Below are 72,089 nucleotides of genomic sequence, written 5' to 3' on the forward strand. Positions count from 1 at the left end.
ACATAATATAGAGAATTTACATTATAGAATATAGAAGATTATGGAATATAGAACGTAGAATGTAAAATACAGAATATACAATATAGAACAATATATGATACAGACTATAGAAGCATATAGAGTATAGAATGTAGAATATGGAATACAGAAAATTTTATAGAAAAATATAGAATACAAAAAAGAACATTGAATATAAAACACAGAGTATGGAATATAGAATACAGAAAATATTTAAAAAATAGAGTATAGAAAACTGTAGACTATAGAATGTAGAATACAAAATATAGAATATAAAATAAAGTATAAAGAACACAGAATATAGAAGAATATAGATGATAGAACATAGAAGATAATGGATATAGAATATAGAATGTAAAATACAGACTATACAATATAGAAGAATAGAGAATAGAGAAGGAATAATGGAGAATATGGAATATAGAATACAGAAAAATATAGTATATAGAAAAATATAGAATATAGAAGAAAATGGAAGAACATAGAATATAGAATTTAGAAGGTAGAATATAGAATACAGAACATAGACTATAGAAGAATTGAAAATATAGAATGTAGAATATGGAATATGAAATATACAATACAGAATATAGAAAAATCCTGTATGTAGAAAAATATACAATATAGAACATCGAAGGTAGAATACAGAGTCTGGAATATAGAATATACAAAAATATAGAATATAGAAGATCATAGACAACAGAACATAGAGAATTTAAAATATAGAATATGGAACATAGAACAGTGAAGATAGAATACAGAATACAAAAGAACTTCGAAAATAGAAGAATATAGTGTATAGAGGATTTGGAATAAAGAACAATATAGAATATACATTATAGAATATAGCATAAAGAATACCGAATATAGAAGAAAATAGAATATAAAATTTAGAATATAAAACACAGAAGAATATAAAATGCACAATGTAGAATACAGAATGCAAAATATAGAATGAAGAATTTAGGAGAATATAGATTATACAATATAGAAGATTATAAATGATACAATATTAAGGAACATAGAATGTAGAATATAGGAGAATATAGAATATGGAATGTAGAAGAATATAGAATGTTGAATATAGTATAAAGAATATACAAAAATACAGTATGTGTAAAAATTTAGAAAATAGATTGAATACAGAACATAGAATACAGGAAAATATGGAATCTAGAATATAGAATCCAGAACAATATATAATGTAGAACAGAGAATGTAGAAAATAGAAGATTTTAGAATATAGAACATAGAATAGACAATATGGAATATAGAATATAGAATACAGAAGAATATAGTCTAGAGAAAAATATAGAACATCGAATAGAGTACAAAGAGTATGGAATATAGGAAATAGGAAAATATAGAATATAGAAGAACATAGAATTTAGAATGTGGAATATAGAATATAGAAGAATTTAGAATATGGGATATAGAATATAGAAGGATATAGTGTATAGAATATTGAACATAGAACACAGAAGATAGAATACAAAATATAAAAGAAGACAGAAAATAGTAGAACATAGAATACGGAACACAGAAGAATACAAACAAGAATATAGATTATAGAATATACATTAGAGAAGAATACAGAATACAGAATATAGAAAAATATCGAATACAAATTTAGAATATAGAAGAATATAGACTATAGAAGGCTATAGAAAATAAAAGAAAAAGAAGATAGTAGAAGGTAGAATACAGAAAATGAAGAATACAGAATATGGAAGAATAGAGAATATAGAAGAATTAGAATACAGAATACGGAAGACTATAGAATACACATTATAGAAGAATACACACAATAGAAGAATATACAAGACAGAATATAGATTATAGAAGAACATAGAATGCAGAATTTAGAATATAGAAAATTATGGAACAGAGAATGTAAAATATAGAAGAATATAGAATACAGAATAGAGAATAACAAACAATGTAGAATATAGAATATGGAACATAGAGTACACCACACGGAAAAACATAGTATACAGAAAAATACAGATTATGCAACATTAAACTTTGAATATACAATACAGAGTATGGAATATGGAACCCAGAATATGGAAAAATATAGAAATAGAATATAGAAGAATTTAAAATGTAGAATATAGAATATGGACTACAGAATATAGAGGAATATAGGATATAGAAGAACATAGAACATAGAAGATACAATACAGAATATAAAAGAGAAAAAATATAGAAGAATATAGAGTATAGAAGAGTATGGAATGCGGAAAATAGGAGAATGTAGGATATAATTATTGAAGAATATAGAATATTGAAAAAGATAGAATACAGAATATAGGAAAACAGAGCATAAATTTAGAATATAGAAGATATAGGATATAGAATGCAGAATATAGAAGAATAAAGACTGTAGATGACAGATTACAGGATATAGAAGACAGAACAGAAAAGGAAATAGAGCATTGACAACTAGGGAATGTAGGGTATAGGATATACACTATTGAAGAATACAGAATAAAGTAGAAGTGTATAGATTACAAAATACAGAAGAATAAAGAATGTAGATAGAGATATGGAATAGAGAATATTAGATTACAGAAGAATATAGAATATAGAGATTAGAAGGTGGACTCTAAAATAAAAAATATAGAATATAGAATTCAGAGAAATTTAGAACGTAAAATGTAGGATATAGAATATAGAAGAAAATGGAATAAAGAATGTAGAATGGAGAACAAAAAATATGGAATAGAAAATAGAGGAGAATAAAGAATATAGAAAAATTGGGAATATAGAATGTAGACTGTAGAATATTGAATATAGAATTTAGAAAGTACAGTATACAAAATAACAGATAGAAGAATATAGATTATAACACAAGAATATAGAATGTAGAATAAGAATGTAAAAGAGTAGAGAATACAGAACAAAGAATATAGAATGCAGAATGCATAATATACAATATGGACTATAGCCTGTAGAATACAGAAGAATATAGGGTATAAAAATACAGATACAGAAGATAGAAGAATATAGAACATCCAATATGGAATATAGAATACCGAGTATGGGTTAGAGAATATAGAAAAATATAGAATAGAGTTAAATATAGAATATAAAATAGAGTACGTACAAAGTAGAATACAGAATATAGAGTGTAAAATATAGACTAAAGAACAGAATAGAGAAGTTTATAGATTAAGGAATATAGAAGATTCTGGAATAGAGAATGTAGAAATAAATAGAAGATGGAATATAAGCGAATAAAGAATGTAGAATATAGTTTACAGAATATGTGATATGGAATATAGAATACAGAAAATTAGAAAAAATCTAGAGCATGGAAAACAACATTGAATACAGAATACAGACAATGGCGTACAGAAAAATATAGAATTCAGAATGTAGAATACAGAATATAAAATATAAAACAAAAACTACATAATATAGAGAATTTACATTATAGAATATAGAAGATTATGGAATATAGAACGTAGAATGTAAAATACAGAATATACAATATAGAACAATATATGATACAGACTATAGAAGCATATAGAGTATAGAATGTAGAATATGGAATACAGAAAATTTTATAGAAAAATATAGAATACAAAAAAGAACATTGAATATAAAACACAGAGTATGGAATATAGAATACAGAAAATATTTAAAAAATAGAGTATAGAAAACTATAGACTATAGAATGTAGAATACAAAATATAGAATATAAAATAAAGTATAAAGAACACAGAATATAGAAGAATATAGATGATAGAACTTAGAAGATAATGGATATAGAATATAGAATGTAAAATACAGACTATACAATATAGAAGAATAGAGAATAGAGAAGGAATAATGGAGAATATGGAATATAGAATACAGAAAAATATAGTATATAGAAAAATATAGAATATAGAAGAAAATGGAAGAACATAGAATATAGAATTTAGAAGGTGGAATATAGAATACAGAACATAGAATATAGAAGAATTGAAAATATAGAATGTAGAATATGGAATATGAATTATACAATACAGAATATAGAAAAATCCTGTATGTAGAAAAATATACAGTATAGAACATCGAAGGTAGAATACAGAGTCTGGAATATAGAATATACAAAAATATAGAATATAGAAGATCATAGACAACAGAACATAGAGAATTTAAAATATAGAATATGGAACATAGAACAGTGAAGATAGAATACAGAATATAAAAGAACTTGGAAAATAGAAGAATATAGTGTATAGAGGATTTGGAATAAAGAACAATATAGAATATACATTATAGAATATAGCATAAAGAATACCGAATATAGAAGAAAATAGAATATAAAATTTAGAATATAAAACACAGAAGAATATAAAATGCACAATGTAGAATACAGAATGCAAAATATAGAATGAAGAATTTAGGAGAATATAGATTATACAATATTGAAAATTATAAATGATACAATATTAAGGAACATAGAATGTAGAATATAGGAGAATATAGAATATGGAATGTAGAAGAATATAGAATGTTGAATATAGTGTAAAGAATATACAAAAATACGGTATGTGTAAAAATTTAGAAAATAGATTGAATACAGAACATAGAATACAGGAAAATATGGAATCTAGAATATAGAATCCAGAACAATATATAATGTAGAATAGAGAATGTAGAAAATAGAAGATTTTAGAATATAGAACATAGAATAGACAATATGGACTATGGATTATAGAATACAGAAGAATATAGTCTAGAGAAAAATATAGAACATCGAATAGAGTACAAAGAGTATGGAATATAGGAAATAGGAAAATATAGAATATAGAAGAACATAGAATTTAGAATGTGGAATATAGAATATAGAAGAATTTAGAATATGGGATATAGAATATAGAAGGATATAGTGTATAGAATATTGAACATAGAACACAGAAGATAGAATACAAAATATAAAAGAAGACAGAAAATAGTAGAACATAGAATACGGAACACAGAAGAATACAAGCAAGAATATAGATTATAGAATATACATTAGAGAAGAATACAGAATACAGAATATAGAAAAATATCGAATACAAATTTAGAATATAGAAGAATATAGACTATAGAAGGCTATAGAAAATAAAAGAAAAAGAAGATAGTAGAAGGTAGAATACAGAAAATGAAGAATACAGAATATGGAAGAATAGAGAATATAGAAGAATTAGAATACAGAATACGGAAGACTATCGAATACACATTATAGAAGAATACACACAATAGAAGAATATACAAGACAGAATATAGATTATAGAAGAACATAGAATGCAGAATTTAGAATATAGAAAATTATGGAACAGAGAATGTAAAATATAGAAGAATATAGAATACAGAATAGAGAATAACAAACAATGTAGAATATAGAATATGGAACATAGAGTACACCACACGGAAAAACATAGTATACAGAAAAATACAGAATATACATTAAACTTTGAATATACAATACAGAGTATGGAATATGGAACCTAGAATATGGAAAAATATAGAAATAGAATATAGAAGAATTTAAAATGTAGAATATAGAATATGGACTACAGAATATAGAGGAATATAGGATATAGAAGAACATAGAACATAGAAGATACAATACAGAATATAAAAGAAAAAAGAATATAGAAGAATATAGAGTATAGAAGAGTATGGAATGCGGAAAATAGGAGAATGTAGGATATAATTATTGAAGAATATAGAATATTGAAAAAGATAGAATACAGAATATAGGAAAACAGAGCATAAATTTAGAATATAGAAGATATAGGATATAGAATGCAGAATATAGAAGAATAAAGACTGTAGATGACAGATTACAGGATATAGAAGACAGAACAGAAAAGGAAATAGAGCATTGACAACTAGGGAATGTAGGGTATAGGATATACACTATTGAAGAATACAGAATAAAGTAGAAGTGTATAGATTACAAAATACAGAAGAATAAAGAATGTAGATAGAGATATGGAATAGAGAATATTAGATTACAGAAGAATATAGAATATAGAGATTAGAAGGTAGACTCTAAAATAAAAAATATAGAATATAGAATTCAGAGAAATTTAGAACGTAAAATGTAGGATATAGAATATAGAAGAAAATGGAATAAAGAATGTAGAATGGAGAACAAAAAATATGGAATAGAAAATAGAGGAGAATAAAGAATATAGAAAAATTGGGAATATAGAATGTAGACTGTAGAATATTGAATATAGAATTTAGAAAGTACAGTATACAAAATAACAGATAGAAGAATATAGATTATAACACAAGAATATAGAATGTAGAATAAGAATGTAAAAGAGTAGAGAATACAGAACAAAGAATATAGAATGCAGAATGCATAATATACAATATGGACTATAGCCTGTAGAATACAGAAGAATATAGGGTATAAAAATACAGATACAGAAGATAGAAGAATATAGAACATCCAATATGGAATATAGAATACAGAGTATGGGTTAGAGAATATAGAAAAATATAGAATAGAGTTAAATATAGAATATAAAATAGAGTACGTACAAAGTAGAATACAGAATATAGAGTGTAAAATATAGACTAAAGAACAGAATAGAGAAGTTTATAGATTAAGGAATATAGAAGATTCTGGAATAGAGAATGTAGAAATAAATAGAAGATGGAATATAAGCGAATAAAGAATGTAGAATATAGTTTACAGAATATGTGATATGGAATATAGAATACAGAAAATTAGAAAAAATCTAGAGCATGGAAAACAACATTGAATACAGAATACAGACAATGGCGTACAGAAAAATATAGAATTCAGAATGTAGAATACAGAATATAAAATATAAAACAAAAACTACATAATATAGAGAATTTACATTATAGAATATAGAAGATTATGGAATATAGAACGTAGAATGTAAAATACAGAATATACAATATAGAACAATATATGATACAGACTATAGAAGCATATAGAGTATAGAATGTAGAATATGGAATACAGAAAATTTTATAGAAAAATATAGAATACAAAAAAGAACATTGAATATAAAACACAGAGTATGGAATATAGAATACAGAAAATATTTAAAAAATAGACTATAGAAAACTATAGACTATAGAATGTAGAATACAAAATATAGAATATAAAATAAAGTATAAAGAACACAGAATATAGAAGAATATAGATGATAGAACATAGAAGATAATGGATATAGAATATAGAATGGAAAATACAGACTATACAATATAGAAGAATAGAGAATAGAGAAGGAATAATGGAGAATATGGAATATAGAATACAGAAAAATATAGTATATAGAAAAATATAGAATATAGAAGAAAATGGAAGAACATCGAATATAGAATTTAGAAGGTAGAATATAGAATACAGAACATAGAATATAGAAGAATTGAAAATATAGAATGTAGAATATGGAATATGAAATATACAATACAGAATATAGAAAAATCCTGTATGTAGAAAAATATACAATATAGAACATCGAAGGTAGAATACAGAGTCTGGAATATAGAATATACAAAAATATAGAATATAGAAGATCATAGACAACAGAACATAGAGAATTTAAAATATAGAATATGGAACATAGAACAGTGAAGATAGAATACAGAATATAAAAGAACTTCGAAAATAGAAGAATATAGTGTATAGAGGATTTGGAATAAAGAACAATATAGAATATACATTATAGAATATAGCATAAAGAATACCGAATATAGAAGAAAATAGAATATAAAATTTAGAATATAAAACACAGAAGAATATAAAATGCACAATGTAGAATACAGAATGCAAAATATAGAATGAAGAATTTAGGAGAATATAGATTATACAATATAGAAGATTATAAATGATACAATATTAAGGAACACAGAATGTAGAATATAGGAGAATATAGAATATGGAATGTAGAAGAATATAGAATGTTGAATATAGTATAAAGAATATACAAAAATATGGTATGTGTAAAAATTTAGAAAATAGATTGAATACAGAACATAGAATACAGGAAAATATGGAATCTAGAATATAGAATCCAGAACAATATATAATGTAGAATAGAGAATGTAGAAAATAGAAGATTTTAGAATATAGAACATACAATAGACAATATGGAATATGGAATATAGAATACAGAAGAATATAGTCTAGAGAAAAATATAGAACATCGAATAGAGTACAAAGAGTATGGAATATAGGAAATAGGAAAATATAGAATATAGAAGAACATAGAATTTAGAATGTGGAATATAGAATATAGAAGAATTTAGAATATGGGATATAGAATATAGAAGGATATAGTGTATAGAATATTGAACATAGAACACAGAAGATAGAATACAAAATATAAAAGAAGACAGAAAATAGTAGAACATAGAATACGGAACACAGAAGAATACAAGCAAGAATATAGATTATAGAATATACATTAGAGAAGAATACAGAATACAGAATATAGAAAAATATCGAATACAAATTTAGAATATAGAAGAATATAGACTATAGAAGGCTATAGAAAATAAAAGAAAAAGAAGATAGTAGAAGGTAGAATACAGAAAATGAAGAATACAGAATATGGAAGAATAGAGAATATAGAAGAATTAGAATACAGAATACGGAAGACTATAGAATACACATTATAGAAGAATACACACAATAGAAGAATATACAAGACAGAATATAGATTATAGAAGAACATAGAATGCAGAATTTAGAATATAGAAAATTATGGAACAGAGAATGTAAAATATAGAATATAGAATACAGAATAGAGAATAACAAACAATGTAGAATATAGAATATGGAACATAGAGTACACCACACGGAAAAACATAGTATACAGAAAAATACAGAATATACATTAAACTTTGAATATACAATACAGAGTATGGAATATGGAACCTAGAATATGGAAAAATATAGAAATAGAATATAGAAGAATTTAAAATGTAGAATATAGAATATGGACTACAGAATATAGAGGAATATAGGATATAGAAGAACATAGAACATAGAAGATACAATACAGAATATAAAAGAAAAAAGAATATAGAAGAATATAGAGTATAGAAGAGTATGGAATGCGGAAAATAGGAGAATGTAGGATATAATTATTGAAGAATATAGAATATTGAAAAAGATAGAATACAGAATATAGGAAAACAGAGCATAAATTTAGAATATAGAAGATATAGGATATAGAATGCAGAATATAGAAGAATAAAGACTGTAGATGACAGATTACAGGATATAGAAGACAGAACAGAAAAGGAAATAGAGCATTGACGACTAGGGAATGTAGGGTATAGGATATACACTATTGAAGAATACAGAATAAAGTAGAAGTGTATAGATTACAAAATACAGAAGAATAAAGAATGTAGATAGAGATATGGAATAGAGAATATTAGATTACAGAAGAATATAGAATATAGAGATTAGAAGGTAGACTCTAAAATAAAAAATATAGAATATAGAATTCAGAGAAATTTAGAACGTAAAATGTAGGATATAGAATATAGAAGAAAATGGAATAAAGAATGTAGAATGGAGAACAAAAAATATGGAATAGAAAATAGAGGAGAATAAAGAATATAGAAAAATTGGGAATATAGAATGTAGACTGTAGAATATTGAATATAGAATTTAGAAAGTACAGTATACAAAATAACAGATAGAAGAATATAGATTATAACACAAGAATATAGAATGTAGAATAAGAATGTAAAAGAGTAGAGAATACAGAACAAAGAATATAGAATGCAGAATGCATAATATACAATATGGAATATAGCCTGTAGAATACAGAAGAATATAGGGTATAAAAATACAGATACAGAAGATAGAAGAATATAGAACATCCAATATGGAATATAGAATACAGAGTATGGGTTAGAGAATATAGAAAAATATAGAATAGAGTTAAATATAGAATATAAAATAGAGTACGTACAAAGTAGAATACAGAATATAGAGTGTAAAATATAGACTAAAGAACAGAATAGAGAAGTATATAGATTAAGGAATATAGAAGATTCTGGAATAGAGAATGTAGAAATAAATAGAAGATGGAATATAAGCGAATAAAGAATGTAGAATATAGTTTACAGAATATGTGATATGGAATATAGAATACAGAAAATTAGAAAAAATCTAGAGCATGGAAAACAACATTGAATACAGAATACAGACAATGGCGTACAGAAAAATATAGAATTCAGAATGTAGAATACAGAATATAAAATATAAAACAAAAACTACATAATATAGAGAATTTACATTATAGAATATAGAAGATTATGGAATATAGAACGTAGAATGTAAAATACAGAATATACAATATAGAACAATATATGATACAGACTATAGAAGCATATAGAGTATAGAATGTAGAATATGGAATACAGAAAATTTTATAGAAAAATATAGAATACAAAAAAGAACATTGAATATAAAACACAGAGTATGGAATATAGAATACAGAAAATATTTAAAAAATAGAGTATAGAAAACTATAGACTATAGAATGTAGAATACAAAATATAGAATATAAAATAAAGTATAAAGAACACAGAATATAGAAGAATATAGATGATAGAACATAGAAGATAATGGATATAGAATATAGAATGTAAAATACAGACTATACAATATAGAAGAATAGAGAATAGAGAAGGAATAATGGAGAATATGGAATATAGAATACAGAAAAATATAGTATATAGAAAAATATAGAATATAGAAGAAAATGGAAGAACATCGAATATAGAATTTAGAAGGTAGAATATAGAATACAGAACATAGAATATAGAAGAATTGAAAATATAGAATGTAGAATATGGAATATGAAATATACAATACAGAATATAGAAAAATCCTGTATGTAGAAAAATATACAATATAGAACATCGAAGGTAGAATACAGAGTCTGGAATATAGAATATACAAAAATATAGAATATAGAAGATCATAGACAACAGAACATAGAGAATTTAAAATATAGAATATGGAACATAGAACAGTGAAGATAGAATACAGAATATAAAAGAACTTCGAAAATAGAAGAATATAGTGTATAGAGGATTTGGAATAAAGAACAATATAGAATATACATTATAGAATATAGCATAAAGAATACCGAATATAGAAGAAAATAGAATATAAAATTTAGAATATAAAACACAGAAGAATATAAAATGCACAATGTAGAATACAGAATGCAAAATATAGAATGAAGAATTTAGGAGAATATAGATTATACAATATAGAAGATTATAAATGATACAATATTAAGGAACACAGAATGTAGAATATAGGAGAATATAGAATATGGAATGTAGAAGAATATAGAATGTTGAATATAGTATAAAGAATATACAAAAATATGGTATGTGTAAAAATTTAGAAAATAGATTGAATACAGAACATAGAATACAGGAAAATATGGAATCTAGAATATAGAATCCAGAACAATATATAATGTAGAATAGAGAATGTAGAAAATAGAAGATTTTAGAATATAGAACATAGAATAGACAATATGGAATATGGAATATAGAATACAGAAGAATATAGTCTAGAGAAAAATATAGAACATCGAATAGAGTACAAAGAGTATGGAATATAGGAAATAGGAAAATATAGAATATAGAAGAACATAGAATTTAGAATGTGGAATATAGAATATAGAAGAATTTAGAATATGGGATATAGAATATAGAAGGATATAGTGTATAGAATATTGAACATAGAACACAGAAGATAGAATACAAAATATAAAAGAAGACAGAAAATAGTAGAACATAGAATACGGAACACAGAAGAATACAAGCAAGAATATAGATTATAGAATATACATTAGAGAAGAATACAGAATACAGAATATAGAAAAATATCGAATACAAATTTAGAATATAGAAGAATATAGACTATAGAAGGCTATAGAAAATAAAAGAAAAAGAAGATAGTAGAAGGTAGAATACAGAAAATGAAGAATACAGAATATGGAAGAATAGAGAATATAGAAGAATTAGAATACAGAATACGGAAGACTATAGAATACACATTATAGAAGAATACACACAATAGAAGAATATACAAGACAGAATATAGATTATAGAAGAACATAGAATGCAGAATTTAGAATATAGAAAATTATGGAACAGAGAATGTAAAATATAGAAGAATATAGAATACAGAATAGAGAATAACAAACAATGTAGAATATAGAATATGGAACATAGAGTACACCACACGGAAAAACATAGTATACAGAAAAATACAGAATATACATTAAACTTTGAATATACAATACAGAGTATGGAATATGGAACCTAGAATATGGAAAAATATAGAAATAGAATATAGAAGAATTTAAAATGTAGAATATAGAATATGGACTACAGAATATAGAGGAATATAGGATATAGAAGAACATAGAACATAGAAGATACAATACAGAATATAAAAGAAAAAAGAATATAGAAGAATATAGAGTATAGAAGAGTATGGAATGCGGAAAATAGGAGAATGTAGGATATAATTATTGAAGAATATAGAATATTGAAAAAGATAGAATACAGAATATAGGAAAACAGAGCATAAATTTAGAATATAGAAGATATAGGATATAGAATGCAGAATATAGAAGAATAAAGACTGTAGATGACAGATTACAGGATATAGAAGACAGAACAGAAAAGGAAATAGAGCATTGACAACTAGGGAATGTAGGGTATAGGATATACACTATTGAAGAATACAGAATAAAGTAGAAGTGTATAGATTACAAAATACAGAAGAATAAAGAATGTAGATAGAGATATGGAATAGAGAATATTAGATTACAGAAGAATATAGAATATAGAGATTAGAAGGTAGACTCTAAAATAAAAAATATAGAATATAGAATTCAGAGAAATTTAGAACGTAAAATGTAGGATATAGAATATAGAAGAAAATGGAATAAAGAATGTAGAATGGAGAACAAAAAATATGGAATAGAAAATAGAGGAGAATAAAGAATATAGAAAAATTGGGAATATAGAATGTAGACTGTAGAATATTGAATATAGAATTTAGAAAGTACAGTATACAAAATAACAGATAGAAGAATATAGATTATAACACAAGAATATAGAATGTAGAATAAGAATGTAAAAGAGTAGAGAATACAGAACAAAGAATATAGAATGCAGAATGCATAATATACAATATGGAATATAGCCTGTAGAATACAGAAGAATATAGGGTATAAAAATACAGATACAGAAGATAGAAGAATATAGAACATCCAATATGGAATATAGAATACAGAGTATGGGTTAGAGAATATAGAAAAATATAGAATAGAGTTAAATATAGAATATAAAATAGAGTACGTACAAAGTAGAATACAGAATATAGAGTGTAAAATATAGACTAAAGAACAGAATAGAGAAGTATATAGATTAAGGAATATAGAAGATTCTGGAATAGAGAATGTAGAAATAAATAGAAGATGGAATATAAGCGAATAAAGAATGTAGAATATAGTTTACAGAATATGTGATATGGAATATAGAATACAGAAAATTAGAAAAAATCTAGAGTATGGAAAACAACATTGAATACAGAATACAGACAATGGCGTACAGAAAAATATAGAATTCAGAATGTAGAATACAGAATATAAAATATAAAACAAAAACTACATAATATAGAGAATTTACATTATAGAATATAGAAGATTATGGAATATAGAACGTAGAATGTAAAATACAGAATATACAATATAGAACAATATATGATACAGACTATAGAAGCATATAGAGTATAGAATGTAGAATATGGAATACAGAAAATTTTATAGAAAAATATAGAATACAAAAAAGAACATTGAATATAAAACACAGAGTATGGAATATAGAATACAGAAAATATTTAAAAAATAGAGTATAGAAAACTATAGACTATAGAATGTAGAATACAAAATATAGAATATAAAATAAAGTATAAAGAACACAGAATATAGAAGAATATAGATGATAGAACATAGAAGATAATGGATATAGAATATAGAATGGAAAATACAGACTATACAATATAGAAGAAGAGAGAATAGAGAAGGAATAATGGAGAATATGGAATATAGAATACAGAAAAATATAGTATATAGAAAAATATAGAATATAGAAGAAAATGGAAGAACATCGAATATAGAATTTAGAAGGTAGAATATAGAATACAGAACATAGACTATAGAAGAATTGAAAATATAGAATGTAGAATATGGAATATGAAATATACAATACAGAATATAGAAAAATCCTGTATGTAGAAAAATATACAATATAGAACATCGAAGGTAGAATACAGAGTCTGGAATATAGAATATACAAAAATATAGAATATAGAAGATCATAGACAACAGAACATAGAGAATTTAAAATATAGAATATGGAACATAGAACAGTGAAGATAGAATACAGAATATAAAAGAACTTCGAAAATAGAAGAATATAGTGTATAGAGGATTTGGAATAAAGAACAATATAGAATATACATTATAGAATATAGCATAAAGAATACCGAATATAGAAGAAAATAGAATATAAAATTTAGAATATAAAACACAGAAGAATATAAAATGCACAATGTAGAATACAGAATGCAAAATATAGAATGAAGAATTTAGGAGAATATAGATTATACAATATAGAAGATTATAAATGATACAATATTAAGGAACACAGAATGTAGAATATAGGAGAATATAGAATATGGAATGTAGAAGAATATAGAATGTTGAATATAGTATAAAGAATATACAAAAATATGGTATGTGTAAAAATTTAGAAAATAGATTGAATACAGAACATAGAATACAGGAAAATATGGAATCTAGAATATAGAATCCAGAACAATATATAATGTAGAATAGAGAATGTAGAAAATAGAAGATTTTAGAATATAGAACATAGAATAGACAATATGGAATATGGAATATAGAATACAGAAGAATATAGTCTAGAGAAAAATATAGAACATCGAATAGAGTACAAAGAGTATGGAATATAGGAAATAGGAAAATATAGAATATAGAAGAACATAGAATTTAGAATGTGGAATATAGAATATAGAAGAATTTAGAATATGGGATATAGAATATAGAAGGATATAGTGTATAGAATATTGAACATAGAACACAGAAGATAGAATACAAAATATAAAAGAAGACAGAAAATAGTAGAACATAGAATACGGAACACAGAAGAATACAAGCAAGAATATAGATTATAGAATATACATTAGAGAAGAATACAGAATACAGAATATAGAAAAATATCGAATACAAATTTAGAATATAGAAGAATATAGACTATAGAAGGCTATAGAAAATAAAAGAAAAAGAAGATAGTAGAAGGTAGAATACAGAAAATGAAGAATACAGAATATGGAAGAATAGAGAATATAGAAGAATTAGAATACAGAATACGGAAGACTATAGAATACACATTATAGAAGAATACACACAATAGAAGAATATACAAGACAGAATATAGATTATAGAAGAACATAGAATGCAGAATTTAGAATATAGAAAATTATGGAACAGAGAATGTAAAATATAGAAGAATATAGAATACAGAATAGAGAATAACAAACAATGTAGAATATAGAATATGGAACATAGAGTACACCACACGGAAAAACATAGTATACAGAAAAATACAGAATATACAACATTAAACTTTGAATATACAATACAGAGTATGGAATATGGAACCCAGAATATGGAAAAATATAGAAATAGAATATAGAAGAATTTAAAATGTAGAATATAGAATATGGACTACAGAATATAGAGGAATATAGGATATAGAAGAACATAGAACATAGAAGATACAATACAGAATATAAAAGAGAAAAAATATAGAAGAATATAGAGTATAGAAGAGTATGGAATGCGGAAAATAGGAGAATGTAGGATATAATTATTGAAGAATATAGAATATTGAAAAAGATAGAATACAGAATATAGGAAAACAGAGCATAAATTTAGAATATAGAAGATATAGGATATAGAATGCAGAATATAGAAGAATAAAGACTGTAGATGACAGATTACAGGATATAGAAGACAGAACAGAAAAGGAAATAGAGCATTGACAACTAGGGAATGTAGGGTATAGGATATACACTATTGAAGAATACAGAATAAAGTAGAAGTGTATAGATTACAAAATACAGAAGAATAAAGAATGTAGATAGAGATATGGAATAGAGAATATTAGATTACAGAAGAATATAGAATATAGAGATTAGAAGGTAGACTCTAAAATAAAAAATATAGAATATAGAATTCAGAGAAATTTAGAACGTAAAATGTAGGATATAGAATATAGAAGAAAATGGAATAAAGAATGTAGAATGGAGAACAAAAAATATGGAATAGAAAATAGAGGAGAATAAAGAATATAGAAAAATTGGGAATATAGAATGTAGACTGTAGAATATTGAATATAGAATTTAGAAAGTACAGTATACAAAATAACAGATAGAAGAATATAGATTATAACACAAGAATATAGAATGTAGAATAAGAATGTAAAAGAGTAGAGAATACAGAACAAAGAATATAGAATGCAGAATGCATAATATACAATATGGAATATAGCCTGTAGAATACAGAAGAATATAGGGTATAAAAATACAGATACAGAAGATAGAAGAATATAGAACATCCAATATGGAATATAGAATACAGAGTATGGGTTAGAGAATATAGAAAAATATAGAATAGAGTTAAATATAGAATATAAAATAGAGTACGTACAAAGTAGAATACAGAATATAGAGTGTAAAATATAGACTAAAGAACAGAATAGAGAAGTATATAGATTAAGGAATATAGAAGATTCTGGAATAGAGAATGTAGAAATAAATAGAAGATGGAATATAAGCGAATAAAGAATGTAGAATATAGTTTACAGAATATGTGATATGGAATATAGAATACAGAAAATTAGAAAAAATCTAGAGTATGGAAAACAACATTGAATACAGAATACAGACAATGGCGTACAGAAAAATATAGAATTCAGAATGTAGAATACAGAATATAAAATATAAAACAAAAACTACATAATATAGAGAATTTACATTATAGAATATAGAAGATTATGGAATATAGAACGTAGAATGTAAAATACAGAATATACAATATAGAACAATATATGATACAGACTATAGAAGCATATAGAGTATAGAATGTAGAATATGGAATACAGAAAATTTTATAGAAAAATATAGAATACAAAAAAGAACATTGAATATAAAACACAGAGTATGGAATATAGAATACAGAAAATATTTAAAAAATAGAGTATAGAAAACTATAGACTATAGAATGTAGAATACAAAATATAGAATATAAAATAAAGTATAAAGAACACAGAATATAGAAGAATATAGATGATAGAACATAGAAGATAATGGATATAGAATAGAGAATGGAAAATACAGACTATACAATATAGAAGAATAGAGAATAGAGAAGGAATAATGGAGAATATGGAATATAGAATACAGAAAAATATAGTATATAGAAAAATATAGAATATAGAAGAAAATGGAAGAACATCGAATATAGAATTTAGAAGGTAGAATATAGAATACAGAACATAGAATATAGAAGAATTGAAAATATAGAATGTAGAATATGGAATATGAAATATACAATACAGAATATAGAAAAATCCTGTATGTAGAAAAATATACAATATAGAACATCGAAGGTAGAATACAGAGTCTGGAATATAGAATATACAAAAATATAGAATATAGAAGATCATAGACAACAGAACATAGAGAATTTAAAATATAGAATATGGAACATAGAACAGTGAAGATAGAATACAGAATATAAAAGAACTTCGAAAATAGAAGAATATAGTGTATAGAGGATTTGGAATAAAGAACAATATAGAATATACATTATAGAATATAGCATAAAGAATACCGAATATAGAAGAAAATAGAATATAAAATTTAGAATATAAAACACAGAAGAATATAAAATGCACAATGTAGAATACAGAATGCAAAATATAGAATGAAGAATTTAGGAGAATATAGATTATACAATATAGAAGATTATAAATGATACAATATTAAGGAACACAGAATGTAGAATATAGGAGAATATAGAATATGGAATGTAGAAGAATATAGAATGTTGAATATAGTATAAAGAATATACAAAAATATGGTATGTGTAAAAATTTAGAAAATAGATTGAATACAGAACATAGAATACAGGAAAATATGGAATCTAGAATATAGAATCCAGAACAATATATAATGTAGAATAGAGAATGTAGAAAATAGAAGATTTTAGAATATAGAACATAGAATAGACAATATGGAATATGGAATATAGAATACAGAAGAATATAGTCTAGAGAAAAATATAGAACATCGAATAGAGTACAAAGAGTATGGAATATAGGAAATAGGAAAATATAGAATATAGAAGAACATAGAATTTAGAATGTGGAATATAGAATATAGAAGAATTTAGAATATGGGATATAGAATATAGAAGGATATAGTGTATAGAATATTGAACATAGAACACAGAAGATAGAATACAAAATATAAAAGAAGACAGAAAATAGTAGAACATAGAATACGGAACACAGAAGAATACAAGCAAGAATATAGATTATAGAATATACATTAGAGAAGAATACAGAATACAGAATATAGAAAAATATCGAATACAAATTTAGAATATAGAAGAATATAGACTATAGAAGGCTATAGAAAATAAAAGAAAAAGAAGATAGTAGAAGGTAGAATACAGAAAATGAAGAATACAGAATATGGAAGAATAGAGAATATAGAAGAATTAGAATACAGAATACGGAAGACTATAGAATACACATTATAGAAGAATACACACAATAGAAGAATATACAAGACAGAATATAGATTATAGAAGAACATAGAATGCAGAATTTAGAATATAGAAAATTATGGAACAGAGAATGTAAAATATAGAAGAATATAGAATACAGAATAGAGAATAACAAACAATGTAGAATATAGAATATGGAACATAGAGTACACCACACGGAAAAACATAGTATACAGAAAAATACAGAATATACAACATTAAACTTTGAATATACAATACAGAGTATGGAATATGGAACCCAGAATATGGAAAAATATAGAAATAGAATATAGAAGAATTTAAAATGTAGAATATAGAATATGGACTACAGAATATAGAGGAATATAGGATATAGAAGAACATAGAACATAGAAGATACAATACAGAATATAAAAGAGAAAAAATATAGAAGAATATAGAGTATAGAAGAGTATGGAATGCGGAAAATAGGAGAATGTAGGATATAATTATTGAAGAATATAGAATATTGAAAAAGATAGAATACAGAATATAGGAAAACAGAGCATAAATTTAGAATATAGAAGATATAGGATATAGAATGCAGAATATAGAAGAATAAAGACTGTAGATGACAGATTACAGGATATAGAAGACAGAACAGAAAAGGAAATAGAGCATTGACAACTAGGGAATGTAGGGTATAGGATATACACTATTGAAGAATACAGAATAAAGTAGAAGTGTATAGATTACAAAATACAGAAGAATAAAGAATGTAGATAGAGATATGGAATAGAGAATATTAGATTACAGAAGAATATAGAATATAGAGATTAGAAGGTAGACTCTAAAATAAAAAATATAGAATATAGAATTCAGAGAAATTTAGAACGTAAAATGTAGGATATAGAATATAGAAGAAAATGGAATAAAGAATGTAGAATGGAGAACAAAAAATATGGAATAGAAAATAGAGGAGAATAAAGAATATAGAAAAATTGGGAATATAGAATGTAGACTGTAGAATATTGAATATAGAATTTAGAAAGTACAGTATACAAAATAACAGATAGAAGAATATAGATTATAACACAAGAATATAGAATGTAGAATAAGAATGTAAAAGAGTAGAGAATACAGAACAAAGAATATAGAATGCAGAATGCATAATATACAATATGGAATATAGCCTGTAGAATACAGAAGAATATAGGGTATAAAAATACAGATACAGAAGATAGAAGAATATAGAACATCCAATATGGAATATAGAATACAGAGTATGGGTTAGAGAATATAGAAAAATATAGAATAGAGTTAAATATAGAATATAAAATAGAGTACGTACAAAGTAGAATACAGAATATAGAGTGTAAAATATAGACTAAAGAACAGAATAGAGAAGTATATAGATTAAGGAATATAGAAGATTCTGGAATAGAGAATGTAGAAATAAATAGAAGATGGAATATAAGCGAATAAAGAATGTAGAATATAGTTTACAGAATATGTGATATGGAATATAGAATACAGAAAATTAGAAAAAATCTAGAGTATGGAAAACAACATTGAATACAGAATACAGACAATGGCGTACAGAAAAATATAGAATTCAGAATGTAGAATACAGAATATAAAATATAAAACAAAAACTACATAATATAGAGAATTTACATTATAGAATATAGAAGATTATGGAATATAGAACGTAGAATGTAAAATACAGAATATACAATATAGAACAATATATGATACAGACTATAGAAGCATATAGAGTATAGAATGTAGAATATGGAATACAGAAAATTTTATAGAAAAATATAGAATACAAAAAAGAACATTGAATATAAAACACAGAGTATGGAATATAGAATACAGAAAATATTTAAAAAATAGAGTATAGAAAACTATAGACTATAGAATGTAGAATACAAAATATAGAATATAAAATAAAGTATAAAGAACACAGAATATAGAAGAATATAGATGATAGAACATAGAAGATAATGGATATAGAATAGAGAATGGAAAATACAGACTATACAATATAGAAGAATAGAGAATAGAGAAGGAATAATGGAGAATATGGAATATAGAATACAGAAAAATATAGTATATAGAAAAATATAGAATATAGAAGAAAATGGAAGAACATCGAATATAGAATTTAGAAGGTAGAATATAGAATACAGAACATAGAATATAGAAGAATTGAAAATATAGAATGTAGAATATGGAATATGAAATATACAATACAGAATATAGAAAAATCCTGTATGTAGAAAAATATACAATATAGAACATCGAAGGTAGAATACAGAGTCTGGAATATAGAATATACAAAAATATAGAATATAGAAGATCATAGACAACAGAACATAGAGAATTTAAAATATAGAATATGGAACATAGAACAGTGAAGATAGAATACAGAATACAAAAGAACTTCGAAAATAGAAGAATATAGTGTATAGAGGATTTGGAATAAAGAACAATATAGAATATACATTATAGAATATAGCATAAAGAATACCGAATATAGAAGAAAATAGAATATAAAATTTAGAATATAAAACACAGAAGAATATAAAATGCACAATGTAGAATACAGAATGCAAAATATAGAATGAAGAATTTAGGAGAATATAGATTATACAATATAGAAGATTATAAATGATACAATATTAAGGAACATAGAATGTAGAATATAGGAGAATATAGAATATGGAATGTAGAAGAATATAGAATGTTGAATATAGTATAAAGAATATACAAAAATACAGTATGTGTAAAAATTTAGAAAATAGATTGAATACAGAACATAGAATACAGGAAAATATGGAATCTAGAATATAGAATCCAGAACAATATATAATGTAGAACAGAGAATGTAGAAAATAGAAGATTTTAGAATATAGAACATAGAATAGACAATATGGAATATAGAATATAGAATACAGAAGAATATAGTCTAGAGAAAAATATAGAACATCGAATAGAGTACAAAGAGTATGGAATATAGGAAATAGGAAAATATAGAATATAGAAGAACATAGAATTTAGAATGTGGAATATAGAATATAGAAGAATTTAGAATATGGGATATAGAATATAGAAGGATATAGTGTATAGAATATTGAACATAGAACACAGAAGATAGAATACAAAATATAAAAGAAGACAGAAAATAGTAGAACATAGAATACGGAACACAGAAGAATACAAACAAGAATATAGATTATAGAATATACATTAGAGAAGAATACAGAATACAGAATATAGAAAAATATCGAATACAAATTTAGAATATAGAAGAATATAGACTATAGAAGGCTATAGAAAATAAAAGAAAAAGAAGATAGTAGAAGGTAGAATACAGAAAATGAAGAATACAGAATATGGAAGAATAGAGAATATAGAAGAATTAGAATACAGAATACGGAAGACTATAGAATACACATTATAGAAGAATACACACAATAGAAGAATATACAAGACAGAATATAGATTATAGAAGAACATAGAATGCAGAATTTAGAATATAGAAAATTATGGAACAGAGAATGTAAAATATAGAAGAATATAGAATACAGAATAGAGAATAACAAACAATGTAGAATATAGAATATGGAACATAGAGTACACCACACGGAAAAACATAGTATACAGAAAAATACAGATTATACAACATTAAACTTTGAATATACAATACAGAGTATGGAATATGGAACCCAGAATATGGAAAAATATAGAAATAGAATATAGAAGAATTTAAAATGTAGAATATAGAATATGGACTACAGAATATAGAGGAATATAGGATATAGAAGAACATAGAACATAGAAGATACAATACAGAATATAAAAGAGAAAAAATATAGAAGAATATAGAGTATAGAAGAGTATGGAATGCGGAAAATAGGAGAATGTAGGATATAATTATTGAAGAATATAGAATATTGAAAAAGATAGAATACAGAATATAGGAAAACAGAGCATAAATTTAGAATATAGAAGATATAGGATATAGAATGCAGAATATAGAAGAATAAAGACTGTAGATGACAGATTACAGGATATAGAAGACAGAACAGAAAAGGAAATAGAGCATTGACAACTAGGGAATGTAGGGTATAGGATATACACTATTGAAGAATATAGAATAAAGTAGAAGTGTATAGATTACAAAATACAGAAGAATAAAGAATGTAGATAGAGATATGGAATAGAGAATATTAGATTACAGAAGAATATAGAATATAGAGATTAGAAGGTGGACTCTAAAATAAAAAATATAGAATATAGAATTCAGAGAAATTTAGAACGTAAAATGTAGGATATAGAATATAGAAGAAAATGGAATAAAGAATGTAGAATGGAGAACAAAAAATATGGAATAGAAAATAGAGGAGAATAAAGAATATAGAAAAATTGGGAATATAGAATGTAGACTGTAGAATATTGAATATAGAATTTAGAAAGTACAGTATACAAAATAACAGATAGAAGAATATAGATTATAACACAAGAATATAGAATGTAGAATAAGAATGTAAAAGAGTAGAGAATACAGAACAAAGAAAATGAATGCAGAATGCATAATATACAATATGGACTATAGCCTGTAGAATACAGAAGAATATAGGGTATAAAAATACAGATACAGAAGATAGAAGAATATAGAACATCCAATATGGAATATAGAATACAGAGTATGGGTTAGAGAATATAGAAAAATATAGAATAGAGTTAAATATAGAATATAAAATAGAGTACGTACAAAGTAGAATACAGAATATAGAGTGTAAAATATAGACTAAAGAACAGAATAGAGAAGTTTATAGATTAAGGAATATAGAAGATTCTGGAATAGAGAATGTAGAAATAAATAGAAGATGGAATATAAGCGAATAAAGAATGTAGAATATAGTTTACAGAATATGTGATATGGAATATAGAATACAGAAAATTAGAAAAAATCTAGAGCATGGAAAACAACATTGAATACAGAATACAGACAATGGCGTACAGAAAAATATAGAATTCAGAATGTAGAATACAGAATATAAAATATAAAACAAAAACTACATAATATAGAGAATTTACATTATAGAATATAGAAGATTATGGAATATAGAACGTAGAATGTAAAATACAGAATATACAATATAGAACAATATATGATACAGACTATAGAAGCATATAGAGTATAGAATGTAGAATATGGAATACAGAAAATTTTATAGAAAAATATAGAATACAAAAAAGAACATTGAATATAAAACACAGAGTATGGAATATAGAATACAGAAAATATTTAAAAAATAGAGTATAGAAAACTATAGACTATAGAATGTAGAATACAAAATATAGAATATAAAATAAAGTATAAAGAACACAGAATATAGAAGAATATAGATGATAGAACTTAGAAGATAATGGATATAGAATATAGAATGTAAAATACAGACTATACAATATAGAAGAATAGAGAATAGAGAAGGAATAATGGAGAATATGGAATATAGAATACAGAAAAATATAGTATATAGAAAAATATAGAATATAGAAGAAAATGGAAGAACATAGAATATAGAATTTAGAAGGTGGAATATAGAATACAGAACATAGAATATAGAAGAATTGAAAATATAGAATGTAGAATATGGAATATGAAATATACAATACAGAATATAGAAAAATCCTGTATGTAGAAAAATATACAGTATAGAACATCGAAGGTAGAATACAGAGTCTGGAATATAGAATATACAAAAATATAGAATATAGAAGATCATAGACAACAGAACATAGAGAATTTAAAATATAGAATATGGAACATAGAACAGTGAAGATAGAATACAGAATATAAAAGAACTTGGAAAATAGAAGAATATAGTGTATAGAGGATTTGGAATAAAGAACAATATAGAATATACATTATAGAATATAGCATAAAGAATACCGAATATAGAAGAAAATAGAATATAAAATTTAGAATATAAAACACAGAAGAATATAAAATGCACAATGTAGAATACAGAACGCAAAATATAGAATGAAGAATTTAGGAGAATATAGATTATACCATATTGAAAATTATAAATGATACAATATTAAGGAACATAGAATGTAGAATATAGGAGAATATAGAATATGGAATGTAGAAGAATATAGAATGTTGAATATAGTGTAAAGAATATACAAAAATACGGTATGTGTAAAAATTTAGAAAATAGATTGAATACAGAACATAGAATACAGGAAAATATGGAATCTAGAATATAGAATCCAGAACAATATATAATGTAGAATAGAGAATGTAGAAAATAGAAGATTTTAGAATATAGAACATAGAATAGACAATATGGAATATGGATTATAGAATACAGAAGAATATAGTCTAGAGAAAAATATAGAACATCGAATAGAGTACAAAGAGTATGGAATATAGGAAATAGGAAAATATAGAATATAGAAGAACATAGAATTTAGAATGTGGAATATAGAATATAGAAGAATTTAGAATATGGGATATAGAATATAGAAGGATATAGTGTATAGAATATTGAACATAGAACACAGAAGATAGAATACAAAATATAAAAGAAGACAGAAAATAGTAGAACATAGAATACGGAACACAGAAGAATACAAACAAGAATATAGATTATAGAATATACATTAGAGAAGAATACAGAATACAGAATATAGAAAAATATCGAATACAAATTTAGAATATAGAAGAATATAGACTATAGAAGGCTATAGAAAATAAAAGAAAAAGAAGATAGTAGAAGGTAGAATACAGAAAATGAAGAATACAGAATATGGAAGAATAGAGAATATAGAAGAATTAGAATACAGAATACGGAAGACTATCGAATACACATTATAGAAGAATACACACAATAGAAGAATATACAAGACAGAATATAGATTATAGAAGAACATAGAATGCAGAATTTAGAATATAGAAAATTATGGAACAGAGAATGTAAAATATAGAAGAATATAGAATACAGAATAGAGAATAACAAACAATGTAGAATATAGAATATGGAACATAGAGTACACCACACGGAAAAACATAGTATACAGAAAAATACAGAATATACATTAAACTTTGAATATACAATACAGAGTATGGAATATGGAACCTAGAATATGGAAAAATATAGAAATAGAATATAGAAGAATTTAAAATGTAGAATATAGAATATGGACTACAGAATATAGAGGAATATAGGATATAGAAGAACATAGAACATAGAAGATACAATACAGAATATAAAAGAAAAAAGAATATAGAAGAATATAGAGTATAGAAGAGTATGGAATGCGGAAAATAGGAGAATGTAGGATATAATTATTGAAGAAAAGAGAATATTGAAAAAGATAGAATACAGAATATAGGAAAACAGAGCATAAATTTAGAATATAGAAGATATAGGATATAGAATGCAGAATATAGAAGAATAAAGACTGTAGATGACAGATTACAGGATATAGAAGACAGAACAGAAAAGGAAATAGAGCATTGACAACTAGGGAATGTAGGGTATAGGATATACACTATTGAAGAATATAGAATAAAGTAGAAGTGTATAGATTACAAAATACAGAAGAATAAAGAATGTAGATAGAGATATGGAATAGAGAATATTAGATTACAGAAGAATATAGAATATAGAGATTAGAAGGTAGACTCTAAAATAAAAAATATAGAATATAGAATTCAGAGAAATTTAGAACGTAAAATGTAGGATATAGAATATAGAAGAAAATGGAATAAAGAATGTAGAATGGAGAACAAAAAATATGGAATAGAAAATAGAGGAGAATAAAGAATATAGAAAAATTGGGAATATAGAATGTAGACTGTAGAATATTGAATATAGAATTTAGAAAGTACAGTATACAAAATAACAGATAGAAGAATATAGATTATAACACAAGAATATAGAATGTAGAATAAGAATGTAAAAGAGTAGAGAATACAGAACAAAGAATATAGAATGCAGAATGCATAATATACAATATGGACTATAGCCTGTAGAATACAGAAGAATATAGGGTATAAAAATACAGATACAGAAGATAGAAGAATATAGAACATCCAATATGGAATATAGAATACAGAGTATGGGTTAGAGAATATAGAAAAATATAGAATAGAGTTAAATATAGAATATAAAATAGAGTACGTACAAAGTAGAATACAGAATATAGAGTGTAAAATATAGACTAAAGAACAGAATAGAGAAGTTTATAGATTAAGGAATATAGAAGATTCTGGAATAGAGAATGTAGAAATAAATAGAAGATGGAATATAAGCGAATAAAGAATGTAGAATATAGTTTACAGAATATGTGATATGGAATATAGAATACAGAAAATTAGAAAAAATCTAGAGCATGGAAAACAACATTGAATACAGAATACAGACAATGGCGTACAGAAAAATATAGAATTCAGAATGTAGAATACAGAATATAAAATATAAAACAAAAACTACATAATATAGAGAATTTACATTATAGAATATAGAAGATTATGGAATATAGAACGTAGAATGTAAAATACAGAATATACAATATAGAACAATATATGATACAGACTATAGAAGCATATAGAGTATAGAATGTAGAATATGGAATACAGAAAATTTTATAGAAAAATATAGAATACAAAAAAGAACATTGAATATAAAACACAGAGTATGGAATATAGAATACAGAAAATATTTAAAAAATAGAGTATAGAAAACTATAGACTATAGAATGTAGAATACAAAATATAGAATATAAAATAAAGTATAAAGAACACAGAATATAGAAGAATATAGATGATAGAACATAGAAGATAATGGATATAGAATATAGAATGGAAAATACAGACTATACAATATAGAAGAATAGAGAATAGAGAAGGAATAATGGAGAATATGGAATATAGAATACAGAAAAATATAGTATATAGAAAAATATAGAATATAGAAGAAAATGGAAGAACATAGAATATAGAATTTAGAAGGTGGAATATAGAATACAGAACATAGAATATAGAAGAATTGAAAATATAGAATGTAGAATATGGAATATGAAATATACAATACAGAATATAGAAAAATCCTGTATGTAGAAAAATATACAGTATAGAACATCGAAGGTAGAATACAGAGTCTGGAATATAGAATATACAAAAATATAGAATATAGAAGATCATAGACAACAGAACATAGAGAATTTAAAATATAGAATATGGAACATAGAACAGTGAAGATAGAATACAGAATATAAAAGAACTTGGAAAATAGAAGAATATAGTGTATAGAGGATTTGGAATAAAGAACAATATAGAATATACATTATAGAATATAGCATAAAGAATACCGAATATAGAAGAAAATAGAATATAAAATTTAGAATATAAAACACAGAAGAATATAAAATGCACAATGTAGAATACAGAACGCAAAATATAGAATGAAGAATTTAGGAGAATATAGATTATACAATATTGAAAATTATAAATGATACAATATTAAGGAACATAGAATGTAGAATATAGGAGAATATAGAATATGGAATGTAGAAGAATATAGAATGTTGAATATAGTATAAAGAATATACAAAAATACGGTATGTGTAAAAATTTAGAAAATAGATTGAATACAGAACATAGAATACAGGAAAATATGGAATCTAGAATATAGAATCCAGAACAATATATAATGTAGAATAGAGAATGTAGAAAATAGAAGATTTTAGAATATAGAACATAGAATAGACAATATGGAATATGGAATATAGAATACAGAAGAATATAGTCTAGAGAAAAATATAGAACATCGAATAGAGTACAAAGAGTATGGAATATAGGAAATAGGAAAATATAGAATATAGAAGAACATAGAATTTAGAATGTGGAATATAGAATATAGAAGAATTTAGAATATGGGATATAGAATATAGAAGGATATAGTGTATAGAATATTGAACATAGAACACAGAAGATAGAATACAAAATATAAAAGAAGACAGAAAATAGTAGAACATAGAATACGGAACACAGAAGAATACAAACAAGAATATAGATTATAGAATATACATTAGAGAAGAATACAGAATACAGAATATAGAAAAATATCGAATACAAATTTAGAATATAGAAGAATATAGACTATAGAAGGCTATAGAAAATAAAAGAAAAAGAAGATAGTAGAAGGTAGAATACAGAAAATGAAGAATACAGAATATGGAAGAATAGAGAATATAGAAGAATTAGAATACAGAATACGGAAGACTATCGAATACACATTATAGAAGAATACACACAATAGAAGAATATACAAGACAGAATATAGATTATAGAAGAACATAGAATGCAGAATTTAGAATATAGAAAATTATGGAACAGAGAATGTAAAATATAGAAGAATATAGAATACAGAATAGAGAATAACAAACAATGTAGAATATAGAATATGGAACATAGAGTACACCACACGGAAAAACATAGTATACAGAAAAATACAGAATATACATTAAACTTTGAATATACAATACAGAGTATGGAATATGGAACCTAGAATATGGAAAAATATAGAAATAGAATATAGAAGAATTTAAAATGTAGAATATAGAATATGGACTACAGAATATAGAGGAATATAGGATATAGAAGAACATAGAACATAGAAGATACAATACAGAATATAAAAGAAAAAAGAATATAGAAGAATATAGAGTATAGAAGAGTATGGAATGCGGAAAATAGGAGAATGTAGGATATAATTATTGAAGAAAAGAGAATATTGAAAAAGATAGAATACAGAATATAGGAAAACAGAGCATAAATTTAGAATATAGAAGATATAGGATATAGAATGCAGAATATAGAAGAATAAAGACTGTAGATGACAGATTACAGGATATAGAAGACAGAACAGAAAAGGAAATAGAGCATTGACAACTAGGGAATGTAGGGTATAGGATATACACTATTGAAGAATATAGAATAAAGTAGAAGTGTATAGATTACAAAATACAGAAGAATAAAGAATGTAGATAGAGATATGGAATAGAGAATATTAGATTACAGAAGAATATAGAATATAGAGATTAGAAGGTAGACTCTAAAATAAAAAATATAGAATATAGAATTCAGAGAAATTTAGAACGTAAAATGTAGGATATAGAATATAGAAGAAAATGGAATAAAGAATGTAGAATGGAGAACAAAAAATATGGAATAGAAAATAGAGGAGAATAAAGAATATAGAAAAATTGGGAATATAGAATGTAGACTGTAGAATATTGAATATAGAATTTAGAAAGTACAGTATACAAAATAACAGATAGAAGAATATAGATTATAACACAAGAATATAGAATGTAGAATAAGAATGTAAAAGAGTAGAGAATACAGAACAAAGAATATAGAATGCAGAATGCATAATATACAATATGGACTATAGCCTGTAGAATACAGAAGAATATAGGGTATAAAAATACAGATACAGAAGATAGAAGAATATAGAACATCCAATATGGAATATAGAATACAGAGTATGGGTTAGAGAATATAGAAAAATATAGAATAGAGTTAAATATAGAATATAAAATAGAGTACGTACAAAGTAGAATACAGAATATAGAGTGTAAAATATAGACTAAAGAACAGAATAGAGAAGTTTATAGATTAAGGAATATAGAAGATTCTGGAATAGAGAATGTAGAAATAAATAGAAGATGGAATATAAGCGAATAAAGAATGTAGAATATAGTTTACAGAATATGTGATATGGAATATAGAATACAGAAAATTAGAAAAAATCTAGAGCATGGAAAACAACATTGAATACAGAATACAGACAATGGCGTACAGAAAAATATAGAATTCAGAATGTAGAATACAGAATATAAAATATAAAACAAAAACTACATAATATAGAGAATTTACATTATAGAATATAGAAGATTATGGAATATAGAACGTAGAATGTAAAATACAGAATATACAATATAGAACAATATATGATACAGACTATAGAAGCATATAGAGTATAGAATGTAGAATATGGAATACAGAAAATTTTATAGAAAAATATAGAATACAAAAAAGAACATTGAATATAAAACACAGAGTATGGAATATAGAATACAGAAAATATTTAAAAAATAGAGTATAGAAAACTATAGACTATAGAATGTAGAATACAAAATATAGAATATAAAATAAAGTATAAAGAACACAGAATATAGAAGAATATAGATGATAGAACATAGAAGATAATGGATATAGAATATAGAATGGAAAATACAGACTATACAATATAGAAGAATAGAGAATAGAGAAGGAATAATGGAGAATATGGAATATAGAATACAGAAAAATATAGTATATAGAAAAATATAGAATATAGAAGAAAATGGAAGAACATAGAATATAGAATTTAGAAGGTGGAATATAGAATACAGAACATAGAATATAGAAGAATTGAAAATATAGAATGTAGAATATGGAATATGAAATATACAATACAGAATATAGAAAAATCCTGTATGTAGAAAAATATACAGTATAGAACATCGAAGGTAGAATACAGAGTCTGGAATATAGAATATACAAAAATATAGAATATAGAAGATCATAGACAACAGAACATAGAGAATTTAAAATATAGAATATGGAACATAGAACAGTGAAGATAGAATACAGAATATAAAAGAACTTGGAAAATAGAAGAATATAGTGTATAGAGGATTTGGAATAAAGAACAATATAGAATATACATTATAGAATATAGCATAAAGAATACCGAATATAGAAGAAAATAGAATATAAAATTTAGAATATAAAACACAGAAGAATATAAAATGCACAATGTAGAATACAGAACGCAAAATATAGAATGAAGAATTTAGGAGAATATAGATTATACAATATTGAAAATTATAAATGATACAATATTAAGGAACATAGAATGTAGAATATAGGAGAATATAGAATATGGAATGTAGAAGAATATAGAATGTTGAATATAGTATAAAGAATATACAAAAATACGGTATGTGTAAAAATTTAGAAAATAGATTGAATACAGAACATAGAATACAGGAAAATATGGAATCTAGAATATAGAATCCAGAACAATATATAATGTAGAATAGAGAATGTAGAAAATAGAAGATTTTAGAATATAGAACATAGAATAGACAATATGGAATATGGAATATAGAATACAGAAGAATATAGTCTAGAGAAAAATATAGAACATCGAATAGAGTACAAAGAGTATGGAATATAGGAAATAGGAAAATATAGAATATAGAAGAACATAGAATTTAGAATGTGGAATATAGAATATAGAAGAATTTAGAATATGGGATATAGAATATAGAAGGATATAGTGTATAGAATATTGAACATAGAACACAGAAGATAGAATACAAAATATAAAAGAAGACAGAAAATAGTAGAACATAGAATACGGAACACAGAAGAATACAAACAAGAATATAGATTATAGAATATACATTAGAGAAGAATACAGAATACAGAATATAGAAAAATATCGAATACAAATTTAGAATATAGAAGAATATAGACTATAGAAGGCTATAGAAAATAAAAGAAAAAGAAGATAGTAGAAGGTAGAATACAGAAAATGAAGAATACAGAATATGGAAGAATAGAGAATATAGAAGAATTAGAATACAGAATACGGAAGACTATCGAATACACATTATAGAAGAATACACACAATAGAAGAATATACAAGACAGAATATAGATTATAGAAGAACATAGAATGCAGAATTTAGAATATAGAAAATTATGGAACAGAGAATGTAAAATATAGAAGAATATAGAATACAGAATAGAGAATAACAAACAATGTAGAATATAGAATATGGAACATAGAGTACACCACACGGAAAAACATAGTATACAGAAAAATACAGAATATACATTAAACTTTGAATATACAATACAGAGTATGGAATATGGAACCTAGAATATGGAAAAATATAGAAATAGAATATAGAAGAATTTAAAATGTAGAATATAGAATATGGACTACAGAATATAGAGGAATATAGGATATAGAAGAACATAGAACATAGAAGATACAATACAGAATATAAAAGAAAAAAGAATATAGAAGAATATAGAGTATAGAAGAGTATGGAATGCGGAAAATAGGAGAATGTAGGATATAATTATTGAAGAAAAGAGAATATTGAAAAAGATAGAATACAGAATATAGGAAAACAGAGCATAAATTTAGAGTATAGAAGATATAGGATATAGAATGCAGAATATAGAAGAATAAAGACTGTAGATGACAGATTACAGGATATAGAAGACAGAACAGAAAAGGAAATAGAGCATTGACAACTAGGGAATGTAGGGTATAGGATATACACTATTGAAGAATATAGAATAAAGTAGAAGTGTATAGATTACAAAATACAGAAGAATAAAGAATGTAGATAGAGATATGGAATAGAGAATATTAGATTACAGAAGAATATAGAATATAGAGATTAGAAGGTAGACTCTAAAATAAAAAATATAGAATATAGAATTCAGAGAAATTTAGAACGTAAAATGTAGGATATAGAATATAGAAGAAAATGGAATAAAGAATGTAGAATGGAGAACAAAAAATATGGAATAGAAAATAGAGGAGAATAAAGAATATAGAAAAATTGGGAATATAGAATGTAGACTGTAGAATATTGAATATAGAATTTAGAAAGTACAGTATACAAAATAACAGATAGAAGAATATAGATTATAACACAAGAATATAGAATGTAGAATAAGAATGTAAAAGAGTAGAGAATACAGAACAAAGAATATAGAATGCAGAATGCATAATATACAATATGGACTATAGCCTGTAGAATACAGAAGAATATAGGGTATAAAAATACAGATACAGAAGATAGAAGAATATAGAACATCCAATATGGAATATAGAATACAGAGTATGGGTTAGAGAATATAGAAAAATATAGAATAGAGTTAAATATAGAATATAAAATAGAGTACGTACAAAGTAGAATACAGAATATAGAGTGTAAAATATAGACTAAAGAACAGAATAGAGAAGTTTATAGATTAAGGAATATAGAAGATTCTGGAATAGAGAATGTAGAAATAAATAGAAGATGGAATATAAGCGAATAAAGAATGTAGAATATAGTTTACAGAATATGTGATATGGAATATAGAATACAGAAAATTAGAAAAAATCTAGAGCATGGAAAACAACATTGAATACAGAATACAGACAATGGCGTACAGAAAAATATAGAATTCAGAATGTAGAATACAGAATATAAAATATAAAACAAAAACTACATAATATAGAGAATTTACATTATAGAATATAGAAGATTATGGAATATAGAACGTAGAATGTAAAATACAGAATATACAATATAGAACAATATATGATACAGACTATAGAAGCATATAGAGTATAGAATGTAGAATATGGAATACAGAAAATTTTATAGAAAAATATAGAATACAAAAAAGAACATTGAATATAAAACACAGAGTATGGAATATAGAATACAGAAAATATTTAAAAAATAGAGTATAGAAAACTATAGACTATAGAATGTAGAATACAAAATATAGAATATAAAATAAAGTATAAAGAACACAGAATATAGAAGAATATAGATGATAGAACATAGAAGATAATGGATATAGAATATAGAATGGAAAATACAGACTATACAATATAGAAGAATAGAGAATAGAGAAGGAATAATGGAGAATATGGAATATAGAATACAGAAAAATATAGTATATAGAAAAATATAGAATATAGAAGAAAATGGAAGAACATAGAATATAGAATTTAGAAGGTGGAATATAGAATACAGAACATAGAATATAGAAGAATTGAAAATATAGAATGTAGAATATGGAATATGAAATATACAATACAGAATATAGAAAAATCCTGTATGTAGAAAAATATACAGTATAGAACATCGAAGGTAGAATACAGAGTCTGGAATATAGAATATACAAAAATATAGAATATAGAAGATCATAGACAACAGAACATAGAGAATTTAAAATATAGAATATGGAACATAGAACAGTGAAGATAGAATACAGAATATAAAAGAACTTGGAAAATAGAAGAATATAGTGTATAGAGGATTTGGAATAAAGAACAATATAGAATATACATTATAGAATATAGCATAAAGAATACCGAATATAGAAGAAAATAGAATATAAAATTTAGAATATAAAACACAGAAGAATATAAAATGCACAATGTAGAATACAGAACGCAAAATATAGAATGAAGAATTTAGGAGAATATAGATTATACAATATTGAAAATTATAAATGATACAATATTAAGGAACATAGAATGTAGAATATAGGAGAATATAGAATATGGAATGTAGAAGAATATAGAATGTTGAATATAGTATAAAGAATATACAAAAATACGGTATGTGTAAAAATTTAGAAAATAGATTGAATACAGAACATAGAATACAGGAAAATATGGAATCTAGAATATAGAATCCAGAACAATATATAATGTAGAATAGAGAATGTAGAAAATAGAAGATTTTAGAATATAGAACATAGAATAGACAATATGGAATATGGAATATAGAATACAGAAGAATATAGTCTAGAGAAAAATATAGAACATCGAATAGAGTACAAAGAGTATGGAATATAGGAAATAGGAAAATATAGAATATAGAAGAACATAGAATTTAGAATGTGGAATATAGAATATAGAATTTAGAATATGGGATATAGAATATAGAAGGATATAGTGTATAGAATATTGAACATAGAACACAGAAGATAGAATACAAAATATAAAAGAAGACAGAAAATAGTAGAACATAGAATACGGAACACAGAAGAATACAAACAAGAATATAGATTATAGAATATACATTAGAGAAGAATACAGAATACAGAATATAGAAAAATATCGAATACAAATTTAGAATATAGAAGAATATAGACTATAGAAGGCTATAGAAAATAAAAGAAAAAGAAGATAGTAGAAGGTAGAATACAGAAAATGAAGAATACAGAATATGGAAGAATAGAGAATATAGAAGAATTAGAATACAGAATACGGAAGACTATCGAATACACATTATAGAAGAATACACACAATAGAAGAATATACAAGACAGAATATAGATTATAGAAGAACATAGAATGCAGAATTTAGAATATAGAAAATTATGGAACAGAGAATGTAAAATATAGAAGAATATAGAATACAGAATAGAGAATAACAAACAATGTAGAATATAGAATATGGAACATAGAGTACACCACACGGAAAAACATAGTATACAGAAAAATACAGAATATACATTAAACTTTGAATATACAATACAGAGTATGGAATATGGAACCTAGAATATGGAAAAATATAGAAATAGAATATAGAAGAATTTAAAATGTAGAATATAGAATATGGACTACAGAATATAGAGGAATATAGGATATAGAAGAACATAGAACATAGAAGATACAATACAGAATATAAAAGAAAAAAGAATATAGAAGAATATAGAGTATAGAAGAGTATGGAATGCGGAAAATAGGAGAATGTAGGATATAATTATTGAAGAATATAGAATATTGAAAAAGATAGAATACAGAATATAGGAAAACAGAGCATAAATTTAGAATATAGAAGATATAGGATATAGAATGCAGAATATAGAAGAATAAAGACTGTAGATGACAGATTACAGGATATAGAAGACAGAACAGAAAAGGAAATAGAGCATTGACAACTAGGGAATGTAGGGTATAGGATATACACTATTGAAGAATACAGAATAAAGTAGAAGTGTATAGATTACAAAATACAGAAGAATAAAGAATGTAGATAGAGATATGGAATAGAGAATATTAGATTACAGAAGAATATAGAATATAGAGATTAGAAGGTAGACTCTAAAATAAAAAATATAGAATATAGAATTCAGAGAAATTTAGAACGTAAAATGTAGGATATAGAATATAGAAGAAAATGGAATAAAGAATGTAGAATGGAGAACAAAAAATATGGAATAGAAAATAGAGGAGAATAAAGAATATAGAAAAATTGGGAATATAGAATGTAGACTGTAGAATATTGAATATAGAATTTAGAAAGTACAGTATACAAAATAACAGATAGAAGAATATAGATTATAACACAAGAATATAGAATGTAGAATAAGAATGTAAAAGAGTAGAGAACACAGAACAAAGAATATAGAATGCAGAATGCATAATATACAATATGGAATATAGCCTGTAGAATACAGAAGAATATAGGGTATAAAAATACAGATACAGAAGATAGAAGAATATAGAACATCCAATATGGAATATAGAATACAGAGTATGGGTTAGAGAATATAGAAAAATATAGAATAGAGTTAAATATAGAATATAAAATAGAGTACGTACAAAGTAGAATACAGAATATAGAGTGTAAAATATAGACTAAAGAACAGAATAGAGAAGTATATAGATTAAGGAATATAGAAGATTCTGGAATAGAGAATGTAGAAATAAATAGAAGATGGAATATAAGCGAATAAAGAATGTAGAATATAGTTTACAGAATATGTGATATGGAATATAGAATACAGAAAATTAGAAAAAATCTAGAGTATGGAAAACAACATTGAATACAGAATACAGACAATGGCGTACAGAAAAATATAGAATTCAGAATGTAGAATACAGAATATAAAATATAAAACAAAAACTACATATTATAGAGAATTTACATTATAGAATATAGAAGATTATGGAATATAGAACGTAGAATGTAAAATACAGAATATACAATATAGAACAATATATGATACAGACTACAGAAGCATATAGAGTATAGAACGTAGAATATGGAATACAGAAAATTTTATAGAAAAATATAGAATACAAAAAAGAACATTGAATATAAAACACAGAGTATGGAATATAGAATACAGAAAATATTTAAAAAATAGAGTATAGAAAACTATAGACTATAGAATGTAGAATACAAAATATAGAATATAAAATAAAGTATAAAGAACACAGAATATAGAAGAATATAGATGATAGAACATAGAAGATAATGGATATAGAATATAGAATGTAAAATACAGACTATACAATATAGAAGAATAGAGAATAGAGAAGGAATAATGGAGAATATGGAATATAGAATACAGAAAAATATAGTATATAGAAAAATATAGAATATAGAAGAAAATGGAAGAACATAGAATATAGAATTTAGAAGGTGGAATATAGAATACAGAACATAGAATATAGAAGAATTGAAAATATAGAATGTAGAATATGGAATATGAAATATACAATACAGAATATAGAAAAATCCTGTATGTAGAAAAATATACAGTATAGAACATCGAAGGTAGAATACAGAGTCTGGAATATAGAATATACAAAAATATAGAATATAGAAGATCATAGACAACAGAACATAGAGAATTTAAAATATAGAATATGGAACATAGAACAGTGAAGATAGAATACAGAATATAAAAGAACTTGGAAAATAGAAGAATATAGTGTATAGAGGATTTGGAATAAAGAACAATATAGAATATACATTATAGAATATAGCATAAAGAATACCGAATATAGAAGAAAATAGAATATAAAATTTAGAATATAAAACACAGAAGAATATAAAATGCACAATGTAGAATACAGAATGCAAAATATAGAATGAAGAATTTAGGAGAATATAGATTATACAATATAGAAGATTATAAATGATACAATATTAAGGAACATAGAATGTAGAATATAGGAGAATATAGAATATGGAATGTAGAAGAATATAGAAGGTTGAATATAGTATAAAGAATATACAAAAATACGGTATGTGTAAAAATTTAGAAAATAGATTGAATACAGAACATAGAATACAGGAAAATATGGAATCTAGAATATAGAATCCAGAACAATATATAATGTAGAATAGAGAATGTAGAAAATAGAAGATTTTAGACTATAGAACATAGAATAGACAATATGGAATATGGAATATAGAATACAGAAGAATATAGTCTAGAGAAAAATATAGAACGTCGAATAGAGTACAAAGAGTATGGAATATAGGAAATAGGAAAATATAGAATATAGAAGAACATAGAATTTAGAATGTGGAATATAGAATATAGAAGAATTTAGAATATGGGATATAGAATATAGAAGGATATAGTGTATAGAATATTGAACATAGAACACAGAAGATAGAATACAAAATATAAAAGAAGACAGAAAATAGTAGAACATAGAATACGGAACACAGAAGAATACAAACAAGAATATAGATTATAGAATATACATTAGAGAAGAATACAGAATATAGAAAAATATCGAATACAAATTTAGAATATAGAAGAATATAGACTATAGAAGGCTATAGAAAATAAAAGAAAAAGAAGATAGTAGAAGGTAGAATACAGAAAATGAAGAATACAGAATATGGAAGAATAGAGAATATAGAAGAATTAGAATACAGAATACGGAAGACTATCGAATACACATTATAGAAGAATACACACAATAGAAGAATATACAAGACTGAATATAGATTATAGAAGAACATAGAATGCAGAATTTAGAATATAGAAAATTATGGAACAGAGAATGTAAAATATAGAAGAATATAGAATACAGAATAGAGAATAACAAACAATGTAGAATATAGAATATGGAACATAGAGTACACCACACGGAAAAACATAGTATACAGAAAAATACAGATTATACAACATTAAACTTTGAATATACAATACAGAGTATGGAATATGGAACCCAGAATATGGAAAAATATAGAAATAGAATATAGAAGAATTTAAAATGTAGAATATAGAATATGGACTACAGAATATAGAGGAATATAGGATATAGAAGAACATAGAACATAGAAGATACAATACAGAATATAAAAGAAAAAAGAATATAGAAGAATATAGAGTATAGAAGAGTATGGAATGCGGAAAATAGGAGAATGTAGGATATAATTATTGAAGAATATAGAATATTGAAAAAGATAGAATACAGAATATAGGAAAACAGAGCATAAATTTAGAATATAGAAGATATAGGATATAGAATGCAGAATATAGAAGAATAAAGACTGTAGATGACAGATTACAGGATATAGAAGACAGAACAGAAAAGGAAATAGAGCATTGACAACTAGGGAATGTAGGGTATAGGATATACACTATTGAAGAATATAGAATAAAGTAGAAGTGTATAGATTACAAAATACAGAAGAATAAAGAATGTAGATAGAGATATGGAATAGAGAATATTAGATTACAGAAGAATATAGAATATAGAGATTAGAAGGTAGACTCTAAAATAAAAAATACAGAATATAGAATTCAGAGAAATTTAGAACGTAAAATGTAGGATATAGAATATAGAAGAAAATGGAATAAAGAATGTAGAATGGAGAACAAAAAATATGGAATAGAAAATAGAGGAGAATAAAGAATATAGAAAAATTGGGAATATAGAATGTAGACTGTAGAATATTGAATATAGAATTTAGAAAGTACAGTATACAAAATAACAGATAGAAGAATATAGATTATAACACAAGAATATAGAATGTAGAATAAGAATGTAAAAGAGTAGAGAATACAGAACAAAGAATATAGAATGCAGAATGCATAATATACAATATGGACTATAGCCTGTAGAATACAGAAGAATATAGGGTATAAAAATACAGATACAGAAGATAGAAGAATATAGAACATCCAATATGGAATATAGAATACAGAGTATGGGTTAGAGAATATAGAAAAATATAGAATAGAGTTAAATATAGAATATAAAATAGAGTACGTACAAAGTAGAATACAGAATATAGAGTGTAAAATATAGACTAAAGAACAGAATAGAGAAGTTTATAGATTAAGGAATATAGAAGATTCTGGAATAGAGAATGTAGAAATAAATAGAAGATGGAATATAAGCGAATAAAGAATGTAGAATATAGTTTACAGAATATGTGATATGGAATATAGAATACAGAAAATTAGAAAAAATCTAGAGCATGGAAAACAACATTGAATACAGAATACAGACAATGGCGTACAGAAAAATATAGAATTCAGAATGTAGAATACAGAATATAAAATATAAAACAAAAACTACATAATATAGAGAATTTACATTATAGAATATAGAAGATTATGGAATATAGAACGTAGAATGTAAAATACAGAGTATACAATATAGAACAATATATGATACAGACTATAGAAGCATATAGAGTATAGAACGTAGAATATGGAATACAGAAAATTTTATAGAAAAATATAGAATACAAAAAAGAACATTGAATATAAAACACAGAGTATGGAATACAGAATACAGAAAATATTTAAAAAATAGAGTATAGAAAACTATAGACTATAGAATGTAGAATACAAAATATAGAATATAAAATAAAGTATAAAGAACCCAGAATATAGAAGAATATAGATGATAGAACATAGAAGATAATGGATATAGAATATAGAATGGAAAATACAGACTATACAATATAGAAGAATAGAGAATAGAGAAGGAATAATGGAGAATATGGAATATAGAATACAGAAAAATATAGTATATAGAAAAATATAGAATATAGAAGAAAATGGAAGAACATAGAATATAGAATTTAGAAGGTGGAATATAGAATACAGAACATAGAATATAGAAGAATTGAAAATATAGAATGTAGAATATGGAATATGAAATATACAATACAGAATATAGAAAAATCCTGTATGTAGAAAAATATACAGTATAGAACATCGAAGGTAGAATACAGAGTCTGGAATATAGAATATACAAAAATATAGAATATAGAAGATCATAGACAACAGAACATAGAGAATTTAAAATATAGAATATGGAACATAGAACAGTGAAGATAGAATACAGAATATAAAAGAACTTCGAAAATAGAAGAATATAGTGTATAGAGGATTTGGAATAAAGAACAATATAGAATATACATTATAGAATATAGCATAAAGAATACCGAATATAGAAGAAAATAGAATATAAAATTTAGAATATAAAACACAGAAGAATATAAAATGCACAATGTAGAATACAGAATGCAAAATATAGAATGAAGAATTAAGGAGAATATAGATTATACAATATAGAAGATTATAAATGATACAATATTAAGGAACATAGAATGTAGAATATAGGAGAATATAGAATATGGAATGTAGAAGAATATAGAAGGTTGAATATAGTATAAAGAATATACAAAAATACGGTATGTGTAAAAATTTAGAAAATAGATTGAATACAGAACATAGAATACAGGAAAATATGGAATCTAGAATATAGAATCCAGAACAATATATAATGTAGAATAGAGAATGTAGAAAATAGAAGATTTTAGACTATAGAACATAGAATAGACAATATGGAATATGGAATATAGAATACAGAAGAATATAGTCTACAGAAAAATATAGAACATCGAATAGAGTACAAAGAGTATGGAATATAGGAAATAGGAAAATATAGAATATAGAAGAACATAGAATTTAGAATGTGGAATATAGAATATAGAAGAATTTAGAATATGGGATATAGAATATAGAAGGATATAGTGTATAGAATATTGAACATAGAACACAGAAGATAGAATACAAAATATAAAAGAAGACAGAAAATAGTAGAACATAGAATACGGAACACAGAAGAATACAAACAAGAATATAGATTATAGAATATACATTAGAGAAGAATACAGAATATAGAAAAATATCGAATACAAATTTAGAATATAGAAGAATATAGACTATAGAAGGCTATAGAAAATAAAAGAAAAAGAAGATAGTAGAAGGTAGAATACAGAAAATGAAGAATACAGAATATGGAAGAATAGAGAATATAGAAGAATTAGAATACAGAATACGGAAGACTATCGAATACACATTATAGAAGAATACACACAATAGAAGAATATACAAGACAGAATATAGATTATAGAAGAACATAGAATGCAGAATTTAGAATATAGAAAATTATGGAACAGAGAATGTAAAATATAGAAGAATATAGAATACAGAATAGAGAATAACAAACAATGTAGAATATAGAATATGGAACATAGAGTACACCACACGGAAAAACATAGTATACAGAAAAATACAGATTATACAACATTAAACTTTGAATATACAATACAGAGTATGGAATATGGAACCCAGAATATGGAAAAATATAGAAATAGAATATAGAAGAATTTAAAATGTAGAATATAGAATATGGACTACAGAATATAGAGGAATATAGGATATAGAAGAACATAGAACATAGAAGATACAATACAGAATATAAAAGAAAAAAGAATATAGAAGAATATAGAGTATAGAAGAGTATGGAATGCGGAAAATAGGAGAATGTAGGATATAATTATTGAAGAATATAGAATATTGAAAAAGATAGAATACAGAATATAGGAAAACAGAGCATAAATTTAGAATATAGAAGATATAGGATATAGAATGCAGAATATAGAAGAATAAAGACTGTAGATGACAGATTACAGGATATAGAAGACAGAACAGAAAAGGAAATAGAGCATTGACAACTAGGGAATGTAGGGTATAGGATATACACTATTGAAGAATATAGAATAAAGTAGAAGTGTATAGATTACAAAATACAGAAGAATAAAGAATGTAGATAGAGATATGGAATAGAGAATATTAGATTACAGAAGAATATAGAATATAGAGATTAGAAGGTAGACTCTAAAATAAAAAATACAGAATATAGAATTCAGAGAAATTTAGAACGTAAAATGTAGGATATAGAATATAGAAGAAAATGGAATAAAGAATGTAGAATGGAGAACAAAAAATATGGAATAGAAAATAGAGGAGAATAAAGAATATAGAAAAATTGGGAATATAGAATGTAGACTGTAGAATATTGAATATAGAATTTAGAAAGTACAGTATACAAAATAACAGATAGAAGAATATAGATTATAACACAAGAATATAGAATGTAGAATAAGAATGTAAAAGAGTAGAGAATACAGAACAAAGAATATAGAATGCAGAATGCATAATATACAATATGGACTATAGCCTGTAGAATACAGAAGAATATAGGGTATAAAAATACAGATACAGAAGATAGAAGAATATAGAACATCCAATATGGAATATAGAATACAGAGTATGGGTTAGAGAATATAGAAAAATATAGAATAGAGTTAAATATAGAATATAAAATAGAGTACGTACAAAGTAGAATACAGAATATAGAGTGTAAAATATAGACTAAAGAACAGAATAGAGAAGTTTATAGATTAAGGAATATAGAAGATTCTGGAATAGAGAATGTAGAAATAAATAGAAGATGGAATATAAGCGAATAAAGAATGTAGAATATAGTTTACAGAATATGTGATATGGAATATAGAATACAGAAAATTAGAAAAAATCTAGAGCATGGAAAACAACATTGAATACAGAATACAGACAATGGCGTACAGAAAAATATAGAATTCAGAATGTAGAATACAGAATATAAAATATAAAACAAAAACTACATAATATAGAGAATTTACATTATAGAATATAGAAGATTATGGAATATAGAACGTAGAATGTAAAATACAGAGTATACAATATAGAACAATATATGATACAGACTATAGAAGCATATAGAGTATAGAACGTAGAATATGGAATACAGAAAATTTTATAGAAAAATATAGAATACAAAAAAGAACATTGAATATAAAACACAGAGTATGGAATAGAGAATACAGAAAATATTTAAAAACTAGAGTATAGAAAACTATAGACTATAGAATGTAGAATACAAAATATAGAATATAAAATAAAGTATAAAGAACACAGAATATAGAAGAATATAGATGATAGAACATAGAAGATAATGGATATAGAATATAGAATGTAAAATACAGACTATACAATATAGAAGAATAGAGAATAGAGAAGGAATAATGGAGAATATGGAATATAGAATACAGAAAAATATAGTGTATAGAAAAATATAGAATATAGAAGAAAATGGAAGAACATAGAATATAGAATTTAGAAGGTAGAATATAGAATACAGAACATAGACTATAGAAGAATTGAAAATATAGAATGTAGAATATGGAATATGAAATATACAATACAGAATATAGAAAAATCCTGTATGTAGAAAAATATACAATATAGAACATCGAAGGTAGAATACAGAGTCTGGAATATAGAATATACAAAAATATAGAATATAGAAGATCATAGACAACAGAACATAGAGAATTTAAAATATAGAATATGGAACATAGAACAGTGAAGATAGAATACAGAATATAAAAGAACTTCGAAAATAGAAGAATATAGTGTATAGAGGATTTGGAATAAAGAACAATATAGAATATACATTATAGAATATAGCATAAAGAATACAGAATATAGAAGAAAATAGAATATAAAATTTAGAATATAAAACACAGAAGAATATAAAATGCACAATGTAGAATACAGAATGCAAAATATAGAATGAAGAATTTAGGAGAATATAGATTATACAATATAGAAGATTATAAATGATACAATATTAAGGAACATAGAATGTAGAATATAGGAGAATATAGAATATGGAATGTAGAAGAATATAGAAGGTTGAATATAGTATAAAGAATATACAAAAATACAGTATGTGTAAAAATTTAGAAAATAGATTGAATACAGAACATAGAATACAGGAAAATATGGAATCTAGAATATAGAATCCAGAACAATATATAATGTAGAATAGAGAATGTAGAAAACAGAAGATTTTAGACTATAGAACATAGAATAGACAATATGGAATATGGAATATAGAATACAGAAGAATATAGTCTAGAGAAAAATATAGAATATCGAATAGAGTACAAAGAGTATGGAATATAGGAAATAGGAAAATATAGAATATAGAAGAACATAGAATTTAGAATGTGGAATATAGAATATAGAAGAATTTAGAATATGGGATATAGAATATAGAAGGATATAGTGTATAGAATATTGAACATAGAACACAGAAGATAGAATACAAAATATAAAAGAAGACAGAAAATAGTAGAACATAGAATACGGAACACAGAAGAATACAAACAAGAATATAGATTATAGAATATACATTAGAGAAGAATACAGAATATAGAAAAATATCGAATACAAATTTAGAATATAGAAGAATATAGACTATAGAAGGCTATAGAAAATAAAAGAAAAAGAAGATAGTAGAAGGTAGAATACAGAAAATGAAGAATACAGAATATGGAAGAATAGAGAATATAGAAGAATTAGAATACAGAATACGGAAGACTATCGAATACACATTATAGAAGAATACACACAATAGAAGAATATACAAGACAGAATATAGATTATAGAAGAACATAGAATGCAGAATTTAGAATATAGAAAATTATGGAACAGAGAATGTAAAATATAGAAGAATACAGAATACAGAATAGAGAATAACAAACAATGTAGAATATAGAATATGGAACATAGAGTACACCACACGGAAAAACATAGTATACAGAAAAATACAGAATATACATTAAACTTTGAATATACAATACAGAGTATGGAATATGGAACCTAGAATATGGAAAAATATAGAAATAGAATATAGAAGAATTTAAAATGTAGAATATAGAATATGGACTACAGAATATAGAGGAATATAGGATATAGAAGAACATAGAACATAGAAGATAAAATACAGAATATAAAAGAAAAAAGAATATAGAAGAATATAGAGTATAGAAGAGTATGGAATGCGGAAAATAGGAGAATGTAGGATATAATTATTGAAGAATATAGAATATTGAAAAAGATAGAATACAGAATATAGGAAAACAGAGCATAAATTTAGAATATAGAAGATATAGGATATAGAATGCAGAATATAGAAGAATAAAGACTGTAGATGACAGATTACAGGATATAGAAGACAGAACAGAAAAGGAAATAGAGCATTGACAACTAGGGAATGTAGGGTATAGGATATACACTATTGAAGAATATAGAATAAAGTAGAAGTGTATAGATTACAAAATACAGAAGAATAAAGAATGTAGATAGAGATATGGAATAGAGAATATTAGATTACAGAAGAATATAGAATATAGAGATTAGAAGGTAGACTCTAAAATAAAAAATACAGAATATAGAATTCAGAGAAATTTAGAACGTAAAATGTAGGATATAGAATATAGAAGAAAATGGAATAAAGAATGTAGAATGGAGAACAAAAAATATGGAATAGAAAATAGAGGAGAATAAAGAATATAGAAAAATTGGGAATATAGAATGTAGACTGTAGAATATTGAATATAGAATTTAGAAAGTACAGTATACAAAATAACAGATAGAAGAATATAGATTATAACACAAGAATATAGAATGTAGAATAAGAATGTAAAAGAGTAGAGAATACAGAACAAAGAATATAGAATGCAGAATGCATAATATACAATATGGACTATAGCCTGTAGAATACAGAAGAATATAGGGTATAAAAATACAGATACAGAAGATAGAAGAATATAGAACATCCAATATGGAATATAGAATACAGAGTATGGGTTAGAGAATATAGAAAAATATAGAATAGAGTTAAATATAGAATATAAAATAGAGTACGTACAAAGTAGAATACAGAATATAGAGTGTAAAATATAGACTAAAGAACAGAATAGAGAAGTTTATAGATTAAGGAATATAGAAGATTCTGGAATAGAGAATGTAGAAATAAATAGAAGATGGAATATAAGCGAATAAAGAATGTAGAATATAGTTTACAGAATATGTGATATGGAATATAGAATACAGAAAATTAGAAAAAATCTAGAGCATGGAAAACAACATTGAATACAGAATACAGACAATGGCGTACAGAAAAATATAGAATTCAGAATGTAGAATACAGAATATAAAATATAAAACAAAAACTACATAATATAGAGAATTTACATTATAGAATATAGAAGATTATGGAATATAGAACGTAGAATGTAAAATACAGAGTATACAATATAGAACAATATATGATACAGACTATAGAAGCATATAGAGTATAGAACGTAGAATATGGAATACAGAAAATTTTATAGAAAAATATAGAATACAAAAAAGAACATTGAATATAAAACACAGAGTATGGAATACAGAATACAGAAAATATTTAAAAAATAGAGTATAGAAAACTATAGACTATAGAATGTAGAATACAAAATATAGAATATAAAATAAAGTATAAAGAACACAGAATATAGAAGAATATAGATGATAGAACATAGAAGATAATGGATATAGAATATAGAATGGAAAATACAGACTATACAATATAGAAGAATAGAGAATAGAGAAGGAATAATGGAGAATATGGAATATAGAATACAGAAAAATATAGTATATAGAAAAATATAGAATATAGAAGAAAATGGAAGAACATAGAATATAGAATTTAGAAGGTGGAATATAGAATACAGAACATAGAATATAGAAGAATTGAAAATATAGAATGTAGAATATGGAATATGAAATATACAATACAGAATATAGAAAAATCCTGTATGTAGAAAAATATACAGTATAGAACATCGAAGGTAGAATACAGAGTCTGGAATATAGAATATACAAAAATATAGAATATAGAAGATCATAGACAACAGAACATAGAGAATTTAAAATATAGAATATGGAACATAGAACAGTGAAGATAGAATACAGAATATAAAAGAACTTCGAAAATAGAAGAATATAGTGTATAGAGGATTTGGAATAAAGAACAATATAGAATATACATTATAGAATATAGCATAAAGAATACCGAATATAGAAGAAAATAGAATATAAAATTTAGAATATAAAACACAGAAGAATATAAAATGCACAATGTAGAATACAGAATGCAAAATATAGAATGAAGAATTAAGGAGAATATAGATTATACAATATAGAAGATTATAAATGATACAATATTAAGGAACATAGAATGTAGAATATAGGAGAATATAGAATATGGAATGTAGAAGAATATAGAAGGTTGAATATAGTATAAAGAATATACAAAAATACGGTATGTGTAAAAATTTAGAAAATAGATTGAATACAGAACATAGAATACAGGAAAATATGGAATCTAGAATATAGAATCCAGAACAATATATAATGTAGAATAGAGAATGTAGAAAATAGAAGATTTTAGACTATAGAACATAGAATAGACAATATGGAATATGGAATATAGAATACAGAAGAATATAGTCTACAGAAAAATATAGAACATCGAATAGAGTACAAAGAGTATGGAATATAGGAAATAGGAAAATATAGAATATAGAAGAACATAGAATTTAGAATGTGGAATATAGAATATAGAAGAATTTAGAATATGGGATATAGAATATAGAAGGATATAGTGTATAGAATATTGAACATAGAACACAGAAGATAGAATACAAAATATAAAAGAAGACAGAAAATAGTAGAACATAGAATACGGAACACAGAAGAATACAAACAAGAATATAGATTATAGAATATACATTAGAGAAGAATACAGAATATAGAAAAATATCGAATACAAATTTAGAATATAGAAGAATATAGACTATAGAAGGCTATAGAAAATAAAAGAAAAAGAAGATAGTAGAAGGTAGAATACAGAAAATGAAGAATACAGAATATGGAAGAATAGAGAATATAGAAGAATTAGAATACAGAATACGGAAGACTATCGAATACACATTATAGAAGAATACACACAATAGAAGAATATACAAGACAGAATATAGATTATAGAAGAACATAGAATGCAGAATTTAGAATATAGAAAATTATGGAACAGAGAATGTAAAATATAGAAGAATATAGAATACAGAATAGAGAATAACAAACAATGTAGAATATAGAATATGGAACATAGAGTACACCACACGGAAAAACATAGTATACAGAAAAATACAGATTATACAACATTAAACTTTGAATATACAATACAGAGTATGGAATATGGAACCCAGAATATGGAAAAATATAGAAATAGAATATAGAAGAATTTAAAATGTAGAATATAGAATATGGACTACAGAATATAGAGGAATATAGGATATAGAAGAACATAGAACATAGAAGATACAATACAGAATATAAAAGAAAAAAGAATATAGAAGAATATAGAGTATAGAAGAGTATGGAATGCGGAAAATAGGAGAATGTAGGATATAATTATTGAAGAATATAGAATATTGAAAAAGATAGAATACAGAATATAGGAAAACAGAGCATAAATTTAGAATATAGAAGATATAGGATATAGAATGCAGAATATAGAAGAATAAAGACTGTAGATGACAGATTACAGGATATAGAAGACAGAACAGAAAAGGAAATAGAGCATTGACAACTAGGGAATGTAGGGTATAGGATATACACTATTGAAGAATATAGAATAAAGTAGAAGTGTATAGATTACAAAATACAGAAGAATAAAGAATGTAGATAGAGATATGGAATAGAGAATATTAGATTACAGAAGAATATAGAATATAGAGATTAGAAGGTAGACTCTAAAATAAAAAATACAGAATATAGAATTCAGAGAAATTTAGAACGTAAAATGTAGGATATAGAATATAGAAGAAAATGGAATAAAGAATGTAGAATGGAGAACAAAAAATATGGAATAGAAAATAGAGGAGAATAAAGAATATAGAAAAATTGGGAATATAGAATGTAGACTGTAGAATATTGAATATAGAATTTAGAAAGTACAGTATACAAAATAACAGATAGAAGAATATAGATTATAACACAAGAATATAGAATGTAGAATAAGAATGTAAAAGAGTAGAGAATACAGAACAAAGAATATAGAATGCAGAATGCATAATATACAATATGGACTATAGCCTGTAGAATACAGAAGAATATAGGGTATAAAAATACAGATACAGAAGATAGAAGAATATAGAACATCCAATATGGAATATAGAATACAGAGTATGGGTTAGAGAATATAGAAAAATATAGAATAGAGTTAAATATAGAATATAAAATAGAGTACGTACAAAGTAGAATACAGAATATAGAGTGTAAAATATAGACTAAAGAACAGAATAGAGAAGTTTATAGATTAAGGAATATAGAAGATTCTGGAATAGAGAATGTAGAAATAAATAGAAGATGGAATATAAGCGAATAAAGAATGTAGAATATAGTTTACAGAATATGTGATATGGAATATAGAATACAGAAAATTAGAAAAAATCTAGAGCATGGAAAACAACATTGAATACAGAATACAGACAATGGCGTACAGAAAAATATAGAATTCAGAATGTAGAATACAGAATATAAAATATAAAACAAAAACTACATAATATAGAGAATTTACATTATAGAATATAGAAGATTATGGAATATAGAACGTAGAATGTAAAATACAGAGTATACAATATAGAACAATATATGATACAGACTATAGAAGCATATAGAGTATAGAACGTAGAATATGGAATACAGAAAATTTTATAGAAAAATATAGAATACAAAAAAGAACATTGAATATAAAACACAGAGTATGGAATACAGAATACAGAAAATATTTAAAAAATAGAGTATAGAAAACTATAGACTATAGAATGTAGAATACAAAATATAGAATATAAAATAAAGTATAAAGAACACAGAATATAGAAGAATATAGATGATAGAACATAGAAGATAATGGATATAGAATATAGAATGGAAAATACAGACTATACAATATAGAAGAATAGAGAATAGAGAAGGAATAATGGAGAATATGGAATATAGAATACAGAAAAATATAGTATATAGAAAAATATAGAATATAGAAGAAAATGGAAGAACATAGAATATAGAATTTAGAAGGTGGAATATAGAATACAGAACATAGAATATAGAAGAATTGAAAATATAGAATGTAGAATATGGAATATGAAATATACAATACAGAATATAGAAAAATCCTGTATGTAGAAAAATATACAGTATAGAACATCGAAGGTAGAATACAGAGTCTGGAATATAGAATATACAAAAATATAGAATATAGAAGATCATAGACAACAGAACATAGAGAATTTAAAATATAGAATATGGAACATAGAACAGTGAAGATAGAATACAGAATATAAAAGAACTTCGAAAATAGAAGAATATAGTGTATAGAGGATTTGGAATAAAGAACAATATAGAATATACATTATAGAATATAGCATAAAGAATACCGAATATAGAAGAAAATAGAATATAAAATTTAGAATATAAAACACAGAAGAATATAAAATGCACAATGTAGAATACAGAATGCAAAATATAGAATGAAGAATTAAGGAGAATATAGATTATACAATATAGAAGATTATAAATGATACAATATTAAGGAACATAGAATGTAGAATATAGGAGAATATAGAATATGGAATGTAGAAGAATATAGAAGGTTGAATATAGTATAAAGAATATACAAAAATACGGTATGTGTAAAAATTTAGAAAATAGATTGAATACAGAACATAGAATACAGGAAAATATGGAATCTAGAATATAGAATCCAGAACAATATATAATGTAGAATAGAGAATGTAGAAAATAGAAGATTTTAGACTATAGAACATAGAATAGACAATATGGAATATGGAATATAGAATACAGAAGAATATAGTCTACAGAAAAATATAGAACATCGAATAGAGTACAAAGAGTATGGAATATAGGAAATAGGAAAATATAGAATATAGAAGAACATAGAATTTAGAATGTGGAATATAGAATATAGAAGAATTTAGAATATGGGATATAGAATATAGAAGGATATAGTGTATAGAATATTGAACATAGAACACAGAAGATAGAATACAAAATATAAAAGAAGACAGAAAATAGTAGAACATAGAATACGGAACACAGAAGAATACAAACAAGAATATAGATTATAGAATATACATTAGAGAAGAATACAGAATATAGAAAAATATCGAATACAAATTTAGAATATAGAAGAATATAGACTATAGAAGGCTATAGAAAATAAAAGAAAAAGAAGATAGTAGAAGGTAGAATACAGAAAATGAAGAATACAGAATATGGAAGAATAGAGAATATAGAAGAATTAGAATACAGAATACGGAAGACTATCGAATACACATTATAGAAGAATACACACAATAGAAGAATATACAAGACAGAATATAGATTATAGAAGAACATAGAATGCAGAATTTAGAATATAGAAAATTATGGAACAGAGAATGTAAAATATAGAAGAATATAGAATACAGAATAGAGAATAACAAACAATGTAGAATATAGAATATGGAACATAGAGTACACCACACGGAAAAACATAGTATACAGAAAAATACAGATTATACAACATTAAACTTTGAATATACAATACAGAGTATGGAATATGGAACCCAGAATATGGAAAAATATAGAAATAGAATATAGAAGAATTTAAAATGTAGAATATAGAATATGGACTACAGAATATAGAGGAATATAGGATATAGAAGAACATAGAACATAGAAGATACAATACAGAATATAAAAGAAAAAAGAATATAGAAGAATATAGAGTATAGAAGAGTATGGAATGCGGAAAATAGGAGAATGTAGGATATAATTATTGAAGAATATAGAATATTGAAAAAGATAGAATACAGAATATAGGAAAACAGAGCATAAATTTAGAATATAGAAGATATAGGATATAGAATGCAGAATATAGAAGAATAAAGACTGTAGATGACAGATTACAGGATATAGAAGACAGAACAGAAAAGGAAATAGAGCATTGACAACTAGGGAATGTAGGGTATAGGATATACACTATTGAAGAATATAGAATAAAGTAGAAGTGTATAGATTACAAAATACAGAAGAATAAAGAATGTAGATAGAGATATGGAATAGAGAATATTAGATTACAGAAGAATATAGAATATAGAGATTAGAAGGTAGACTCTAAAATAAAAAATACAGAATATAGAATTCAGAGAAATTTAGAACGTAAAATGTAGGATATAGAATATAGAAGAAAATGGAATAAAGAATGTAGAATGGAGAACAAAAAATATGGAATAGAAAATAGAGGAGAATAAAGAATATAGAAAAATTGGGAATATAGAATGTAGACTGTAGAATATTGAATATAGAATTTAGAAAGTACAGTATACAAAATAACAGATAGAAGAATATAGATTATAACACAAGAATATAGAATGTAGAATAAGAATGTAAAAGAGTAGAGAATACAGAACAAAGAATATAGAATGCAGAATGCATAATATACAATATGGACTATAGCCTGTAGAATACAGAAGAATATAGGGTATAAAAATACAGATACAGAAGATAGAAGAATATAGAACATCCAATATGGAATATAGAATACAGAGTATGGGTTAGAGAATATAGAAAAATATAGAATAGAGTTAAATATAGAATATAAAATAGAGTACGTACAAAGTAGAATACAGAATATAGAGTGTAAAATATAGACTAAAGAACAGAATAGAGAAGTTTATAGATTAAGGAATATAGAAGATTCTGGAATAGAGAATGTAGAAATAAATAGAAGATGGAATATAAGCGAATAAAGAATGTAGAATATAGTTTACAGAATATGTGATATGGAATATAGAATACAGAAAATTAGAAAAAATCTAGAGCATGGAAAACAACATTGAATACAGAATACAGACAATGGCGTACAGAAAAATATAGAATTCAGAATGTAGAATACAGAATATAAAATATAAAACAAAAACTACATAATATAGAGAATTTACATTATAGAATATAGAAGATTATGGAATATAGAACGTAGAATGTAAAATACAGAGTATACAATATAGAACAATATATGATACAGACTATAGAAGCATATAGAGTATAGAACGTAGAATATGGAATACAGAAAATTTTATAGAAAAATATAGAATACAAAAAAGAACATTGAATATAAAACACAGAGTATGGAATACAGAATACAGAAAATATTTAAAAAATAGAGTATAGAAAACTATAGACTATAGAATGTAGAATACAAAATATAGAATATAAAATAAAGTATAAAGAACACAGAATATAGAAGAATATAGATGATAGAACATAGAAGATAATGGATATAGAATATAGAATGGAAAATACAGACTATACAATATAGAAGAATAGAGAATAGAGAAGGAATAATGGAGAATATGGAATATAGAATACAGAAAAATATAGTATATAGAAAAATATAGAATATAGAAGAAAATGGAAGAACATAGAATATAGAATTTAGAAGGTGGAATATAGAATACAGAACATAGAATATAGAAGAATTGAAAATATAGAATGTAGAATATGGAATATGAAATATACAATACAGAATATAGAAAAATCCTGTATGTAGAAAAATATACAGTATAGAACATCGAAGGTAGAATACAGAGTCTGGAATATAGAATATACAAAAATATAGAATATAGAAGATCATAGACAACAGAACATAGAGAATTTAAAATATAGAATATGGAACATAGAACAGTGAAGATAGAATACAGAATATAAAAGAACTTCGAAAATAGAAGAATATAGTGTATAGAGGATTTGGAATAAAGAACAATATAGAATATACATTATAGAATATAGCATAAAGAATACCGAATATAGAAGAAAATAGAATATAAAATTTAGAATATAAAACACAGAAGAATATAAAATGCACAATGTAGAATACAGAATGCAAAATATAGAATGAAGAATTAAGGAGAATATAGATTATACAATATAGAAGATTATAAATGATACAATATTAAGGAACATAGAATGTAGAATATAGGAGAATATAGAATATGGAATGTAGAAGAATATAGAAGGTTGAATATAGTATAAAGAATATACAAAAATACGGTATGTGTAAAAATTTAGAAAATAGATTGAATACAGAACATAGAATACAGGAAAATATGGAATCTAGAATATAGAATCCAGAACAATATATAATGTAGAATAGAGAATGTAGAAAATAGAAGATTTTAGACTATAGAACATAGAATAGACAATATGGAATATGGAATATAGAATACAGAAGAATATAGTCTACAGAAAAATATAGAACATCGAATAGAGTACAAAGAGTATGGAATATAGGAAATAGGAAAATATAGAATATAGAAGAACATAGAATTTAGAATGTGGAATATAGAATATAGAAGAATTTAGAATATGGGATATAGAATATAGAAGGATATAGTGTATAGAATATTGAACATAGAACACAGAAGATAGAATACAAAATATAAAAGAAGACAGAAAATAGTAGAACATAGAATACGGAACACAGAAGAATACAAACAAGAATATAGATTATAGAATATACATTAGAGAAGAATACAGAATACAGAATATAGAAAAATATCGAATACAAATTTAGAATATAGAAGAATATAGACTATAGAAGGCTATAGAAAATAAAAGAAAAAGAAGATAGTAGAAGGTAGAATACAGAAAATGAAGAATACAGAATATGGAAGAATAGAGAATATAGAAGAATTAGAATACAGAATACGGAAGACTATCGAATACACATTATAGAAGAATACACACAATAGAAGAATATACAAGACAGAATATAGATTATAGAAGAACATAGAATGCAGAATTTAGAATATAGAAAATTATGGAACAGAGAATGTAAAATATAGAAGAATACAGAATACAGAATAGAGAATAACAAACAATGTAGAATATAGAATATGGAACATAGAGTACACCACACGGAAAAACATAGTATACAGAAAAATACAGAATATACATTAAACTTTGAATATACAATACAGAGTATGGAATATGGAACCTAGAATATGGAAAAATATAGAAATAGAATATAGAAGAATTTAAAATGTAGAATATAGAATATGGACTACAGAATATAGAGGAATATAGGATATAGAAGAACATAGAACATAGAAGATAAAATACAGAATATAAAAGAAAAAAGAATATAGAAGAATATAGAGTATAGAAGAGTATGGAATGCGGAAAATAGGAGAATGTAGGATATAATTATTGAAGAATATAGAATATTGAAAAAGATAGAATACAGAATATAGGAAAACAGAGCATAAATTTAGAATATAGAAGATATAGGATATAGAATGCAGAATATAGAAGAATAAAGACTGTAGATGACAGATTACAGGATATAGAAGACAGAACAGAAAAGGAAATAGAGCATTGACAACTAGGGAATGTAGGGTATAGGATATACACTATTGAAGAATATAGAATAAAGTAGAAGTGTATAGATTACAAAATACAGAAGAATAAAGAATGTAGATAGAGATATGGAATAGAGAATATTAGATTACAGAAGAATATAGAATATAGAGATTAGAAGGTAGACTCTAAAATAAAAAATACAGAATATAGAATTCAGAGAAATTTAGAACGTAAAATGTAGGATATAGAATATAGAAGAAAATGGAATAAAGAATGTAGAATGGAGAACAAAAAATATGGAATAGAAAATAGAGGAGAATAAAGAATATAGAAAAATTGGGAATATAGAATGTAGACTGTAGAATATTGAATATAGAATTTAGAAAGTACAGTATACAAAATAACAGATAGAAGAATATAGATTATAACACAAGAATATAGAATGTAGAATAAGAATGTAAAAGAGTAGAGAATACAGAACAAAGAATATAGAATGCAGAATGCATAATATACAATATGGACTATAGCCTGTAGAATACAGAAGAATATAGGGTATAAAAATACAGATACAGAAGATAGAAGAATATAGAACATCCAATATGGAATATAGAATACAGAGTATGGGTTAGAGAATATAGAAAAATATAGAATAGAGTTAAATATAGAATATAAAATAGAGTACGTACAAAGTAGAATACAGAATATAGAGTGTAAAATATAGACTAAAGAACAGAATAGAGAAGTTTATAGATTAAGGAATATAGAAGATTCTGGAATAGAGAATGTAGAAATAAATAGAAGATGGAATATAAGCGAATAAAGAATGTAGAATATAGTTTACAGAATATGTGATATGGAATATAGAATACAGAAAATTAGAAAAAATCTAGAGCATGGAAAACAACATTGAATACAGAATACAGACAATGGCGTACAGAAAAATATAGAATTCAGAATGTAGAATACAGAATATAAAATATAAAACAAAAACTACATAATATAGAGAATTTACATTATAGAATATAGAAGATTATGGAATATAGAACGTAGAATGTAAAATACAGAGTATACAATATAGAACAATATATGATACAGACTATAGAAGCATATAGAGTATAGAACGTAGAATATGGAATACAGAAAATTTTATAGAAAAATATAGAATACAAAAAAGAACATTGAATATAAAACACAGAGTATGGAATACAGAATACAGAAAATATTTAAAAAATAGAGTATAGAAAACTATAGACTATAGAATGTAGAATACAAAATATAGAATATAAAATAAAGTATAAAGAACACAGAATATAGAAGAATATAGATGATAGAACATAGAAGATAATGGATATAGAATATAGAATGGAAAATACAGACTATACAATATAGAAGAATAGAGAATAGAGAAGGAATAATGGAGAATATGGAATATAGAATACAGAAAAATATAGTATATAGAAAAATATAGAATATAGAAGAAAATGGAAGAACATAGAATATAGAATTTAGAAGGTGGAATATAGAATACAGAACATAGAATATAGAAGAATTGAAAATATAGAATGTAGAATATGGAATATGAAATATACAATACAGAATATAGAAAAATCCTGTATGTAGAAAAATATACAGTATAGAACATCGAAGGTAGAATACAGAGTCTGGAATATAGAATATACAAAAATATAGAATATAGAAGATCATAGACAACAGAACATAGAGAATTTAAAATATAGAATATGGAACATAGAACAGTGAAGATAGAATACAGAATATAAAAGAACTTCGAAAATAGAAGAATATAGTGTATAGAGGATTTGGAATAAAGAACAATATAGAATATACATTATAGAATATAGCATAAAGAATACCGAATATAGAAGAAAATAGAATATAAAATTTAGAATATAAAACACAGAAGAATATAAAATGCACAATGTAGAATACAGAATGCAAAATATAGAATGAAGAATTAAGGAGAATATAGATTATACAATATAGAAGATTATAAATGATACAATATTAAGGAACATAGAATGTAGAATATAGGAGAATATAGAATATGGAATGTAGAAGAATATAGAAGGTTGAATATAGTATAAAGAATATACAAAAATACGGTATGTGTAAAAATTTAGAAAATAGATTGAATACAGAACATAGAATACAGGAAAATATGGAATCTAGAATATAGAATCCAGAACAATATATAATGTAGAATAGAGAATGTAGAAAATAGAAGATTTTAGACTATAGAACATAGAATAGACAATATGGAATATGGAATATAGAATACAGAAGAATATAGTCTACAGAAAAATATAGAACATCGAATAGAGTACAAAGAGTATGGAATATAGGAAATAGGAAAATATAGAATATAGAAGAACATAGAATTTAGAATGTGGAATATAGAATATAGAAGAATTTAGAATATGGGATATAGAATATAGAAGGATATAGTGTATAGAATATTGAACATAGAACACAGAAGATAGAATACAAAATATAAAAGAAGACAGAAAATAGTAGAACATAGAATACGGAACACAGAAGAATACAAACAAGAATATAGATTATAGAATATACATTAGAGAAGAATACAGAATATAGAAAAATATCGAATACAAATTTAGAATATAGAAGAATATAGACTATAGAAGGCTATAGAAAATAAAAGAAAAAGAAGATAGTAGAAGGTAGAATACAGAAAATGAAGAATACAGAATATGGAAGAATAGAGAATATAGAAGAATTAGAATACAGAATACGGAAGACTATCGAATACACATTATAGAAGAATACACACAATAGAAGAATATACAAGACAGAATATAGATTATAGAAGAACATAGAATGCAGAATTTAGAATATAGAAAATTATGGAACAGAGAATGTAAAATATAGAAGAATACAGAATACAGAATAGAGAATAACAAACAATGTAGAATATAGAATATGGAACATAGAGTACACCACACGGAAAAACATAGTATACAGAAAAATACAGAATATACATTAAACTTTGAATATACAATACAGAGTATGGAATATGGAACCTAGAATATGGAAAAATATAGAAATAGAATATAGAAGAATTTAAAATGTAGAATATAGAATATGGACTACAGAATATAGAGGAATATAGGATATAGAAGAACATAGAACATAGAAGATACAATACAGAATATAAAAGAAAAAAGAATATAGAAGAATATAGAGTATAGAAGAGTATGGAATGCGGAAAATAGGAGAATGTAGGATATAATTATTGAAGAATATAGAATATTGAAAAAGATAGAATACAGAATATAGGAAAACAGAGCATAAATTTAGAATATAGAAGATATAGGATATAGAATGCAGAATATAGAAGAATAAAGACTGTAGATGACAGATTACAGGATATAGAAGACAGAACAGAAAAGGAAATAGAGCATTGACAACTAGGGAATGTAGGGTATAGGATATACACTATTGAAGAATATAGAATAAAGTAGAAGTGTATAGATTACAAAATACAGAAGAATAAAGAATGTAGATAGAGATATGGAATAGAGAATATTAGATTACAGAAGAATATAGAATATAGAGATTAGAAGGTAGACTCTAAAATAAAAAATACAGAATATAGAATTCAGAGAAATTTAGAACGTAAAATGTAGGATATAGAATATAGAAGAAAATGGAATAAAGAATGTAGAATGGAGAACAAAAAATATGGAATAGAAAATAGAGGAGAATAAAGAATATAGAAAAATTGGGAATATAGAATGTAGACTGTAGAATATTGAATATAGAATTTAGAAAGTACAGTATACAAAATAACAGATAGAAGAATATAGATTATAACACAAGAATATAGAATGTAGAATAAGAATGTAAAAGAGTAGAGAATACAGAACAAAGAATATAGAATGCAGAATGCATAATATACAATATGGACTATAGCCTGTAGAATACAGAAGAATATAGGGTATAAAAATACAGATACAGAAGATAGAAGAATATAGAACATCCAATATGGAATATAGAATACAGAGTATGGGTTAGAGAATATAGAAAAATATAGAATAGAGTTAAATATAGAATATAAAATAGAGTACGTACAAAGTAGAATACAGAATATAGAGTGTAAAATATAGACTAAAGAACAGAATAGAGAAGTTTATAGATTAAGGAATATAGAAGATTCTGGAATAGAGAATGTAGAAATAAATAGAAGATGGAATATAAGCGAATAAAGAATGTAGAATATAGTTTACAGAATATGTGATATGGAATATAGAATACAGAAAATTAGAAAAAATCTAGAGCATGGAAAACAACATTGAATACAGAATACAGACAATGGCGTACAGAAAAATATAGAATTCAGAATGTAGAATACAGAATATAAAATATAAAACAAAAACTACATAATATAGAGAATTTACATTATAGAATATAGAAGATTATGGAATATAGAACGTAGAATGTAAAATACAGAGTATACAATATAGAACAATATATGATACAGACTATAGAAGCATATAGAGTATAGAACGTAGAATATGGAATACAGAAAATTTTATAGAAAAATATAGAATACAAAAAAGAACATTGAATATAAAACACAGAGTATGGAATAGAGAATACAGAAAATATTTAAAAAATAGAGTATAGAAAACTATAGACTATAGAATGTAGAATACAAAATATAGAATATAAAATAAAGTATAAAGAACACAGAATATAGAAGAATATAGATGATAGAACATAGAAGATAATGGATATAGAATATAGAATGTAAAATACAGACTATACAATATAGAAGAATAGAGAATAGAGAAGGAATAATGGAGAATATGGAATATAGAATACAGAAAAATATAGTGTATAGAAAAATATAAAATATAGAAGAAAATGGAAGAACATAGAATATAGAATTTAGAAGGTAGAATATAGAATACAGAACATAGACTATAGAAGAATTGAAAATATAGAATGTAGAATATGGAATATGAAATATACAATACAGAATATAGAAAAATCCTGTATGTAGAAAAATATACAATATAGAACATCGAAGGTAGAATACAGAGTCTGGAATATAGAATATACAAAAATATAGAATATAGAAGATCATAGACAACAGAACATAGAGAATTTAAAATATAGAATATGGAACATAGAACAGTGAAGATAGAATACAGAATATAAAAGAACTTCGAAAATAGAAGAATATAGTGTATAGAGGATTTGGAATAAAGAACAATATAGAATATACATTATAGAATATAGCATAAAGAATACAGAATATAGAAGAAAATAGAATATAAAATTTAGAATATAAAACACAGAAGAATATAAAATGCACAATGTAGAATACAGAATGCAAAATATAGAATGAAGAATTAAGGAGAATATAGATTATACAATATAGAAGATTATAAATGATACAATATTAAGGAACATAGAATGTAGAATATAGGAGAATATAGAATATGGAATGTAGAAGAATATAGAAGGTTGAATATAGTATAAAGAATATACAAAAATACGGTATGTGTAAAAATTTAGAAAATAGATTGAATACAGAACATAGAATACAGGAAAATATGGAATCTAGAATATAGAATCCAGAACAATATATAATGTAGAATAGAGAATGTAGAAAATAGAAGATTTTAGACTATAGAACATAGAATAGACAATATGGAATATGGAATATAGAATACAGAAGAATATAGTCTACAGAAAAATATAGAACATCGAATAGAGTACAAAGAGTATGGAATATAGGAAATAGGAAAATATAGAATATAGAAGAACATAGAATTTAGAATGTGGAATATAGAATATAGAAGAATTTAGAATATGGGATATAGAATATAGAAGGATATAGTGTATAGAATATTGAACATAGAACACAGAAGATAGAATACAAAATATAAAAGAAGACAGAAAATAGTAGAACATAGAATACGGAACACAGAAGAATACAAACAAGAATATAGATTATAGAATATACATTAGAGAAGAATACAGAATATAGAAAAATATCGAATACAAATTTAGAATATAGAAGAATATAGACTATAGAAGGCTATAGAAAATAAAAGAAAAAGAAGATAGTAGAAGGTAGAATACAGAAAATGAAGAATACAGAATATGGAAGAATAGAGAATATAGAAGAATTAGAATACAGAATACGGAAGACTATCGAATACACATTATAGAAGAATACACACAATAGAAGAATATACAAGACAGAATATAGATTATAGAAGAACATAGAATGCAGAATTTAGAATATAGAAAATTATGGAACAGAGAATGTAAAATATAGAAGAATATAGAATACAGAATAGAGAATAACAAACAATGTAGAATATAGAATATGGAACATAGAGTACACCACACGGAAAAACATAGTATACAGAAAAATACAGATTATACAACATTAAACTTTGAATATACAATACAGAGTATGGAATATGGAACCCAGAATATGGAAAAATATAGAAATAGAATATAGAAGAATTTAAAATGTAGAATATAGAATATGGACTACAGAATATAGAGGAATATAGGATATAGAAGAACATAGAACATAGAAGATACAATACAGAATATAAAAGAAAAAAGAATATAGAAGAATATAGAGTATAGAAGAGTATGGAATGCGGAAAATAGGAGAATGTAGGATATAATTATTGAAGAATATAGAATATTGAAAAAGATAGAATACAGAATATAGGAAAACAGAGCATAAATTTAGAATATAGAAGATATAGGATATAGAATGCAGAATATAGAAGAATAAAGACTGTAGATGACAGATTACAGGATATAGAAGACAGAACAGAAAAGGAAATAGAGCATTGACAACTAGGGAATGTAGGGTATAGGATATACACTATTGAAGAATATAGAATAAAGTAGAAGTGTATAGATTACAAAATACAGAAGAATAAAGAATGTAGATAGAGATATGGAATAGAGAATATTAGATTACAGAAGAATATAGAATATAGAGATTAGAAGGTAGACTCTAAAATAAAAAATACAGAATATAGAATTCAGAGAAATTTAGAACGTAAAATGTAGGATATAGAATATAGAAGAAAATGGAATAAAGAATGTAGAATGGAGAACAAAAAATATGGAATAGAAAATAGAGGAGAATAAAGAATATAGAAAAATTGGGAATATAGAATGTAGACTGTAGAATATTGAATATAGAATTTAGAAAGTACAGTATACAAAATAACAGATAGAAGAATATAGATTATAACACAAGAATATAGAATGTAGAATAAGAATGTAAAAGAGTAGAGAATACAGAACAAAGAATATAGAATGCAGAATGCATAATATACAATATGGACTATAGCCTGTAGAATACAGAAGAATATAGGGTATAAAAATACAGATACAGAAGATAGAAGAATATAGAACATCCAATATGGAATATAGAATACAGAGTATGGGTTAGAGAATATAGAAAAATATAGAATAGAGTTAAATATAGAATATAAAATAGAGTACGTACAAAGTAGAATACAGAATATAGAGTGTAAAATATAGACTAAAGAACAGAATAGAGAAGTTTATAGATTAAGGAATATAGAAGATTCTGGAATAGAGAATGTAGAAATAAATAGAAGATGGAATATAAGCGAATAAAGAATGTAGAATATAGTTTACAGAATATGTGATATGGAATATAGAATACAGAAAATTAGAAAAAATCTAGAGCATGGAAAACAACATTGAATACAGAATACAGACAATGGCGTACAGAAAAATATAGAATTCAGAATGTAGAATACAGAATATAAAATATAAAACAAAAACTACATAATATAGAGAATTTACATTATAGAATATAGAAGATTATGGAATATAGAACGTAGAATGTAAAATACAGAGTATACAATATAGAACAATATATGATACAGACTATAGAAGCATATAGAGTATAGAACGTAGAATATGGAATACAGAAAATTTTATAGAAAAATATAGAATACAAAAAAGAACATTGAATATAAAACACAGAGTATGGAATAGAGAATACAGAAAATATTTAAAAAATAGAGTATAGAAAACTATAGACTATAGAATGTAGAATACAAAATATAGAATATAAAATAAAGTATAAAGAACACAGAATATAGAAGAATATAGATGATAGAACATAGAAGATAATGGATATAGAATATAGAATGTAAAATACAGACTATACAATATAGAAGAATAGAGAATAGAGAAGGAATAATGGAGAATATGGAATATAGAATACAGAAAAATATAGTGTATAGAAAAATATAGAATATAGAAGAAAATGGAAGAACATAGAATATAGAATTTAGAAGGTAGAATATAGAATACAGAACATAGACTATAGAAGAATTGAAAATATAGAATGTAGAATATGGAATATGAAATATACAATACAGAATATAGAAAAATCCTGTATGTAGAAAAATATACAATATAGAACATCGAAGGTAGAATACAGAGTCTGGAATATAGAATATACAAAAATATAGAATATAGAAGATCATAGACAACAGAACATAGAGAATTTAAAATATAGAATATGGAACATAGAACAGTGAAGATAGAATACAGAATATAAAAGAACTTCGAAAATAGAAGAATATAGTGTATAGAGGATTTGGAATAAAGAACAATATAGAATATACATTATAGAATATAGCATAAAGAATACAGAATATAGAAGAAAATAGAATATAAAATTTAGAATATAAAACACAGAAGAATATAAAATGCACAATGTAGAATACAGAATGCAAAATATAGAATGAAGAATTTAGGAGAATATAGATTATACAATATAGAAGATTATAAATGATACAATATTAAGGAACATAGAATGTAGAATATAGGAGAATATAGAATATGGAATGTAGAAGAATATAGAAGGTTGAATATAGTATAAAGAATATACAAAAATATGGTATGTGTAAAAATTTAGAAAATAGATTGAATACAGAACATAGAATACAGGAAAATATGGAATCTAGAATATAGAATCCAGAACAATATATAATGTAGAATAGAGAATGTAGAAAACAGAAGATTTTAGACTATAGAACATAGAATAGACAATATGGAATATGGAATATAGAATACAGAAGAATATAGTCTAGAGAAAAATATAGAATATCGAATAGAGTACAAAGAGTATGGAATATAGGAAATAGGAAAATATAGAATATAGAAGAACATAGAATTTAGAATGTGGAATATAGAATATAGAAGAATTTAGAATATGGGATATAGAATATAGAAGGATATAGTGTATAGAATATTGAACATAGAACACAGAAGATAGAATACAAAATATAAAAGAAGACAGAAAATAGTAGAACATAGAATACGGAACACAGAAGAATACAAACAAGAATATAGATTATAGAATATACATTAGAGAAGAATACAGAATACAGAATATAGAAAAATATCGAATACAAATTTAGAATATAGAAGAATATAGACTATAGAAGGCTATAGAAAATAAAAGAAAAAGAAGATAGTAGAAGGTAGAATACAGAAAATGAAGAATACAGAATATGGAAGAATAGAGAATATAGAAGAATTAGAATACAGAATACGGAAGACTATCGAATACACATTATAGAAGAATACACACAATAGAAGAATATACAAGACAGAATATAGATTATAGAAGAACATAGAATGCAGAATTTAGAATATAGAAAATTATGGAACAGAGAATGTAAAATATAGAAGAATACAGAATACAGAATAGAGAATAACAAACAATGTAGAATATAGAATATGGAACATAGAGTACACCACACGGAAAAACATAGTATACAGAAAAATACAGAATATACATTAAACTTTGAATATACAATACAGAGTATGGAATATGGAACCTAGAATATGGAAAAATATAGAAATAGAATATAGAAGAATTTAAAATGTAGAATATAGAATATGGACTACAGAATATAGAGGAATATAGGATATAGAAGAACATAGAACATAGAAGATAAAATACAGAATATAAAAGAAAAAAGAATATAGAAGAATATAGAGTATAGAAGAGTATGGAATGCGGAAAATAGGAGAATGTAGGATATAATTATTGAAGAATATAGAATATTGAAAAAGATAGAATACAGAATATAGGAAAACAGAGCATAAATTTAGAATATAGAAGATATAGGATATAGAATGCAGAATATAGAAGAATAAAGACTGTAGATGACAGATTACAGGATATAGAAGACAGAACAGAAAAGGAAATAGAGCATTGACAACTAGGGAATGTAGGGTATAGGATATACACTATTGAAGAATATAGAATAAAGTAGAAGTGTATAGATTACAAAATACAGAAGAATAAAGAATGTAGATAGAGATATGGAATAGAGAATATTAGATTACAGAAGAATATAGAATATAGAGATTAGAAGGTAGACTCTAAAATAAAAAATACAGAATATAGAATTCAGAGAAATTTAGAACGTAAAATGTAGGATATAGAATATAGAAGAAAATGGAATAAAGAATGTAGAATGGAGAACAAAAAATATGGAATAGAAAATAGAGGAGAATAAAGAATATAGAAAAATTGGGAATATAGAATGTAGACTGTAGAATATTGAATATAGAATTTAGAAAGTACAGTATACAAAATAACAGATAGAAGAATATAGATTATAACACAAGAATATAGAATGTAGAATAAGAATGTAAAAGAGTAGAGAATACAGAACAAAGAATATAGAATGCAGAATGCATAATATACAATATGGACTATAGCCTGTAGAATACAGAAGAATATAGGGTATAAAAATACAGATACAGAAGATAGAAGAATATAGAACATCCAATATGGAATATAGAATACAGAGTATGGGTTAGAGAATATAGAAAAATATAGAATAGAGTTAAATATAGAATATAAAATAGAGTACGTACAAAGTAGAATACAGAATATAGAGTGTAAAATATAGACTAAAGAACAGAATAGAGAAGTTTATAGATTAAGGAATATAGAAGATTCTGGAATAGAGAATGTAGAAATAAATAGAAGATGGAATATAAGCGAATAAAGAATGTAGAATATAGTTTACAGAATATGTGATATGGAATATAGAATACAGAAAATTAGAAAAAATCTAGAGCATGGAAAACAACATTGAATACAGAATACAGACAATGGCGTACAGAAAAATATAGAATTCAGAATGTAGAATACAGAATATAAAATATAAAACAAAAACTACATAATATAGAGAATTTACATTATAGAATATAGAAGATTATGGAATATAGAACGTAGAATGTAAAATACAGAGTATACAATATAGAACAATATATGATACAGACTATAGAAGCATATAGAGTATAGAACGTAGAATATGGAATACAGAAAATTTTATAGAAAAATATAGAATACAAAAAAGAACATTGAATATAAAACACAGAGTATGGAATAGAGAATACAGAAAATATTTAAAAAATAGAGTATAGAAAACTATAGACTATAGAATGTAGAATACAAAATATAGAATATAAAATAAAGTATAAAGAACACAGAATATAGAAGAATATAGATGATAGAACATAGAAGATAATGGATATAGAATATAGAATGTAAAATACAGACTATACAATATAGAAGAATAGAGAATAGAGAAGGAATAATGGAGAATATGGAATATAGAATACAGAAAAATATAGTGTATAGAAAAATATAGAATATAGAAGAAAATGGAAGAACATAGAATATAGAATTTAGAAGGTAGAATATAGAATACAGAACATAGACTATAGAAGAATTGAAAATATAGAATGTAGAATATGGAATATGAAATATACAATACAGAATATAGAAAAATCCTGTATGTAGAAAAATATACAATATAGAACATCGAAGGTAGAATACAGAGTCTGGAATATAGAATATACAAAAATATAGAATATAGAAGATCATAGACAACAGAACATAGAGAATTTAAAATATAGAATATGGAACATAGAACAGTGAAGATAGAATACAGAATATAAAAGAACTTCGAAAATAGAAGAATATAGTGTATAGAGGATTTGGAATAAAGAACAATATAGAATATACATTATAGAATATAGCATAAAGAATACCGAATATAGAAGAAAATAGAATATAAAATTTAGAATATAAAACACAGAAGAATATAAAATGCACAATGTAGAATACAGAATGCAAAATATAGAATGAAGAATTTAGGAGAATATAGATTATACAATATAGAAGATTATAAATGATACAATATTAAGGAACATAGAATGTAGAATATAGGAGAATATAGAATATGGAATGTAGAAGAATATAGAAGGTTGAATATAGTATAAAGAATATACAAAAATATGGTATGTGTAAAAATTTAGAAAATAGATTGAATACAGAACATAGAATACAGGAAAATATGGAATCTAGAATATAGAATCCAGAACAATATATAATGTAGAATAGAGAATGTAGAAAACAGAAGATTTTAGACTATAGAACATAGAATAGACAATATGGAATATGGAATATAGAATACAGAAGAATATAGTCTAGAGAAAAATATAGAATATCGAATAGAGTACAAAGAGTATGGAATATAGGAAATAGGAAAATATAGAATATAGAAGAACATAGAATTTAGAATGTGGAATATAGAATATAGAAGAATTTAGAATATGGGATATAGAATATAGAAGGATATAGTGTATAGAATATTGAACATAGAACACAGAAGATAGAATACAAAATATAAAAGAAGACAGAAAATAGTAGAACATAGAATACGGAACACAGAAGAATACAAACAAGAATATAGATTATAGAATATACATTAGAGAAGAATACAGAATACAGAATATAGAAAAATATCGAATACAAATTTAGAATATAGAAGAATATAGACTATAGAAGGCTATAGAAAATAAAAGAAAAAGAAGATAGTAGAAGGTAGAATACAGAAAATGAAGAATACAGAATATGGAAGAATAGAGAATATAGAAGAATTAGAATACAGAATACGGAAGACTATAGAATACACATTATAGAAGAATACACACAATAGAAGAATATACAAGACAGAATATAGATTATAGAAGAACATAGAATGCAGAATTTAGAATATAGAAAATTATGGAACAGAGAATGTAAAATATAGAAGAATATAGAATACAGAATAGAGAATAACAAACAATGTAGAATATAGAATATGGAACATAGAGTACACCACACGGAAAAACATAGTATACAGAAAAATACAGAATATACATTAAACTTTGAATATACAATACAGAGTATGGAATATGGAACCTAGAATATGGAAAAATATAGAAATAGAATATAGAAGAATTTAAAATGTAGAATATAGAATATGGACTACAGAATATAGAGGAATATAGGATATAGAAGAACATAGAACATAGAAGATACAATACAGAATATAAAAGAAAAAAGAATATAGAAGAATATAGAGTATAGAAGAGTATGGAACGCGGAAAATAGGAGAATGTAGGATATAATTATTGAAGAATATAGAATATTGAAAAAGATAGAATACAGAATATAGGAAAACAGAGCATAAATTTAGAATATAGAAGATATAGGATATAGAATGCAGAATATAGAAGAATAAAGACTGTAGATGACAGATTACAGGATATAGAAGACAGAACAGAAAAGGAAATAGAGCATTGACAACTAGGGAATGTAGGGTATAGGATATACACTATTGAAGAATACAGAATAAAGTAGAAGTGTATAGATTACAAAATACAGAAGAATAAAGAATGTAGATAGAGATATGGAATAGAGAATATTAGATTACAGAAGAATATAGAATATAGAGATTAGAAGGTAGACTCTAAAATAAAAAATATAGAATATAGAATTCAGAGAAATTTAGAACGTAAAATGTAGGATATAGAATATAGAAGAAAATGGAATAAAGAATGTAGAATGGAGAACAAAAAATATGGAATAGAAAATAGAGGAGAATAAAGAATATAGAAAAATTGGGAATATAGAATGTAGACTGTAGAATATTGAATATAGAATTTAGAAAGTACAGTATACAAAATAACAGATAGAAGAATATAGATTATAACACAAGAATATAGAATGTAGAATAAGAATGTAAAAGAGTAGAGAATACAGAACAAAGAATATAGAATGCAGAATGCATAATATACAATATGGAATATAGCCTGTAGAATACAGAAGAATATAGGGTATAAAAATACAGATACAGAAGATAGAAGAATATAGAACATCCAATATGGAATATAGAATACAGAGTATGGGTTAGAGAATATAGAAAAATATAGAATAGAGTTAAATATAGAATATAAAATAGAGTACGTACAAAGTAGAATACAGAATATAGAGTGTAAAATATAGACTAAAGAACAGAATAGAGAAGTATATAGATTAAGGAATATAGAAGATTCTGGAATAGAGAATGTAGAAATAAATAGAAGATGGAATATAAGCGAATAAAGAATGTAGAATATAGTTTACAGAATATGTGATATGGAATATAGAATACAGAAAATTAGAAAAAATCTAGAGTATGGAAAACAACATTGAATACAGAATACAGACAATGGCGTACAGAAAAATATAGAATTCAGAATGTAGAATACAGAATATAAAATATAAAACAAAAACTACATAATATAGAGAATTTACATTATAGAATATAGAAGATTATGGAATATAGAACGTAGAATGTAAAATACA

The sequence above is a fragment of the Elephas maximus genome, chromosome 12, assembly GCF_024166365.1.
Source record: "Elephas maximus indicus isolate mEleMax1 chromosome 12, mEleMax1 primary haplotype, whole genome shotgun sequence".
Lineage (NCBI taxonomy): Eukaryota > Metazoa > Chordata > Mammalia > Proboscidea > Elephantidae > Elephas > Elephas maximus.